Source organism: Muntiacus reevesi, chromosome 1 (genome assembly GCF_963930625.1).
Source record: "Muntiacus reevesi chromosome 1, mMunRee1.1, whole genome shotgun sequence".
Classification (NCBI taxonomy): Eukaryota; Metazoa; Chordata; class Mammalia; order Artiodactyla; family Cervidae; genus Muntiacus; species Muntiacus reevesi.
Window position 1 is genome coordinate 41,157,068 of NC_089249.1, and position 72,089 is coordinate 41,229,156.

Here is a 72,089-nt window from a genome sequence, read left to right on the forward strand (position 1 = left end):
GACTGGGGCTGAGAATCTGCTTGCAAAACGGCTCACTCACTCACATGACTGGTGAGGTGATGCTGAATGTGGGCAGGAGGGTTCGTCACCATGTGGAGCCTTTGTTAGCCTGTTGGAGGGCCCTTTCAACCTGGAAGGTTGTCATTAAACTAAATAAAGCTCCATCTCTGGGTGGAAGAGAAAAAACACAGATGGTCCTGTGGGAGTTCAGGTTGGGTAGAAGAAAAGGTAAGTGAAATGAACCCACCAGATACCTGTCAATACTTGGGCAAGTTATTTAACATCTCTGCCCCATTTACTTATCTGACACATCAAGCTCGCACCGGTACCTATATACTTAGTAACACATGTGTGCTCAGTATGTGTCCGACCGCGACCCCATGGACTATAGCCCACTAGGCTCCTCTGTCCATGGAATTTTCCAGGCATGAATACTGGAGTGAGTTGCCACTTCCTCCTCCAGGGGATCGATCTTCCCAATCCAGGGATTGAACTCAAGTTTCTTTTACCTTCCAAATTGGCAGGCAGATTTTTTATCACCGTGCCACCTGGGAAGCTCCTATATACTTAGTAGGGTTGGTTTAAGGTTGAAATGGATTGACATCGAAAAATCCTTAGAATGATGCCTAGCGTATTGTATGTGCCATATGAGTGTCTTTTACAAATAAATCAGTAAATCAGTCAGCAAACCCATCAATAAATCAATAATACTGATAACGCTTCATATTTTTATTCTTGTCTGAGTAATCCTCTAATCTGAGTTACACTGGGAAAGTGCCTCTACTGTTTGTCCCCATCAGTTTTTTATCTGAAAGTTTCAGGAGGATAGAGTTGTCAAGATTGCTATATAGGACAGCTAGCAATCGTTGTAAATATCTCTCGTGAACTTGGAATGATTTGCTGGCATGCCTCTGTTCTGTCTTCATTGTGAGCTTTCACAGAAGCTCCGTTTTATTTTCTGTGCTCGCCATCCTTTGTACAACATCCAGCTCACAAATAAATGGGCACACCCATATGACATTAAGAATGCTATTTTTGATGATGATGATATAAAGCCTTTCAGAATCACCAAGAGGCCTCCTGGAATGTCTCTCCACAGGCGAGGCTGCAACATCACGTCTGGGTGGACCCTCCTCCTGCTGCAGGAGTGCTATTTTTAACTTGGGAGGGTAGATGACTGGCTATTTCCAAAGGGTGGTGGAGAACACGTTAGCCATGACCCTGTAGAATTGCAGGTGGTGGGGGAATGTACATAATGAGGAAAACTATGTCCCTTTTTCTGGCTTTGTTCTTTGCCACTGTCCTGCTTGATTCCAGTTCCCTCACATTGCCTTCTTTCAGGTCAAAAATTTTTTAAAAGAAAAATAGAAGAAGAAAAAAAATGTTTTCAATGGGGCCTCCATAGTAATGAAAAGGCACATTTTTTTAATTACATCAGAAAGCCTGCTAAGGGGCTGAGAGCTTTGGGAATCTGGCGCTATAACTAAAGCAGGTTAAGATTTAGCTATTCTGCAGTAAAACCACATTTTTACTTAATATCATTTAAAATAAAATACCACTTTTACAAAATGAAAGGAACTACCACAGAGTATTGGAATGATCTTGTGAGACTTTCATGTAATTTTTAATTGGTTTGGCTGTTTCCTAATTCATTAATTAAAAGGATTATAGGAACATGACCATGCTATATCTACCATCGTTTTTTCCTAAGTAAAATTGAATATCTTTTGTAATAAAGTTGAATTGATGGTTCTCCTCTCCCATCCCCCCCCAAAAATATATTTCTCCGAGATGACCTTGATCTAACCCTTTCTATAAACTAGATCCAGCTGCATCTAGAGTATGCCTGATAGAGCAGGAGCAGGGTGGTGAGGTTTTGACATAAGAACCCTGGTGTCCCTAGTGGCTCACGGTGGGAAATGTGCCAATCTTCAACATCTGATTTCTCTCTGCAGGCAGCCTTCCTTTCTGCTGAAGTGGTGTGAGACCTGCAAATTGGAACGCTAAGTCTTTCCCTGACATCTAGTGTCAACGTGTGAAATAACAGATCGGGAACCAGCCACTCTTCAGAATGAAGATACTCATCACGGAGCACTCCTTAAGGGCTGGCTCTTGGCCCCAGCCCTGAAAGATCCATCAATAGGCAGCTGGCAACTTCACACCTCACAGGTAGCCCTAAGACAGAAGGATCGAGGAGGGATCCGAAACATGGGAGTTGCGTTAATTTTCTTCTTGTAAAATATGCCTGATTCACCCAAGACTGATATAGCATCCTTTGGGCTTATTTATCTTCTGGCTGGAAAAAAAAAATCAGAAATCACGGCTTCTGTCTTCATAAACTGTTTTCTCATTGCATGTCCTTTTATTCTGAATCCTCTCCACCTCATTCTCTGCCTTCACCTGACCTTTTTACTCTCGATTTCTCTGCTATATGGAATTTTTACAGAATGCACAATATAGGTCAACAGATGTCAATGGAGAAAAAGATGGGTGGGAGTAGTTTCTGACTTCTGTTTCTTGACACTTGCTATCTAGCACCAGTAATGGTGCACTATATTTTTTAGCAGAGGGATCATTGGCCCCTTATGTTTTAGTTCTTCAGCCTCTTTGGCCGATGATGTCATTGATGTAATTGAGAAAGTATCATCTCTGCTCTGAAAATGACTGCCAGGACCATACTGTCAAAATTGCTGCAGAACCCAAGACTCCTGTACTGCAGTGACCATAAGGAAATTAGAATCATCTGAGAAATAGACACAGCCAGTTAGGGGAGCAGAGAAGACAGGAAACTTCCTGAGAATCAAAACCAACAGCATCAAGAGAAGAATAAGAGGCTGTGAGTAACTAGTCTGTGCCCTCCTCCAGGCAGTCCACTGAAATCACCTCAGTACAGTTGACATGTGATGACGGGTCTCTTCAGATTACATGAAACTGACTCCGTAACCCATACAGACTTCAACAATTTTCCCTACCAAGAAACCCCCTGCAAATATCTCCTGTATCCCTGATGCTTCAATGGAAGTCTATTTCTCCTTCATCTTAAGTTAAAATCCTTTCTTCCCTTCTCTTGTTTAATCAGTTCGATGAATATTTATTCAATGTCTTCTTCTACATGAGCCAGGCAGTGTGGTGGACTGCAGGCAAACAATGGAACAAAAAGTCATCGAACAAGCACTCCAGGTACTTACCGTCAAGGGCGGGGACGGGGAGGTGGGGGGGTTGGGGGGAGGGTGGGGGAAATACTTGGTGATGATTAGATCATGTGTCAGTAGTTTTTACGATCTGGCCCCAACTCAGAGCCCCTCAAACCACTATTTCTCTGTTTCACAGCCCAGAGATCTCTAAGGCTCTCCTGGTTGCTTTTTACAAACTTTTGCTCACTTTCTGTTTCTAAATAAGCATTATCAAGTCTGGCAGGAGGCTCCACCAGCTTCTGGGCTCTGTCTATAGATTGGTCAGGTGAGCCCATGGTCCACAGGCAGCCAGCGTGGGTAGGGGGGCAGGTCAGGCAAGAATGCCAACCCCCTCCCCCTGAGTTGCAATGTTCCTGCCTGATGGGGAACAGGGATGGATCTATTCTCTCTGCAGTCTTGACTCTGATTGTTCTAGAAGTTACCCAATGGCTACCTCAGGTACACATCCCTACACACCTGTGTGACGGGCAGCAAGAAGCCTCCTCCAATGACATCTCGTACATTTCTCCTGGTGGTCAGCCTGATCCGCGTCTATAATGCAGTGTGGTGCATTCATGCATGTAAATAATAAATTCTTTAGCCTTTCAAAAAAAAAAAAAAAAACCAGCAAATTTCCTAACAGCAGCCTTGTTACTGCAAATTTCAAGAAGCTAATTCCAAAAATGGGAGGGGGATGCAAGGAATATAAATAAGGAAAAGATAGAAAAATCAATAAATACTAAAGGTCAACAACTGTCCCCAGAAAACAGCAAAAAATATCTTTGAAGACTGATTTTTTTTTCTTTATTATTTTTCAGAGACGAAACTTCAAGTGAGTATATGTAAGTCTCTCACTTGGACGAACATAGTGAATTTGTCTAAAATATGGTGAAAATTGTGCTGACCTCATTAGAAGAAATACCTTTTTAAAAATCCCTCTGTATTTCCAATTTAATGACTCCAGAATGTATGTTTGTGAGCCAAATGTCACAGAGGAAGACACCCTTGAAACTCAGCATAGGAAATTCTTAATGTTTTTTTTTAAAGCACAATTAGTTCTTTTTATTTTAGTTTAATCCATTTTGCAATCCAAAGGCTTTTCTTCAACAAAACGAATGATGCTAGCCATCATTAGAAAAGCTAGAGAAAGTAGAGAAGAAAATACAGATACTAAGTTGAAGTGCATGCCACTTTTTTAATTGTCCTGATGGATAGCCCCATATGTTTAGGGCATACATGGCAAAAATAGAAACTCAGATCCTGGGGAGAGAGGAAATGTATAAACAACTAAAGTTCAAGCAGTGTGATTTGAAAACCAGCATCTGTCCCTCTCATCCAGAGCTTCTCATAATTTACTACAGAGTAAACAGCAAGTATCGATTTCTGCCCTTCAGCTTTCTGATCTGCCATTTATCACTGTTTACCTCCCAGAGACTCGATGTCAGAAAAGCACTGTTCATCGGGTCTTTTCATAACAGCATATTAAAAGCTACAGGAAAAGCAGAGTTCAATTAGCTTTATTACTGTGTCATGATGCCTTCCCCAGCCAGTCAGCATTCAGGGTCAACCTAAAGCCACTTTTTCTCCTCCTGAACCACTTTTTCTATTTTTGTAAATTTTTTTATTTCTTTCTTTATTTTTGGTTGCACTGCATGACATGCAGGATCTTAGTTCCCCCACTGGGTATGGAACCCACAACAGCTGCATTGGAACATGGAGTCTTAACCACTGGACCACCAGGGAAATCTCACCTCCTAGACCATTTCAAAAGGGAAGATTCTTGGAGAAGCTCTTGTAACTAGCTCCATCAATATATTTCTATTTTTTAATCCATATATTTCTTTTTCCTCAAGCTTCTCAGTATTATGAGACTTTCTAGGCTGACTCTGAAGAGCTTGTTTGAGAGGACAACTAAACTCTATATGAAAACATAGTAGCAAACCTCCCCCCACCCCATTCCTTAACTAAAAGTGTTTCAAAGATGTCCCACTTTGCTCAAAGGGCCAAGATCATTATCTATACATTATCGTTATCATCTATCACTGTGTCCAGTTCTCACAAAACTCATTTAACCAAAGATGTAGTAGAATCAAAGTTATAGAGAGAGGTTGGGAAAAGCATCAGATAAAACTTGCCTCAGAAAACTAAATGTCTAAACCTGAAGTTGGAAAGGGGTTTCTTACGTAAAAATTTCAAAAAGCTGGTAAAGGCTCCCTGGAACTCCAAATGAAGGATGTTTGAGGGCTGGCCCAAGCTCCACAGACAGGAGTGATGTGATTCACTACTATATATAAAATAAATAACTAATAAGGACCCACTGTGGGTTTTCCCTGGTGACTCAGCCGGTAAAGAATCTGCCTGCAGTGCAGAAGACAAGGGTTTGATCCCTGGGTCAGGCAGATCCCCTGGAGAAGGGAATTGCAATCCCCTGGAGAATTGCCTGGAGAATCCCATGGACAGAGGAGCCTGGCAGGCTATGTCCATGGGATCACAAAGAATCAGACATGACAGAGACAGCATAAGAAACTCTACTCAATACTCTGTTATGACTTATATGGGAATAGAATCCTAAAAGGTGGGTGTATGTATAATTGATTCACTTTGCTATATAGCAGAAATTAACACAACATTGTAAACCAACTATACTACAATAAAAAAATTAATTTAAAAAGCTTTTGAAAATAGATATAGTCAAACAGAGAGATATCTAGTTTTTTCTCTCTTCCATTGAGATTTGTACCATTCTCCCCAGAAGTGTGTGAGAAGTCTGGCCACTCCATTTCCTTACCGGCATCTGAAAATGTTGTCTTTTTCATTTTATCCAGCACCACGAAAGTTGAATAGTATCATTTATGGTTTTACTGATTATTTCCTCACCAAATAAAAAGTACTGAATTCCACTCCCCTCCCCCCACCAAAAGAAAAAGGGCATTGCGATTAATTGGTAGTGTCTGCCAAGAGTAGGACAAAATATTGACTCTGGTCTAAATTACCCAAGATGGGGCACTTTTTCTTCTCTTAAGTTTGCTCCCAATCTTCTATCTTTCCATTATCCCTTATAAATCCCTTGTAAAGACCTTTCAGAATCATGCCCCACCTTAGTCTTCTCGTCCCGAGACATCAAAAAACCTTTTCATCTTTCATCCTGGTACCTATTTTCCAACCCTTTAATCATCTTTGTTGCATGTTCCTACAGTCACACCAAACTCTTCACATCCCTTTGAACCATGGTGACCGATGCGGAACAGTCCTCTAATTCAGACTATAATCTGACTAATTCAGAATATAGAGAAACTACTGCACTCATTTGCACATTTCTCCATACACCCTAGTATCACGTGGGCTTGTTCATCATATCACCTGACTCATGTTCATGCCAGGTTCCTGTTACCTGCGTCTAGGCATCATTCTGGATCCCCCATTGGTGAGATGGATGTCCAGAGGCTTAACATCAAAGTAGTTTGTCCCAAAGTAGTTTGTCTCCATTTTCAGGATAACAGTATTCGGACAAAAGTAAAAGATGTCCTCAAAAAGGAAGAAAGACAAGCACTTTTCAAACAAAAGCAGATGTTAAACATGTCCAAAGGGAAAGTTTGTAAAGGGTAACATTTCTGAAAAGCAAATTTAAGCAAATCGGATATTCTAACAAGAAGTGTTGTAGGATACCAAATTAAAACGCCGAGTGTGCCCTGGATCCATGCCCTGTCCTCTTGCCATCCTTCCATGGTTACCCCACCTCAATGGCCTTGTTATCCCACGGAGTAACAAGACTGGGTCTCACACAAACCAAAAAATCACACTAATTTGAGGAAGCTAAATGTGGCCATAAAATCATTTAAAAGTAAAATTTCAAGGGAGTGACAGCTGAATTAAGAAATGTCCCCTGTCCCAAGCAAGTTGAGCCAGAATTGACAAACGTGCCCAGAAAAACTTAACTATCTAGAGTTTACACATGAGAAATATGCATGCTCCCCAGAGTTTATTTATTTTTTTTTTCCCCAGAGTTTAAATTCTGTGGTGCTTCAGAGACCTCCAGGACTACTCTAGAATGGAACTCTTGAAGAGTTTTCTAGAACCTCTTTAGCGTTGAAAGGGTGTGTGTGTGTGTGTGTGTGTGTGTGTGTGTGTGTGCTCGCTCGTGCCTGACTCTCTGTGACCCAGTGAAGTCGAGAGCTTCCTAAATAGCCAGCTTGCTCCTTGTACTTTTCAAGTCCAGATCCGAGCTTATCATCTTCTCCCTCAAATTAATTCTTTTCCAGCTTTTCTGTTTCATTAACAGCATGGCCAGTTTCCCAAAGTTCAGCCGTGTGACATCAGAATAATCTTTATTGGCTTCTCCTTGAATTCCTGCTAAGTCACTGGGTGACTAAGTCATGTCTTCTGCCTAAATCTCTTCCATCCCCACCCATCCACTCTGTCCAGTTTCTTCAGTTGTATTTCTTTCATCAACCACTGCAAACCACCCTTTCCCATCTTCTTTCTTTTGCTTTGGAATCCACTCAATCATTTGCCAAAGTCATCCTCTCAAAGCATACTCCAATTATGTCATGCCTCCCACCAAAAAAAAAAAAATTAATTACTTCCCATGATCCCACCCAATCAGTTTCAAATTCCTAACTCTGAGAGTCAGCCCCTTTTGCAGCAAAAATCCCAATCTACCTTTCCAAATAAGTCACTTGCTCCAGCCAGCTTTCCCACCCCCATGCTTTTTTCAGACCATCCTTCTGAACTAGCTTCGCTCTTTCTCCCATAAGTACAACTTCCAAAATTTTACCTACCCTTCAGATTCATCTCAGATGCTCCTCAGAGGCATGAGCCCAAGAGCACAGGTGGGTGAGGGTCAGAGCAGATCTCTTTAAGACAGTCTAAAAGGGTGTGTTACATAGGAAATCCATGGATGGCTCCAGGGGAATTTGTCAGTGTCCTAAATTTCATGAAAAAAAAAATAAGTATGCACATTTTGCAGAGATGGGTTTGTTTTGTTTTTGTTTTTTATCAAATTTAATGACCCCAAGAAGGTTTTTAAACACCCACCTAAGAGCATCTTTGGGCATCCCTGATGGCTCAGATGGTAAAGAGACCTGGGTTTGATCCCTGGATCAGGAAGAGCCCCTGGAGAAGGGAATGGCTACCCACTCTACTGTCCTTGCCTGGAGAATTCCAAAGACAGAAGAGCCCGGCAAGCTTGAGTCCATGGAGTCACACAGAGTCGAACACAACAGAGCAACTACCACACAAGAGCCCATATCCCCACTTCCTCCTCAGCATTAATCACGCAACACCTGCATTGGGACAACTTGTCCAGTTCTCCTTAGATGGGGTCTGTCACCCATCAAGTTACCCCCCAGCACCTCCCCTGGCATCTCTCATACAATTATGTTAAGCATCTGCTAATTGCCAGGCAGAGTGCTGACAGTAATAAGTGATAGGTGGATTCCCTGCCCTCGAAAGGAAGCTGTGCAGTTAAACCCACAATTAAAATAGTTTGTGAAAAACATTCTGATGGAATATGCACAGGGTGTTAGGAAGGCAGTGACAAAGGGCATCCCAGGAGGGCCTGGGGCTTGCCTGGCCACTCTGCCAGAGATGAGGAATATGCTGAGTCTTGAGGAATCAGAAGGAAGGAGGGAAAAGAGAGTAGCATGGGGAAAGAGTCCCCAAAGCGTGGAGTAAGTAGTACGTTTTAGTTCCAGGATAGAATGAGGTTGGGGGAGGGGGGGGAATGGTGGTGATGGATGGATTCTGAATTTTATCATGAACAACATGAAGGCACCAAGGAAGGATTAAAAGCAGGGGAAGAACATGATGGTATTTGCATTTTAAGCAATCATCTTTGCAACAGAGTGGAAAATGAGTTAGAGCCGTGAATTCTTAAGAGACTTTTCAGCTACTTTAAATAAGTGCTATTAAAGGTCTAAACTAATATCACAGCAAAATGGTTAGAAATAAAGGGAAAGAGTCTAGAAATATTTAGGAATTAAAATCAACAAGATACAGTTCTTAATTGGATGTAAAGAATGAGGGCGAAGGCGGAATCATGAATGATACTCGGGTTTCTAGCATCTAAGAGCATCTAAGCGATGGGAGGTTGTTTCCTAAGACTAGGGTCACACAAGAGGGCGGAACATACTGGGTTCTGTCGAATTCTTGGTGCTTGTGGGACTGGAGCCAGAAAATTGGTCTGAGTCAAGATGCAGATTTTGAAATCATTACAAGATCAGTGGTGATTCAGTGTATGAATTTTAATTAAATCTCTCATGCAGAATACAGAGATAGAAGGAACAGGGGGTCAAGGAAAACCAACTAAACAAACAAAAAAAGATTGTTCACTGGACTAGAGAATCTAAAGGATCTGTTGACCCATAGGAGACCAATTGTTTCAGAATGATGAGGAAGAAGCAGATTGGCTTGGATGAGGCTGTAAAAAACTGAATGAGGAGTCAGGCTGGAAAACCAGTGCCCTTAGATCAGGTGGGAAGGCCTTTCCCAGGCCAGCGTATTATGGCTCTGTCTGCCCCTCCCCTAGCCACATGTCTACATTGACAAGAAGTCCTTGGACTTGGAGTTAAAGGAGCATTTCCAGTGGAGCCCACACTCTCCTTCCAGATTATATTCTGATTATTCAGGACCCCAAGTTCCCTGCCCCAGAGTTCCCAAGCTCACTTGTAGCCTCCCTCCCCTGTGCTTCCTCTCAAGTCTACTCCATACAGAGGCCAGACCATGTCACGAGTGTGCACACTCTTGGCCCAAGAACTGGCTGAGGGGCAGCCATTTGCAGGGTGGGGAGGAGAGGAAGGCTGGACTTGGATGTGTGGGCCAGGATCTCCGCAGTCAAGCACTCAGGGTCCCTCAGGATGACGGATGGAGCCATGAGTGAGGGGTGAGGAATGCAGGCTGGGAAGCAGAGACCAAGCACCAAGCCTCCTCTGCAAAACCACGTTCTACCCCAGAACTCCAAGGACTCTGACAATTCTAAACCTGATCCTGACTTTCTAGACATATATTTACCAAGGTAGAACCATAGAACACATTCTTTATTTAGCAGCTTGTTGACTTGAGGTGTAACATTTAAATACTTAAACATGGGAATTCTCTGGCAGTCCAGTGGTTAAGGCTCCACATTTTCACTGCCAAGGGTAGCTCAATCCCTAGTTGGGTAACTAAGATCCCACAAGCCACAAAGCACGGCTAAATAAATATTCAGGCAAGGTGTGCAGACCTCCGTTTGTACTCTCACTTGGGGCCCCACAGACAGCAAGAGGTAAAGTATTAGGGTAGAAAAGAGTGTTGTGTTTTCTTTTGCTTACGACAAGAAAAAATCAAACATATCTTATCCACAAGAGAACATTTCCAGTAAAGAGAGAAAGAGAGGTTGGAGACACAGGAAGAAGGGATGTGCCAAAAAGTATCCTTAAGGAATTAAGATAGCATGAAATTAAAAAACTAGAGGTGGGAATGGGAAGGTTCAAGGAAAGGTCATGGGAATGAGTGGCTGAAATGAAGTTTAGAGTTCTCTGCAATTAAGAGTTGTCTGCATTTAGCACTATTCACAATAGACAGGACATAGATGAATGGATAAGAAAATGTGGTACATATATACAATGGAATATTATTCAGCCATAAAAGGAATGAAATTGCATCATTTGCATAGACATGATGGACTTAGAAACTGTCATACTGAGTGAAGCAAATCAGAAAGAGAAAAACAAATATCATATATTAATGTATACATGTGAAATCTAGAAAAATGGTGTAGATGGTCTTATTTGCAAAACAGAAAGAGAGACACAGACATTGAGAATAAATGTATGGATACCAAGGGGGCAAGTGGGTTAGGAGATTGGAATTGACATATCTACACTACTGATACTAAAAATAAAATACATAACTAAGGAGAACCTGGGGTTCCCTGGTGGATCAGACGGTAAAGCGTCTGCCTGCAATGCGGGAGACCCAATTTCAATCCCTGGGTTGGGAAGATCCCCTGGAGAAGGAAATGGCAACCCACTCCAGTACTCTTGCCTAGAAAATTCCATGGATGGAGGAGCCTGGTGGGTTATAGTCCATGGGGTCACAAAGAGTCGGACACGACTGAGTGACTTCACTTTCACTTTAAGTAGAATCGACTGTATATCTCAGAGATCTCTACTCTGCTCTGTGGTGATTTAAATGGGAAGGAAACCCAAAAAAAGAGGGGATATGCATATACACAATGCTGATTCACTTCACTGTGCAGTAGGAACTAATAGAACATTGTAAAGCAGCTGTGTGTGTGTGCAGTTGTGTCCAACTCTTTGCAACTCCAAGGACTGTAGCCCACCTCTGTCCATGGCAGTCTCCTGGAGTGGGTAGCCATTCCCTTCTCCAGGGGCTCTTCCCAACCCAGGGACCAAGCCAGGGTCTCCTGCCTTGCAGGTGGATTCTTTACCATCTGAGCCATCAGGGAAGCCCTGTAAAGCAACTGCACTCCAGTAAACATTAATTTTTAAAAAAAGAGTTGTCTGCGTTGATCTTTTATCTGTTCTTCCAGGAACTCTGACAAACATTTTTTTTTTTTTTTTAGTGGAGTGCAGTTTATTACACCGGCAGGCCCAAGGCAGAGTCTCCTCTTAGCCAAGGACCCCGAGCAGCATTTGTGAAAATCTTTTATACCCCATGTGTGCGTGTCTGACAAACATTAAACACAATGAAAGGTAAAGAATGTTAACTACTCTGCAGAAAGAAATTAGTAGAGTCAGTTCAAGTATGACACATTGAAGTGAGTTTGACAACTTGGTTTATGGAAGCAAATTTGGATTTAAATATTACTGCCAGAATGATTTTAACTTTTTAAAACAAGGTGACCAAATATCCGATTCATTTGTGTAATTGATCACATTCAAAAACCCAGTGCTATAATTCTCCAACTTGATTTTGCAAGGCCTACTTACCTCAAGAGCTCTTGCAAATTGTGTTCAAATACTCAAAACAGGTTTACTTCTGATTCATCTTCAAAATTACAGATATATGTGCCCTTTGTAATTATTTTATGAGAGAGAGGGAATGTTGTGAAATCAAACTAAAATAGTAAGATTTCATCATTTCCAAAAGCCTGTCAATTATTGTACCAAGGAATAGGAATCATTCTAATGTTCCTAGGTAAACTGGATTTAAGCTATTGATATGCTAATAAATGTGGGGAAATTAAGGTTGATTCTAAATCATGCAGTTGCAGAATAGAACAAGCAGTCCCAGTTTAAGAACCTCCAGTTTAAAAAAATTATATATTTGAAGCCAGTCAGAGTCGTGCTACATACCACGTTCTCCTGTATTCAATGGCAAACTCTGATATGAGCAGGGAAGAGTGACTCCCAGGCAGCCATGCCCCCTTGGCGACTGACCCCTGTTCATTTCCCATCTCTGCCTCTATCAGATACACTACTCTTGCAATGAAGGGTCTGGAGAGGCAAAAGAGGGGTCCAGGTTTCAAAACCTGACTAACTCATTTCCCATTGAAGATAACAATAATAGTTTAATCATTATTAGACTTATTTCCCAGGCTAGATTTACAAAAGTCATTTTAGCCCATATCATAAGTAAGATCATTTCAATTTGTCTCTGTGGACAATGTGCTGTGAGTTCCAGACAATCAGCTTAGGAAAAAAACTTTCGGAACCTATACACATAGGTCTCTAAGAGGCTATCAATAATCAATGCAATTTGATTAATTTAATTTAAAATATGTCAAAGTCTTATTTTCAGCTTCCATTGAGGGGTTTTTGTATGTGTGTTTTACTCTGTGCAGTGATTTCATCCAAGGCTACCAGGGACTGAAAGATGGCCTACTCCACATTGAAAGCACTCATCTTATTGGTGTCAGCATGAGACTGGGGTATGCAGCATCAACTCTGCTTTCCACCCTTGATTCCAGTCCTCACTGCACCCAGAAAGCCTCAAAACTTTCCTACAGGTACATCCCAGGTTGTGCAATGAATGCCTTCATGCAAATGTATGTTATACACACCTTTGTGAATTGCCTTATATATTGAAGAGTTAGTGGAGTTGGCTGTTTCAAAGAAAATTAGCAAGTGTCTCATTTCTTAATATCATAAACCATTCTAATTCAAGATAATAACCTCTCTCTAATAGTTTGTGAAGTTCCTTTTTTTTTTTTTTGCTTAAAAGGCTTATTGAAAGCAAGATGAAAGTATAGTAACATTCAGTTGTCTGAAAGAATTATTGTATAAATGCCTAATGCATTACCAGAAAGTAGCTTATTATCTCGGATAAATGCCAAGTTGTCCATATCAAACTGATTGACAACTTAATTAGGGGTAAATGTCATACATTTTTAGAAAGAAAACACCCACACAGTATAGGGAATCAGAATCTGTTTTTATATGCCTAGAGTTATAAACATTTGTATCAAAATATTTACAATTATAGTATATGAAATATCAATCTATTAAAGAAGAAGCCAAATACAGTACTAGAACAACCCACCAATGTAATGCAAATTACATGAGACATAAATGGCACAGAAACAAAGTAAAAGGTCAGGGAATACATGGTTCACTCCAGTCATAGTTTAACTCTTTAACACAATGCTAGTGTCTCTTTTGGATATATCTGGTATGCAAGACTGCCTCTGAACTCGAGACAGCCTTCTATAGTCATATGATCACTAAATCATAATTAAAAAGTTCATCATCCCACAGTTTTTTGCTTTCCAACTAATTTACCCCTAGTCCAGATAATTTGGTGGCCCACCCTCCACATTCCCCTACCCAGAATGAACATAAAGAAATAAACTTAGTAATAATCCTTTTATATAAATACCAGCAATTGTGGCATAACAGCTCCCCAAAAGGAAAACTATATAAGAAATGGAATGAAGGGGGAGCTAGAAGAAGAAAAGTAGGCAAGATGTCTCAGATTCTCCCTAGGGTAGGTCTTCTCAAATTGATAAAGGAAGTGTCTTCCACCAAAACAAACAAATAAACCCTTTAGCCAGAATCTGAGATGGCTTAAAAATAGCTGCGCCAGGCCAGAGCAATGACTGCTTAACCAGGATTACCATACTAATACCATACTTCTAAGTCCTACAAAGAAACACTCTTGTGGCAACAGAGAAGCTCAATGACCATTGACCTGGGCACCACAAGAGTTTTAGGGGTTTTTGCTTTTCCCTTAAAATATCTGCCCATCACCTATATTTTTATTTCTCTCACAGAAATTTTCTTATTTTCCTGAAAGTACAGACACTCTGTTCTTACTGTGACTGAAATCTAGTATGCTTAATACTTGACAATTGTATAGCACCTTTCACCCAAAGATGTGTGGTTTGGTTTGCATGTGTTTTAAGAAGCTTCCAAAATTGCCTTGCCTCATCCATATTGTGGGACAGGCAGGACTTCTGAAAGGCGACCCCTTCAGCTCATTTCAAAGCTAGAGCCATCTCTGAGCCCAGGAGCCCTGATCCCCAACTTGGCTAATTAGATAAAACTTCCTCAAAAGGGTATAATTTAGGGGGAGAGTAACAGATTGAGTTGCAAGGATCTATGTCCATCTCTCTCACATCTTATACTTAAATATTGATTGCACAGAGAGAGGTTCCTAATAACATAACCCTAATATAATCCTGCTGTAGAATTGCCCCCTTTTCCCATAATTTGTGTGGTGCTCCCACCGCTGAATTGGTTGCTAGTGGCTTTACAGAAATTCCAGAGTGCTGCCGTGGCTTTAAGCGAGAGACCAAGCAAAGTCCGCGGCAAGAGGTCTCCACAAGGGACAGCTGTGTGAGGCCTGGTCTGGGTTCTGACCACGCCCCAGGCTTTCCACTGTGAAAATTTCTTTCTCAGTTTAGCTAAGCCACCAACTTGGCCTTAATCACTATGTCACTTCTTCCCATTTTGTCACAAATACCAGAGAGTTAAATCTCTGCTTAACAAAGAGGAATCGTGGCACAGTGGCCAAAGTCCTCCCTCGAGCCCTTCATGTGGTGATGTTTTGCTTTGGGTCAGAAAGGCGGGATGGCTTCCAGGCTCGGCTTATTCCAATATCTGCCCTGGCCGGAACTTGTACCGCTGTGTTAACTGGGTGCAGTGGGTCTGAAGACTGAATTCACCCTTGGAAGTGGAGCCGGTGATGTGGCAGCTGCTGGGGCCCCAGGCAGTGTGTGTAACGGAGAACAGCTGGAGGCCAAGCCCGGTGGCCGGAGGGAGGCCCCCTGACCCACATCCAGGGAGCACCCGTCCCAGGCACCGGCTTTCTCCCAGGGCAGGGGCTGGACAGTACAGGACCCCTTCCATCATGTTTGGGTTTCAGCCCCTCCCCCTTCCATCCCCTTCCCCCCCTTCCCTCTCCTGGTTTTTCCTGCTTAGCAACTTCCACTCCCCTCCCAGATTCAAGGGCTCCCTCCTCCCCACCCCCCAGGTCCCCAGTAAATGTGTTCAGCCTTATTTCTTTCTCAGGACCAGATAAAGGATGCCGATGATGAAGCTGAAGCAGAAGCAGATCCAGGTCAGGATGAAGGAATAGCCGTGGTGACTCTCCGCATAATGGTTTTTAGAGCTGTTGGCATAGTGATGAGTGTAGATGGAGGCCCCCACCATGACGCACAGCCCTGCAGTGGGGAGAAGTGATTCACTGTTGGTTTGATTTCTTAACATTCAAAGCAAGAAAAAGATTTACAACTTTAGAAAGATCCTATGTTCCTCATGGGTGTTGGGAAAATGAAATCTGAAATTTGGCCCCCAGCGGTGGTTCTGTTGATTGGCCCTGAACCAGGCTTGATGGTTATGTTGCTGTACCATTGGTGTTCAAGTTCTCACACCTGCACTGGTTTGTGTGGCTGTGAAGTAAAACCCAGCTTCTCTGGTCTTCCCCCCTCCTTTCCACTGGCTTTCCCACCTAGACCCCAGCACACAAGGACAGGCTGCCCTGGGGGGATGCAAAAGAACACAGCTTCCATCAAACTGTGTGTATTGGGAGAGAGGGAATGGCCATCAGCAAGCTCATCTGTCTAAGGACTCCCACATCCCCTGCCCCTTCAACTATCTTGTATACAAGCTCTGGCTTCCCAGGTAGCTCAGTGGTAAAGAATCCACCTGCCGATGCAGGAGACACAGGTTCAATCTTTGGGTCAAGAAGATTCCCTGGAGGAGGAGATGGCAGCCCACTCCAGTACTCTTGCCTGGAAAATCCCATGGACAGAGCAGCCTGGCAGGCTACAGCCCATGCAGTCCCAGAGTCGGACATGGCTGAGCACGAACCCACACAAGCGCTACAGCTGGGCAGACCCCGGCTACTTGGTATCTGCCCAGGAGCCCCAGGCTTAAACGGTGAAGCCAGTGAGGGTTCTTATTTCAAGTAGCTATCAGGGGCTCTCCCCAGGAGCACAAATGACCAAGCCAGTAAATTGTACAAGGCAGTTTCACTGCCCCTAGCGCTCAGCTGTTCAAGCCACTGAGAGCCCCCAGGGTGAGATCTACAGGAAAGCTTTTTCTGAGCAAGCTGATACTCACAGCACACCAGCATGGTGGCCCCGGAGAGGAAGAAGCGGTTGCCTTTCTCCATGGTGAAGAGCTGGAACACGAAGACCACGAGGGAGATGACGGAGAATATGATAGACAGGATCGTGAAGGCCTGCACGGCCTTGAGGGCATCTGTGGACAGAGGTCAGGGGGAGTGAGGACGTCAGGCCACCCAGTCCCCAGGGGCTGGCCATTTCCTCAAGGGCGCTGGGTACAATATCTCTGCACGTACCTTCACCCGCGTAGGAAAGGGTGTCAGCACAGCCACCAGTGGTACAGTTTTTCCAGAGACCTACTGATCCCGCTCCCGAATCTGACACCACCCAGACCTGAAACCAAAAAGATATAAAGGAACTCTTCTCAGTACTCCTGTTAGGTGGGAAAAGAATCTGAAAAAGAGTGGATATATGCATATGTATAACTGATTCACTTTGCTATGCAGCAGAAACTAACACAACACAGTAAATCAACTACAGTCCAATACAAATTTAAAAAGAAATTTTAAAAATTGTTTAAAAATTAACTCCCTGGCTTGAAAGAAAAAGAAACAACCATTAGCTTGTGTCTGGACTAAATCTTATGCAAGATGCCATGTTTAGCCATAAATGGGGCTAAGAAGCTCATCTCTAGGTGGAAATAATGTCTTGCTAAAACTGAAGTCACAGAGGTCCCAAGAAAAAACGAGAGAGAAGAATGTATGGCCGAGGAGAAGTTACCTCACTCTCTGGACTTCACATCTCTCATTACTGAAAAAGTAAAGACATAATTCAACCATTGGGGTTTGTTTTTTGTTTTTTGGTTTTTTTTTAATCATTCTAAGGCTCTAAGAAACAGAAACCGTGCATGAGGAAATTGATTTTAAAGATGTGCAATTCATACACCCTACCAAGATTGTTTCCAATAAAGGGCCTGGCAAAGAAGGTGAAAAAAGTTAGGGAAAAATGTTCAACTGGAAAAAAAGTAAGAAACGTTAACAGCAGCAAAGAAAACAGTCTTGAGACGGGGAGATCAATAAGCCACTTTCATCTAAATAGAAGGATAAACTTTGATTGTCACAACATGAAAAGTAATTTCATAATAACATGGTCCAGTCAGAGCTTTCCTGTGGGGTCAGCTGAAAGGAGAAAAAACAACCAAAATGTATTCACCGAGGCTCAGCACGGTGCCAGCATCCCCTCCTTCCAGGCCCAAGAGAAACAGTTATCCTTTTGGGATGAAAGGCAAACACCCAGCCCTGTCTACCCAGAGTGTCTGCTCAAATGCGAGTTACTGGAAAAGCAGGGCCAGGATGTCCAGTCGCCTGCCTGCTCTTGATTTAATAAACAGCTGTGAGTTCTGCCCCATGTTAGAGGCTGATAATTCAGATTTCAGCACGGGGCATCCACTAAAATAGTTTGAAGCCATTTATTGGACCTGGTAAACTGAGAGACTTGGTGTGTGGGGGTGGTGTACAGAACAGAACTGCTAAATCCAAGTTTGGAGGAGTCCACACGGCGAGGGGTAGGTCATCACAGTGATGTTTCATTGAATCTTGCTTATAATCGTACCCACCGATGTTGGCAAAACTCTTCTCTCTGAAATTTAAAACTCACTATCCTTCAACTGTAACCGGGACCCACAGAGATTCTGGGGTCATATCTGTTTATCTAGTGATGCATGGCCTTGGTTTTTAGGTCCAAGGAATTGTCTTGGATTTGTTTTTGTTTTTTTCTGAGAAAAGCACAATAAAAGCATTACTGGACTCTGCAAACTACCACTAGAGGTCAGAGTAGCCCCAGATTCAGAGAGAAGAGCCTATGGCTTACTCTGTATTTTTAGTTTGTCTTTTTTTGTTGTCGTTGTTGTTAATTCAGGCAAACGAGGTTAATCTTGCATAATTCCACTCTCACATGCTACCCTCTGCTCAGAACTTGTATTTGTTGGTCAGAACACCAAAGCATCTCATCATCTCACTCCCATTTCTCCTTCTAATCAAGGATCCCAGAAGGAAGTTTGGCCTGCCACATGGTGTCTTCATTATGTCCTGAACAAAGCCTGTCCCTCCCACCTGTACTCCCCGGCTGGGCACACCTCCTGGAATGCTTCCCAAGTTCCTTTCACTCTGCATCTCTAGCAGAAAGAAACCCCACCCATCTACCCATCCTCCAAGCTCCACCTTCCCTGAGAAGCCTCACTGTATTCTCCAACCTGGCAAGATCATTCATTTAGACACTTGTTATTAATATTTAGTTGTTTGAAGTGCAAGTGTGTGTTTAATTTTTTCCACAACTAAGCTGTAACTTCACAATGGCTTAAACATCTTTTGTAGCACTTTGTGTAAATATTCAAATAACTTCCAAATGAATGAATGAACAGAAAAGAACAGGACTCACGTTGGCAATGGTAGAAACAAATAACATGATGACGGTGGCAATGTGGACCACAAAGATACTCGCCAGTAACACCAACATCTTGGCTTTTTGATGGCTTGAGGGTGAAGAGAGCTCTGAAAAGAAAGCAGAACACGGAAGGAAAAGGAGAGGTTACTCTCTCATTCAATGCATTATTTCAGCTTTCCCACATGGGTGGGTTCTCTGCTAAAACCAAGAGGAGTTGCAGTAAAAATCATCATGATTCCATAAATTCCTGCCAATACCTAATTAGTTAGCCCAGTTCCCCAAGTGCCTGTTCATCTGTTTACATAGATCTAAACAGAAAGAAAATTCTTCCTCAGGTATTTATATATTCATCCCTCTAATATAGCCTGTTTCAAAACAAAAAAAAACTTTATGGTAACTGTTATTATTTTGTTTGCATTGTACAGGTCAAAAGTAGGACTTTGGTTTTTAAAAGGCCTTTCACAGCTGTCATTTCCAGGTCTCTATGCAACAATGTCATATAAATTTCCATTTTCCATTAGGGAAGTTGTCCACACTTCTATCAAACTGCTCACCCAGCGATTTTAATTGAAGTGGATGCCTTCCTAAGACTGGCAGCTATTACTCAATGCCCAGAGACCAAATGGGCTACTAATCTGATCCCGTATGAAATATAAAATGTGAGAGCCACAACTTCCACTATAATAATGCTGTTGAATATTCAATAATTATAACAACCCAATTACAGTTTAATGGTCTGATCACCTACCAATGGAATATTTTAAGACTTGTGTTGCACCTGAGTCTTTGGGCTACATCATGGTAGGGACTCCGCTTTTGGTCTGGGGGCAGAGGGTTATATTTCCTATGACTCAATATGACACTTCTGGGGGCTGGATGCAGCGAGAGGGACCAAACGTGCCTTTAGCTTGTGTGTGACATTCACCCAAACACCAATCCTTCTGGATTCAGTACAGCCCATCAGCAGATGCATCCATCACACGGTGGATGGGAGGATGGGGAACTAACAGATTAAGAATGTGCATGGGTAAATGGAAGCATTCAGTCATCATCTCAGTAGAAGTGATGAGGGGAGCCCATGGATCATCAAACCTAGAACATAAAAGGAAGTGTGAAGGATGCATGAGGGGGCGGCTATTCTGATTGATGTCAGTGACAGGAATGCTTTGTCACACCCAAGACAGTTAACAGGTGGTACAGGCTTGCTGGAACTTCAGAAGGAAAGGATTCAAGTTACTCACACCCTCGGGAGGGTGGACGTGTGACTGTCCCCTCCCAGGGAGGAGATGGCTATGCACATCCAGTAACTGTGTCCCATTTCTCTCTCTCTCCCTCCACCTCGTTTAATTAAAGCTTTGAGTTTGAGTCCCTTCCACTTCAGACAGGGTACTTATTGGAGAGCCTGGATGTAAACATTCCAACACTTCCAGTGCTTTTGATCTCTCCCTTTCCTCATCAAGCACTCCAAATCCAGAATGATCTACTGTACCCTGGTGGGGGGAGGGAGGAGGTTGCTGTTGACAAGCCAAGAATGAAAGGCAGACAGGGGCCTCCACTGCCTACCCTGATCCATTCCAACCACTCCCGCCCTCCTTCGCCATCTAAGCACTTCCCTACCACCCAGACTCTTTCTGTAGAAATTTCTCCAATTGTGAATGATCAAAATGATGATGTTGACTGCTCGGCTTCAGGGCAGAGCTTAGAGCTTTTGTGCCTGTTATTTAATCTCCCCATACATTCCAGTGCAGTTTTGCTTTTCTCAGATCCTTGCACACCTCCTCAATCACACCTCCCCAATTTTCTGCTTGACTTTAATGCACAGTGAAAAGAGATTTTTGAATTAGACAGAGGCTGAGTTAGAGTCACATACGGTTGTTTGACCTTCTGGTCTCAGTTCCCTCCTATGGAAGGTGGGGGCTGCAATGCTCATCGTACAGTGTTACATTTAATCCTAGATGGAGAACTCCCAACACAGTGCTTGGCGCTTGGCAGATACTAATGGGGCTGTGGTTATTAGTATTACTGTTACTATCACTGTTATTGCTATTATATGAAACTGAGCAGCAACCGAGTCATCCGTTCACCAGGCTGCCCCACGTGAAGCAGTAGGATACTGGCTATCCAGTTCACAGGGCCATGTGAATAAAATCATTTTGGTCCTCTCAGAAATTATCTCTACATCTAATCCTTGCGCCTTACAGAGAGGACCACTAGGGACCACCCTTGGGGATGAAGAGGAGAAACTGACTCTTCTCATCCCTGTGTTGGTCACCCTTCCGACTCCCCCCAGACTCACACCATCACTAGATCCTGATCTCACCCCTCACGGGGAAGGGAACAGGCCTGAATTCATTCTCTGAATGCAGGAAATTAAAACATTATATAACGAGATTGTGCTTAATCCTCCTTGGGCTGTAGAAATGACTTTTTTTTTTTTCCTTTGCTCTTAATTGACAAACATCCTCCTCCTAATAGGGGTTGAGGGGCCAGAGATGGAATACAATACACCAAGCAAAGCCTCTTAAATGAGGTCAAGGAGAACTTTAGGAGTTTCCTCTCTGACACACTGTTGGGGATCCAGCAGAATTCTCTGTCTCCTTAGACTGCTCTGTAACCCTCTGATGTTGAGCCTGATTCTTTTTGCCCCACTCACACCCTCCATTTTGATCATTTGAACACTCATGCTTTCCAAATACCCTACTCATCCAGCTTGGCTAGTCTACTGCCTTCCCACCACCACCATCACTCCACATATACGAGTTCCTGCCCACCAGTTCTCACTTCTTATCTAAACCACAGCCCCACCTGATCACTATTCCCTGTGAGGTTCAGACAGGAGAGGGTGAGGGGATCAAGCAAGATAGCAATTTTCTTTCAGGGTATTTAGATATCTGTAATCGCACCATGGTTTTTCCAGTAGTCACGTATGGATGTGAGAGTTGGAATGTAAAGAAAGCTGACCGCTGAAGAATTGATGCTTTTGAACTGGGGTCTTGGAGAAGATTCTTGAGACTCCCCTGGACAGCAAGGAGATCAAACCAGTCAATCCTAAAGGAAATCAGTCCTGAACATTCATTGGAAGGACTGATGCTGAAGCTGAAGTTCCAATACTTTGGCCACCTGATGCGAAGAACTGACTCATAGGAAAAGACCCTGATGCTGGGACCGATCGAAGGCAGAAGGAGAAGGGGATGACAGAGGATGAGATGGTTAGATGTTATCACCGACTCAATGGATATGAGTTTGAGCAAGCTCCAGGAGTTGGTGACGGACAGGGAAGCCTGGCGCGCTGCAGTCCATGGAGTCGCAAAGAGTCAGACATGACTGAGAGACTGAACTGAACTGAATCACGCTGTATCTTTCCACAAAATGTTTGCATTAGCAAGTGTTCTTAGTGCACAGAACACACAATTTTATCTGCTTTTGGCTGTTGTATCCAGCCAGAAGTAGAACCTGTTTACTGGAGCTATCACATAACACAGGTAGTAGCTTCTCCATCTTTTCATTGCCCGAAATTTGTCAGGTTTTATTGGGATCATCCATTGTCAGCTTAGAAGGGCTTTCTTGAATTTCAGTAGCTCTCCCCAACACATTTGGAAGCAGAATGAACTATCTTCTTAAATGTCTGTCCCTATACTACAGGTTGCCCCCCTCCCAGCAGAGAAATCCTGCGATGGGAAGATGGGAGGTAATTCTTGAGATCTTTAGGGACCAGCATGTCTGTGTGTGCTCGGTTATGTCTGACTCTTTGCAATCCTATGGACTGTAGCCCGCAAGGCTCCTCTGTCCATGGGAATTCTCCAGGCAAGAATACTGAAATGGGTTGCCCTTTCCTCCTCCAGGGGATCTTCCCGACCAGGGAATAGAATTCTTGCATCTCCTGCATTGGCAGGTGGATTCTTTACCACTGCGCCACCTGGGAAGCCCATGTACTTAACAGGTGAAGGGAGACCTATCAAATTGGAGAGCAGTTTGGGTAGAAATAAAAGAGGACCCAGTGCTCTTGAGACATCTACCCATCTATCACATGCAGGGCCACTTTCTGAGAGCGTCATTCCCTGCCCTCGTGTGAATCTTGCTTCATATAAAAGTACTGAAAAGAGACCATTTCTGAGCATTTATATCTTTGGAAGTATTGGCTGCTACAACTTTCCATCATGGCAATAGGTTTCACTAAAGCTGTCATTGATTTCTCTCTCTGACCTCTTCAAAAGGCTATGGACGCGTCTGAGTGTCATTCTATTGGTGACAACAATTGAACAATACTCATAAAACATAACTGTTCTTGAGTAATAATTATCAAAGATTATAATTATACATTTAGAAATTAAAGAATTATAATTTTATAGCATTTGAAATGAAACATTTTGGGGAGGTTCAAGAGGGAGGGGACATATGTATACCTATGACTGATTCATGTTGATGCATGGCAGAAATGAACACAATATTATAAAGCAATTATCCTTCAATTAAAAATAAATAAATTTTTTAGAATGAAAAAGAATGCTATTTACGGCCCTCTCCAGTGGAAAGCAGACACTTTGTCCTAGCTGGGGAGCTCCAACCAGACTGCAATGGAAAACAGCATGGCGTCTCTGAAGATCTAAGAGACACACCTACCCCCTCATAGAGCATGGATGCTCAGGGCAGTCCCAAAGCTCATTGTGTTACAGTTGGGGCTTCCATAACAACGTTATTTGTGGTGCTTGGAGTTGGACCCAGGCCACCAGAGCTACTGAATCCACAGCATTCTCAAGGGATAGGATGTCCGCTGACTGTTCTATGCAGGGTGCCAGGAACAGGTCTCCCCACTGGAAGCAGGGTAGGATCCCCCCTTTACCCTCACCCACCCAACAGACATGGAACAGGGTTGGTCAGGACTCCATGGGGCTGGGTGGGAAACTGAGAAAAGTATTGGAGGCATGAATGCTGACTCTAGCAGAGAAGTGACTGTCAAAAAAATGGAGGTTAACCACTTAGAGCTACACACAGGCTCTCGTTATTCCTCTCCAGTTCCTCTCTCTGCCCTAATCGACAGGCCCGCCAGTTCTATTTCCTCCACCGCCATCCTTGTTTCTGACCACACTTCCCCTTTCCTTCCCACATGGCTCAGACCACACTAGGGCAGCGGTCTCTTTACACTCCTGTCCCTGATACAAGCCTCACAGCCACTGACCATTCCAGATCTGGATGAAGATCTTTGCTAATAGGACATTCATTGCAGTTAGTGACACTGAACCTGAAGATGATGCTTGCTGGTGACTGGAGCTGTAAATGCCCAGCTGATGTGGGGGAAGGGCTGACGGCCCTCTCTAGCTGGCTCCATCCACCTCAATATTTATTGGCTTCTTATCACCTCCCACAAAATGAAAGAATCAAAAGAAAAAAGCCCTGAGACTGCCTTCTATTGCCCCTTCACCCTTTGCAGGCAACCTAACACTTTTAGGGTGGTCTGACCCTGAGAAGGGCTTCCCTTGTGATGCAGTGGCAAAGAATCTGCCTGCAGAGCAGGAGACACAAGAGATGTGGGTTCGATCCCTGGGTCAGGAAGATCCCCTGGAGGAGGGCATGGCAACCCACTCCAGTATTCTTGTCTAGAGAACTCCATGGACAGAGGAGCCTGGTGGGCTACGGTCCATGGGGTCACACAGAGTTGGACATGACTGAAACGACTTAGCACACGTGCACAGCCATGAGAAATTAATCAGATCTCTGTGGACACCTTTCCTTCTCTGATGGGTAACTCACAGCAGAGACATTGAGAATCATCGACCTCTAGACGGACAGTCGAGATGTTGGTAATTTGGCTCCAGGATCACTAAGCCAGGGGTCCGATTGCTGACTGATAACTTCTTCCAAACCCTGGAGTCTGTTTGTTGAGCAGCCACCACAGTCTGGGGGAAGCAGGGCCTTTGAGTGGTCTGAGGAACAGTAATGGGGAGCCATACAACAGAACAGAGCCCCCAAGACCTACTTCTCCAGCAAAGGATGTGATGGAAATCCTGGGCTTGAGTCACTGAAGAACTAGCCAGAGACTGGGGGTGTCACAAGATCAGAAACAGTGAGTTGGGGGCTTGTGTGAGTGATGGGAGTTGGGGGTCCCACAGAGCTCAAATGTCTGTGATTCACTCGGAGTAGGCGAGAGTCTCCCGGACAAAAGCAAAGTGGAAGCATCCTCGACCAGATGGCACAACATAACTTCCTGAGAAGCACGTGGATCTGTCTCAAGAGCCAGAAGACAGTTTAGTCATTTCTCCAGCAGCCAAGACAGCCCAGACTTTTCTGGGGAGACAGGAGCAATAGTGACCAGCTGCCAAAGTCCGCATTGCTCCTTCCTCTCATCCCAGTTTTACAGCCTAAAATAACACAATCGGGTCATGCGTTCTTCCTCCAGTACTTACCTCCTGCATATCCTTACTTTCCACTCCCACTGTCATTGTCCAGCTCGGGACCACCCGCCTCTCCCACCCACCTCTTCTGATCCTCTCTCTTAAGTATATCCTTAGTACCACTGGGTTATCTGACCAAGTCACTCCTCTTCTCAGATCCTCCAAACACACAACCACCCCACCACCAATCAGGAAAGAGGCTCCACACTGGCCCTGGGGATCAGAGGAGTTTTAAATCCTAGGATTAAAAACAGATTTTTTTTAAAAGGTCTATTTTTATAGCCTTCCTCCAGTTAACTATCACATTGTTTTCAAAGAAGTTTAAATTCTGCCTCATCTAGGAAGCCTTCCCTGATACAGAGGTCTAAAGTAGTCACTTTTCTCCTGTTATTAAAATCCTTAGTGGTAGCCCACCTGGTAACAGAATTATTTGTGGAAATGCTTGGCTCCCCAACCCCCAATATTCTAAGTTTCTGAAAAGAGAATCTTGTCTATGACATGTGCCGAGTATCTGTTCAGCCAGCAAATAAAAGAATCAAGGAAGGACATATTTCTTCCCTGTAGAAAAACAATGTCAAGGTAACTGAAGTCTTCATCATAAACAACAGAATTCTTGAGAGAAAATGATCCCCCCCCTTTTTTTATCTAGGTGAATTTTAGTCCTGTGTCATTTTTAGAAATTATTTCTGTACCCTGATGCTGGGAAATATTGAGGGCAGGAGGAGAAGCAGATAACAAAGGATGAGATGGTTGGATGGCATCACCAACTCAATGGACATAAGTATGAGCAAACTCTAGGAGACGGTGAAGGACAGGGAAGCCTGGCGAGCTACAGTCCATGGGGTTGCAAAGAGTCAGACACAACTTGAACATCTTACTATATGCAAACTCTAGGAATATTTCCTGAGTATCTTTGACATTTGAATATGCAAGGTTATATGTGTGTTTATTCCCTCTTATTCAAGAAGAAACAGGTAAATGCAAAGAAAAAAATTTTAAACTTCTAAATACTATTTTATCTACAGATTTAACTTTTCTATCTACTTCTTTCAATTACAGAAACACTGGACTGAAAGGAGGCTTTAAAATCCCTCCCCAGAGCATGAAACTCATCTACAAATCTATAACCAGGAACTACCTAAATCATGCTTAAACTTCTCCAGTCACGGATAACTGACTATCTACAAAAACTTCCCCACTTTTTCATCAGAAAGGTCCTGACAATGCACTAGAGGCAGCTTTTGGCAATGACTACCTCCATCTTACTTCTGCCCTTTGTCTAATGCTTCCTTAGCAGCATTTTTCAGAAGTGGTCACTTTGCCAGCAGAACTTCCAGGTTATCAGAGTATTAGCCAGAGGTCCCCCAATCTCAAGTAAGTCATAAAACAGTCCTGAGATGACCCAACTGCTGGACAGACTTGCCGGACAGACTCTGTCTTTTTCGTCCATTGATGCTTTCAGTGAAATTCCCATCTCCTCTGGATAACTGCAGACTTTGAAGAATGCTTTCTCAGACCGAGACACAAGGCTTTCTCCAAGGCACAAGATGAAAGGCAGAGCCACTCCCAGTCGTATGATCTCCATGAGCCAGCCCACATCTGCCCATCCTCCTTGGCGTCACACCCAAAACTGCAGCTGCGCCTCTGCTAGGAACACGGAGCAGGGTGGTGGCACTGATGCCTCTCTGTCTTCGACGCGTCAGGATCATTTTGCTTTTGTCTGGTTTGTTTTGATGTGTTTGTTTCCCACTGAGGATCTTGTGGGTTGGCAAAATGAATATCCACTGAACGCAAAAGCAGAAGAGGAAATACTGTCTTTGGGGAGCAGCCGTAGAGGATGTATCCGCAGGAGGAAAAGGCTGGGATTAAAGACAGGCTCGGTGAATGAGACTTTGGATGAGGTTTTCTGACCATTGTTCTTGTTGTTTTATATCAAGTGTACTTTTCCATTCTAAATATTGTTTTTACGTGAGGGTGGGAAAGGGGGGCGTTAATTTCCCCGTGGGAAACACGTGGAGAAAAAGAATCCTAAAGCACCATCTCCTCCTGCTTCTGGATGCCTGGATGTTTGGTGTGGCAAGAAAGAACTTTGGGCTGTAATTCACTGCGTACACTCATACTGGGGTCTGTTTTTTTAAAATGCGGGGCAGTTTTTTATGACCAAGAGAAACGTCAGCAGTCAAGCAGCAAAAGCAACAGGAATCTACATGATCCAAAGAAAACAACTTTTTTTTTTTTTCATCATCCTGGGGGTGAGGGAACTGCACCTCCCAACTGTGAACAGGGTTTACTATAGAAAGGGTGGTGCTTATCTGGCCCTGGTGTAGACGGGCGTGATTCTCACATAGTTAGGGATAAGGAACTGGGGGTGTGGGTACTGGGACAAGCATGTTATTTAGGGGAATCAAAAGCAAGAAAGAAAAAGAGCACCTCTTTGAAAACGAAATTCTCATAAAAAATTCTGACTCTGCTGACTTTGGGAAAATGATATATCCTCTCTGGACAGTAGGTCCTGGAGAGACAGAGTACTGAGTAGTAAAAAAAAAAAAAAAAAAAAAAAGCATGAATTTGGGTGCGACTCCTGACTGCACCCCTTTTAAAAAAAAGTTCAGGTTTGATGGGTATAATTGGCACATAAAATTGTAAGCTATTTCAAGCATACATCGTGGTGACCCCAGCCCCTTTTAACGCTCATCTGCACACCTCACAGCCTTAGCGTGAGGATCGAAGGGCTCGTGACTGATACACAGCAAAGGCTGCACGGCTGCTGGTTATTCTTTTTGTTCCTTTATGGATAAGAAGCAACTTAGTCCAGTGAATTGTGCTTGAAACTTCTCAGGCAGAATCCAAGTGCTGGCCACTCTGCTAAAAGCAAACAAGCAGCTTGAATCTTGTTTTGGCAAATGTTCCCAGAGAGAATAACCTCTCTCTCTCTCTCTCTCTCTCGCTCGCTCGCTCGCTCGCTCGCTCGCTCGCTCGCTCTGGTTTCCCCTTGTCCTCTTTTGTGTCCGGGGAGGGGCTGGGGCTGGGTGACATCTGCCAAGGTCAAAGCCAGACCTGGGTGGGGTGAGAGAGGCCAGCCCCCGCCCCGAGACCGCAGCTGGTCAGGCCATCAGGCGATGTCCCCAGGGCAAGGATGGAACCTTCGCTGTCTTCTGCTGCTGACAAAAGCAGAGTGTTTTGGCGGCCAGAACGTCTCTGAGGGAGAGACTGCCAAGATAATAACTAGGGTTCTGGAAGAAACTCAAGGTGTGGCCCAGCCTGGGTTGGGGGTGGGGGGCCGCCTGGGTGGGTCTGACAGTAGGTGGCGCAACAGGCTCCAACCAGCAACAGGCTCCAACCAGCAGGCTGCAGTCTGGGGGGTAGTGGGGGCCCCAGGGACAGACGGGGTGCAGCCAGGGGCGCCCCGGTGCCTGGCGTGGGCTGTGGGCTTTGTGGCTCTTTCTGCAGGCAGTTGGTTATTTAGAGGCTTAGCAGAGTTGAAGTTACTCGGTCCAGTTCCTTGACAAAAGTGGGAAAACGGGTCCCCAGGGTGAAAGCAGAATCGGGATGAAGCCCACTCCCTCGCATCTTCCGGGCCAGGCTTTCCCCACTGTGGCACAGCTTCTCTCTCCTACTTCCGGCAGAATTCTAGAACTTCTACCGGATCTATTGCTTCATTCTGTTTCTCCAACCCTTCCTAGTTAATCAGAGGGTCAGCACAGACTCTCCAAAGTGATGCCACTGGAAAAAACAAAGGGCCTTTGGAGGGTCACTGCTTCTTCCTACTGAGTTGCTGAGAAGGTCCACCAGCAGAACCAGCCCAGGCTGAAACAGCCCACCCTGCTGGCACTGCTGGCCCCAGAGGAGCTTCAAACATTCCACCCTGGCCCCCACCCACAGCACAAGGCCCCCTCCCCAGCAGCGAAGCACAAAACAGCCAAGGGAAGCTTGAGGTCTCAGCTTTGCTTAAGTATGGACACTCCTGGCTGGCCTGACCTCTACAACCTCTCCCCAACTCCCGGCATCCAGCCTCCCAGGCAGAGTTCTTTGATTATTTGAAAGAAGACATCAAAGTATCAAGGACCTCATTCTGCTGTCAGTCCTGACCTGACCCTTCTGGAAAGGGAAAAAAAAAATGTCCTTAGGGAAAGATGAACACTGCACAAGTAATCCATAGAAATTCTAACATTGCCTCCTTAACAACAGAAGGTTCTTCATAGTGGGGAAAGAAGGGGTGAGACAAAGAACAAAATTTTTGGCCCCAAGGACTATCCTGACATTGAGGGTGGGTGGTCCCCAAACCAGAGGGGAGGGAGTCAGGGGTCCAGCATCTTCACACATGTGCCCTCTTCTTTCGCCCTCTCTCTGGCTTCCTCTTTCCAGTTTCTCCCTCTTCTTCTTGTTGTTCAGTCGCTATGTCCAACTCTTTGAGACTCCATGAACTGCAGCACGCCAGGCTTCCCTGTCCTTCACCATCTCCCAGAGTTTGCTCAAACTCAATGCCATTGAGTCAGTGATGCCACTCAACCATCTCATCCTCTTTTGCCCCCTTTTCTTCCTGCCCTCAATCTTTCCCAGCACCAGAATCTTTTCCAATGGGTCAGTTCTTCAAATCAGGTGACCAAAGTATGGGAGCTTCAGCTTCAGCATCCATCCCTCCAATGAATATTCAGGACTGATTTCCTTTAAGATTGACTGGTTTGATCTCCTTGCAGTCCAAGGGACTCTCAAGAGTCCTCCAGCACCACAGTTTGAAAGCATCAATTCTTCTCCCTCTTCTAGGCCTTTCCATTTGCCCCCCTCCCTCAGCCAGCACACAGACCTAAGAAACCTTGGGCAGTCCCCTTGCTCCCCACCCCTTTCCTCCTGGTACCTTCCCTCTCCTCCTCGAAGCCCAGCTCCCCATCCCCTCCCATCCACACCTTTTGGCCACACCCTCCTTGAAAAGAGGGTGAGGCTCCTTTCCCAGAACCACCTTCACGTCTCTGTCTCTGGAGCCTGGTCTGGGTTCATTGGTGGTTCACTTGCTGTCGTCAGCGTCCCCACAAAGCTTCACTAACCCAGCACTGCCCAGGTTTCATAAATCAAACTTCTTTCTTTTCATCTGGGTGAATGAGCTGGGTGAATGCTCACTGCTACCCAGAGGTAAAGCCCGCGGACACCTGTACCTGAAGAATCTCTAAGTGGATGAAGCAGAGGAGTCCACCTGTGTCCTCCATCCTCCTGTTTCCATGCAGACATGTTACATCATTTCACTTTCCTATCAGTGTTTATGGATTAAACTTGCTGTTAGCATGAGCCATGGGATTTCTCAGAACAGGAACTATCGGATCTTAGAACGATAGGGTCTCAGAGCCACAAGGGTCCATGGAGACCATCAAGCTCAGTTCCCTCCATCGAGAAGGCAAATGTCCTGCCCATGTCACATGGCAGATTCGGGACAAGACGAAGCCTCTCAAGCCTCCTACTTAGCCAGCTGGCACCTACCAAAGGGTTCCAACCACCAATTTCAACCCAAGCCTCACGGGTTCTCAATTTTAATCACCCCATTGGAAGACAGAATTCATGAAACAGGCTTGGGAAATATGAAAACTGCCACATTCTCAGTAAGGCCAGAGGCACCAGTAGAGCGATCCAATTTAGTTAAAGAGAAATGCCATTTCCACAGCAGAGAAGGAAAGAAAGTGAAGTCGCTCGGTTGTGTCCAACTCTTTGCAACCCCGTGGAATGTAGCCCACCAGGCTCCTCTGTCCATGGGATTCTCCAGGCAAGAACAGTGGGGTGGGTTGCCATTACCTTCTCCAGGGGATCTTCCTGACCCAGGGATTGAACCCAGGTGTCCTGCACTGCAGGCAGATGCTTTAACCTCCGAGCCACCAGGGAAGCCCGCAGAGAAGAAAACGTGGACCCAAATATGTTTAAAATGAAGAGAGAGAAGCAGCAATCCCCACATGGGCTCTGCTTTCATCTTTGTGGTTCAGTGTTTGCAGATCTCCCAATTAAATTGAGAGAGATGACTTGTAACTGAAGTGTTACTTAGCGTGGTTTTGAGACATGTGTATATGGCGTATAGGGTATTGGGAATCCAAGCAACCTCCTAATTAGAAGCATATTTCTGCTCCCTTGGTTACTGAATAGGAATCCAGGGTCATCTGGGCAGAACTAAAAGGAGTATGGGAAAAGGGAAGTTTATGGTCAGAAAATTCCAGTTCTACAATACTTAAGGATTATGAGTCCTTTCCAAGGAGCTGGACATCCAGATTGCCTGCTGGCAAATAGGCTGAGGTTATGCTAACTGGCAGCCTGTTGCTGTACTTACCATTACAGGAAGTAACAGTGGCAAGGCGTGGGCTCCATGAACTATGGACCAAGTTAAGGGACCAGCCCCACAAGGCCAAGGTAGAAGCCTGTGTTTCTGGCATTGCACTGATTTAACCATGACCTTGTGGCAGTCACCGAGTGTCCCTCTGAGTACCTACATCTGAGAGTCCTAGGTGGCTCTGAGCTTTTGTGCTAGGCAGCTATGTATGCGGTCAGTTCAAGAAGAAACCACACACCTTGCTTAGAAAAAAAGAGACCTCAGAATCAGATCACCTGGGTAGGGATGAGTATGTACATAGCCTCAAAGCTTCAGCAATGCTCCCTGCTCTTTCGGAATCTTAGGTAGTCATAATAGTAATAACAGCAGCACAGATCTATCAAGTTTTATCATCAAATACTAAATAAGAGTTGAGTGTTTAGATGAGGAACACTGGATGGATCAACAGCAACAGCAAAAATGGAATAGATATTTTCAGGACTGGAGAACTCAGAAGAAAGTATAGAAGTTATAGACAAGCCAATTTTGCTGGATCTAAGAAACTCTAGTGATGAGAGTTGTCCAGTGAAGCGGGGTGGGTGTGGAAGTACTCTCTAAGGTGTGAAGGCCCTTCTCTGGAAATTTTAGGGAAGCATAAAACACTCTTCCATCCAAGGAGGTATGAAAATAAGATTTCTGCATATGGCAGGAGAATGAACAGGTTGACCTCCAAGATCTCTACCAAACTCAGTGCACAAATCAAGGATAACTGTAACTGTATTTGCCCTGTGCCTTTTTCTGAGGCCGTTTTTCAGATATATTCCCTATCTGATGCGTAGGTGCCTACAGAAAAGCTGTTTTGGTTCATCTCTCAGCCTTCTGAGGCACTGTCTGCTTTCTCTCCACTGGTCCCAGTGGGTCCGGGTACCAGCTGAAACCCCAGAGCCATGCAGACCAAGCTAAGACGGTCTGCATCCCCAGGGTGGGCTCTATGGGGCTCCTTCCCTCAGTCCCCCGGAGTCTGGATGTCTCTGGGAACTGGACGGGCCAAATCTGGCCTAGGAGGGGAGCAGGAGGAGAGGAGACAGCCCCAGTCTTTTCTGCGGTCTGTGGAAGGGACGTCTCTTCCCCTCTGAGGCCTGAGGACGTCTCTTCCCGTCCTGGGAGGGAGCCACCGTCTGCCCTGGGATGTGATCTACCCTGGGTTGGTCCCTGAAGGCCTCCTGCCAACTCCCGGGACAGTTTTGTATCCCCGAACAATGTAAAATCCGGGGCGTCCTCAGACCAGGACACCAGACCGGACATCCTGTGGCCCTCCGGCCAGCCCCAAACCCCTGCCCCAGTCCTCAGAGTCTGGAGTGGAATTTAATCCACCCCCAAGGGTGGAAGACAGCAGCAGGGAAAAAAAAAACAAACTCCCAGTCCAGTCTTGTCGAACATACATAGCTGAAATCCAGAGAAACCCCCACAGCCAAGAAACTCTCTCACTACTTGATGGAGGAAGATGGGAAAGTGGGAATAAGAACAGCATTTTTTCAATTGCCCTCAAACTCCAGGCAGTAACACACAGCACACTTTTCTCATGCACAAAACTCCAGCATAAAGTGAGACACCGCACAAATAGTCAGATTCAGGATGGTTTACGTGCAAACAGTCGTCAGTGTTTTCCATTTCCTGACTGGTCAAATCTTTCTTACTAGTTGTAGCCTGCACAGACTCAAAGATTTGTTTCTAGCTTCTCAGGATATCATTAATGACAATGGCCTCCCCAATCCATGCCGATGTAATCTAAAAATAATCAACATTTCAAGCAAAGGTGGGAGTCCCCTGCACCTTGAAAAGTTGCCCTTGTACTAACTGAATCATCCCCTGGAGGGCAATTTTAGCAGGCACCTTGCCTGTACCCAGGGAGATTATGTTTGAATCTTCTCTTCCAATGAACCACATTTCTAAAGTAAAAGCCTAATTTCATCAGGCAAGCTGTATCCTGTCATTCTCCTTGTGTTGTGTGTAGAGTGGGGTGGCAGGGTAGGGAGATACACGAGTATCTGTGTTGAAATGGGCCACACCTCAACCAACCAACATGCTAACCTTGAGAAGAAAAAGCAAATAGAAATCACCCTTCTTCCTTTTCCAGATCCTTTCATGATTAGCATGAGTGTTTGCATTTGCACAGCCATGTTTTGGAAAAAGTGAGAAGTTAAACGTTCCAAAACAATCACTGCCTGCCATGCAGGAGAAAAAAAAAATCTCACATCTACCTAAGAAATAAAAATTATTTTAACATTTCTGATAGGCTGTCTTTTTGCTCTGCACCGAATTTGGCTGCTTCTGGGATAAAAGCATAAAGCGATGCAGTGTTTTGCTTTATTTTTAATAAGAACAGATGAAGTTCCCCCAACCCCACCCTGCCCTCCAAACCCAGCTTTTCCCTTGTCTCTCCCCACCCTCCACATCTGTCCCAGGGAGAGAGCTCTGAAATCCACATCAGGCACCAGGAGCCCCTCCTGTGTTACATTTCAAACACCACTTAAAGAGAGAAAGTTTCCTCTTTCTCCCTCCTTCTCTCTCTCTAACAGTTTTCTTTAAACAAGCCCACCCGCTCTCCTCCTATCCCGTGGAAAGAAAAAAAAACAAACCAAACATTTACACTTAAAAGTGAAATGAACAAGCCAAAGGACAGCCCCGTAAAAGCCACCATGAAAATAAACTGAAAAGCAGATGCTACCCACCCTCACCCCCAAAAGACTGGCAAACAGAGAAACGATTCAAGTCCTGAGCAATTTAAATCACAACAGAGCAATTGACAAAGTCTGGCAAGCAGCCCGAGGTGCTGTCCGGTTTCAAGGTATGTCGGGTTTCCTCCAGAAAGAAAATGCTATCCTCTCGTGTTCCAAAAGTCTCTGCTCCCAGCACACTTTCAGAACAAGAACCCCGTTCCTGCAAGACATAATCACGGCCCAGACAGACCCATGATTGCCCCTACCCCCGGGGCAGGTAGGTAAATCCCCATCAAATGGGTAAAATTTGATGGGTAAAATCCCCATCAAACTAGATTTTACTGAACCTTAAGAGTTGTATCAATGCCCACTTTTAGCTAAAAAGCTTGAAGGGCTCAATTCAAGGAGTCCTAGAAAAATAGCCCAGGAAATAAGAAAAAGCTTCAGTGATGTCAGAAGGAGGAGAGCAGTGGGAAGCAAGAAAAGTTCTCTGGGCTTCTCGGGCAGCGTCGAGAACTGTCCTACCTGAGGGTCCGGTGACCAACCAAGGCGCCCTGAGTGGCAGGAGCTGGTGGCAGGCGTCCGCTCTCCCGGAGGTTTGTGATCACAGTGAGCAGAGGGCTGGCCTCCCGAGGTTATAAGTTTCCTGAGCTGGTGTGCTGGGGTGTGTGATGGGCGGTTTCTTTTCACTGTGTTTTAAAGGAGTTTCTATGAATCAGTCCGGCTTAAAAAAAAAAAAATGTGTTGGTAAGCTACGCCCTGCTCAGTTGGCAGTCAGTCAAGACAGGCTGGGAGGGAGCCATCAATTCAGAGAAGCCCGTTTAGGCTCCCTGTGACTCAGACACACAGACCACAGTGGAAAAAGGAGTGACATGGCTTCAAATGAGTAACAGGAGTCACACAAATAGATCTGTTTACCAAAGCCCATTCTTCCTCACCGTAAAGGACTGTGGGTTGCCGTGGATACAAGTAAAACAGAGGTGATGAGCCCACACTTTTATCTGGTGGGGGCAGGAACAGGGGGACTGAAGTGCTCTGCCCACTGACATCCCAGCTAAGCATCCCACAAGTGTGCCATTATTCCTCTCCCACCAAACGCATCCACAGTTGCTCACGGTCAGGAATGATCACGTTAACTTCTGATTGCTTCCCTGCCTGACCCTGGGCACTGTCCTGAGGATGGGCAGGGGTGAGAAGGGGAACACACCAGGAGACCCCAGAAACCTGCCTCTGAATGATGGGGGGCTGGCTGAACGGCCCTGTAATTAGGCTCCAGGAATGCCCGGCCGGGCTTCTCACGTTCACAATAGTCAGGAGGAAGTCATCTAGTTAAGAACTTTGCTCTCTGATCTCTAAGTAATAATCACCTGGACCTTGCTCCACAATTGAGCGCCTCGTGTGTAATTGTCCCAGCCATCTCCCTGTCCCACTCCTCTCTTGCTCAGCACCAGAGCCGGGAGGGGCCTTTAGAAGTCCTGTCACCCCAAGGCCAGGCATCCACTGGAGCCCAGAGTCTGGCTGCTCTCCACTTAGCTATGTGACTGTATGCCTCTATTTCCTGGGGCGTAAGTGTGGTAGACAGTACCTCTCATGGAGTTATGGTGAGAAATACGTGTAGAGAGCTTATCACATGCTTAGCACCTAATAAGCCCTTCATAAATATTAACTAGAATGAGTATTTTACTGAAGATGGAACCCAGGCCCAGAGAGGTGAAGTAACTGATCCAAGGAGAACAGCAAATTAGCAGGAGCAGCTGAGTCACAAATCAGCCATACCCAAAGCAACTCCATTTCTGCTGGTCTCTACTATACCATGACAACTTATTTCAATTAGAACTATTCTTCTAGAGTTTACTGATCCAGCCAGTCTATATATTTGCACATAGCCATGAACTACACACAGTTCAGAGCACGGGATCGCAGATATGAGCAAGATCTCTGTCATCCTGGAATTTATATTCCATAAAAGAATAGAGTAGGGACTGATGGTTGTTCAACTAAATGCCGATGAAACGAGGTGGTAAAATCGTAGGTGGATTTTAGTTTCTTCTGGGATGCATTTCTGTATTTTTCAAACCTTCTGCCATGCACCCACATTGTTTTGGTTTTTAAGAAAAGATTTTTTTTTAATTTAGGAGGGAATATTATCTGACGTGATTGATGAAGAAGAAACACAAATGCGCACACACTTACTCCACCACTTATCTGATAATAAAAATGCCTCCTTGAGAAGCCCCTCCAGCAGTGGTTCAGGAGCAGCCTAACTCTAGGGAGCAGGGGTGTCTCATGAAGAGATCTGGAGATTCTCACAGGCTGCAAGGGCAGAATGAAGGCACAGCATCCCTGAGCTGCAGTTTGCCAGGCCACCCCACTTGCAGGCCTTCCCCCCCGCCCAGTTCTGGGGCTTGTCTTTCACCTCCAAGACTTTCTGCCAGTTTCAAACTCTCCCATGTCCCAGCAGCATGTGAAGGGGGGCTGGGTCCAAGAGTAGAGTCCAGGGATGCTGAGGGGTATGTGGTCTGGCTGCATTTTTTTAGAAAGAAATCTGGGGCTGGGGAACAGTTGGGGGTGGGGGGGAATCATCTCCCTCCTGCCTCCCTCTCACAGTAAACAAAGGGGAAAAAATCAGAAACTTGTCTTACAGCGCTGGAGCAGAGGAGTCATTTGGTCCTTTTGAACTCTTGGATTCCCATACTGGGTCTGCAAAGGAAAGGCAGTGGATTGAGAAAGGGGTTCTGGGGACTTCCTCCGTGGTCCAGTGGTTAAGAGTCCTCCTTTCACTGCAGGAGACGTGGGTTCGATCAGGGAACTAAGGATCCCACATACCGCAGGGTGCAGCCAGAAAGAAAAAGAAAGGGGTTCTGAGGACAGAACTCAGAAAACAGTTCTAGTTTTCCTCTCCCACCACCTGGCGGTGGGGAGGCAGCGGGGTAGGTCAGGGAATGACAGCTGTCCTGCAATTCAACCTTAGAATGAACCTATGTCATAGCTTCCAAGTAGGCCTGGTGAATCTCACATTCCTTTGTACTTTGGGAGACGTTCAGAGCTTGGAGAGAAAATGTTAAACGCTTTGATCTCAATACATACATACACACAGTGGTTGTGTAAATACAGTTGTCCTTGGGATCTAGTGAGAAGAGTGATTCCAGGACCCTAAGGATACCAAAATCTGTGATAGAAAATGGCATTCAGTTCAGTTCAGTTGCTCAGTCATGTCCAACTCTTTGCAACCCCATGGACTGCAGCACGCCAGGTTTCCCTGTCCATCACCAACTCCTGGAACTTGTTCAAACTCAGGTCCATCGAGCTGGTGATGCCATCCAACCATCTCATCCTCTGTCATCCCCTTCTTATCCTGCCTTCATTCTTTCCCAGCATTATGGTCTTTTTCAATGTGTTGGTTCTTCTCATCAGAAGGTCAAAGTATTGGAGTTTCAGCTTCAGTATCACTACTTCCTTTAAGAAATGTTGATTTCCTTTAAGATTGACTGGCTTGATCGCCTTGCAGTCCGAGGGATTCTCGAGTCTTCTCCAACACCACAGTTCAAAAGCATCAGTTCTTTGGCACTCAGCTTTCTTTATGGTCCAACTCTAATATCCATACATGACTACTGGAAAAACCATAGCTTTGACTAGACAGATCTTTGTCGACAAAGTAATGTCTCTGCTTTTTAATATGTTGTCTAGGTTTGTCATAGCTTTTCTTACAAGGAGCAAGCATCTTTTAACTTCATGGCTGCAGTCACCATCTGCAGTGATTTTGGAGACCAGAAAGAAAGTCTGTCACTATTTCCATTGTTTCCCCATCTATTTGCCATGAAGTGGTGGGACCAGATGCTGTGATCTTCATTTTGAATGTTGAGTTTTTGCATATACTCTATGAACATCTTCACATATACTACAAATCATCTTTAGGTTGCTTATAATACCTATGCTGTGTAATTTGCGATGTCACTTCAGTCATGTCCAACTCTTTGCAACCCTGTAGACATATTTCAGGCCCCTCTGTCCATGGGATTCTCCAGGCCAGAATGGGTTTCCATGCCCTCCTCCAGGGACTCTTTCTGAGCCAAGGATCGAACCTGCATCTCTTCCATCCCCTGCATTGGCAGGCAGGTTCAATACCTACTACAACATAAATGCTAAGTCAGTCGTTGTAAATACAAGTAAATGCTACCTAAATAGTTGCCAGCAAACAACAAGTTCAAGTTTTGCTTTTGGGGACTTTCTGGAATTTTTCATTTTTCTGAGTATTTTTGATCTGTGGTTGGTTGAATCCATGGAGGCGGAACCCTCAGATACAGATGACTTACTATGTTTCTAAAAGACAAATGCCAATCGAAGATTTCTGTTGCTGTTCAGTTGCTCAGTCGTTTCCAACTCTTCGAGACCCCATGGACTGCAGCAGGCCAGGCCTCCCTGTCTAGGGATTTCTAAAGGCTTGTAATTAACCCTTGCCATGTCACTGAACTCTCTTTACAAAATTATCAAGTCCAGGCAGGAAACTGGATCTGTCCCAGCTGAGGCTCCAGCTTACTCTGCCTCTGGATGTGATGAACATAGTCAGCTTGATTCTCTTCCCGGCCATGAACTGGACAGCTTTGAGGCTGCAGATGGTAAAGGGGTATAGAACCATGTGGAGCTGAAGGATGCCACTCTGCCTGCCACACAGTTTCAAATCATTCAGGGTGATCTGCCTGCCTGCTCTCAGTTCCCGCTTCCCCCACTTGGCTTAGACACATTGGTTTTCCACATGGGTAAAGAACTGGGCAAAGTTTCATTTGACCTCAGTAAAGCCCTGGGAAGGAATGTCCCCTCTTGCCCATTTGCCATACCACTGTGCTCACACACAGGAATACATCCCCCCCTCCTCTGAAGCAACAGGCATCCGCTTCTGGCATGATGCCGTCTGGGGCAGATTTTCAAGTATGAACTGGCGTAAATACTTTAAATGGATGTGTAAATTCAGGGCTTTTCAGGACAAGATACAAGGATAGATTGTCTAAGTTAGGTCTGGCCCCTTGTTGCTCCCAGAAAAGAAAACTCGTAAGAGCTTGAACTTGCTCAGTTAGCCAAAAAGAATCTCAGACATGTTCCCGAAAGCTATTATAGTGGTAAAGAATTCACCTGCCAATGCAGGAGACGTAGGAGGCGAGGGTTCGGTCCCTGGGTTGGGAAGATGCCCCGGGGAAGGAGTGGCAACCCACTCCAGTATTCTCGCCTGGAATCCCATGGACAGAGGAGCCTGGCATGCTACAGTCCATGGGGCCAAAAAGAAGTCAGAAGAGACTGAACACAAACAAAGCTATCATATGTGCTGGGAGTGTTGATGTTCATTTTAGCGAACGCTGTTTGAAAGATAAATAGAAGTAAATGAAAGTTATATTGAAAAAAAAATTTAAAAAAAAAAAAGAAAGTTATATTGCTGTTGTTGTTGATCAGTTGCTCCGTCATGTCCAGCTCTTTGCAATCCCATGGACAGAAGCATGCCAAGATCCCCTGTCCTCCACTGTTGAAGTTTGCTCAGATTCATGTCCACTGAGTTGGTGAAGCTATCTTCTCATTTTGCCTTCAATCTTTCCCCCCAAAAAGTTATATAGTATCTTCCAAAGTCAAATGAATGTTGTTCCTTGCCACTCTGGTTTAAAATTTTAGGATTTACCAAAAATGTCATAATCCTCCCTCTTCCCTTCTTTCTGTTATGCTCTGCCTTCATTTCTTCCACCCACTCTTTCTTTCCTGTTCTTACTGCTTACTTTCCTAAATTCCTCTCAGTGAAATATTTGAATATAATTTCATGAAATGAGAGGTCTCTAGGTACCCCTTGCATCTTCCCCATTTTTGTCTCTGAGTGAGCTTATCCTGAAACTGCTTTTGAAAGATTAAACTGATGAAACTCCAAGAACTTCCAAGAGTACAGGCTCTTGGCTGAGTATTTCTCAGCTGCGTGGAAAGTCTTGCTAGCAAAGTGGTATGATGCAGGTATTAATAGTTACAGAATAGGGAGGGCTGTGTTGACAATGACATCTGAACTTGGCTGGGAAAGTGAACGACCCTGCTACCTTAGACAGTTGTTATTGTTGCTGAGTTGTTAAATTGTATCTGACTCTTTGCAACCCCATGGATTGTAGTCGCCAGGCTCCTCTGTCCATTGGATTTCCCAGGCAAAAATACTGGAGTGGATTGCCATTCCCTTCTCCAGGGGATCTTCCTGACCCAGGGATTGAACCCTCGGCTCCTGCCACATCCCCTGCATGGCAGGCAGATTCTTCACTGCTGAGCCACCTGGGAAACTAAACAATTACAAATACCAGACTGTTACTAAATCGCTGTGATCTCTTCTTCAGGATGTGCAGGGATGGTCAGAAAGGCTAAAAGAACAGATCTCCTGATCTGTGGCTGCTTGGTTACAGATTCAAAACCAGAGAATAACAAGCAACAAATAAGCAGTTGTGACTAAAATAAAAAGTGAAAAGATTCTGCCTTTTTCCAACTAATGCCAATGGTAGTCCATCCTGGAAGGTAAATATTAAAGGTATGTCACCTTCACCACTTGGCCTCTCATGAATACATTATCCCTACTGCTTAATGGACCATTTCAGGTAAAGGATTGAATATTTATAAGGAATTAAAGATTTGACTATCTCTCCCTTTGCCTTGAAGGCAGCAAGCCCAGAGGGTGGAAGTTGACCACATAGCCTGTGTCGCATTAAAGTCAGCCAAGTATCCAATCCCCAAGTAAAGGAATCTCACGTCCTCCTTCAAGATTTACCCCTTGAGCTCCAATACTAGTCAGAGCAAACCCGCTCGCTAAACCCCTGTCGCTGTGAGAAAAGCAGTTAGAACATATCTCTGAATTTTCCTGAAGAAAATTGTCAGAGGAGGGAGTATAAAGCTGGACAGTCCAGCCTGAATGTCTTAGAATGTATTTCCCAATGGGATTGTGTGGTCAGCAAAGCACACAAGACTTCAGGACCCTCTTCAAATGATCTTTGAGACCAAACTATAACACTCTCAGAGACCCAGATCTTTTCTTGGTGAAAGCAAAACAAAACAAAAAATACTGAGTGAAGTAACTCAATCCAACAAAGGTCCATTTAGGCAAAACTATGTATGGATGTGAGAGTTGGACTGTGAAGAAAGCTGTGTGAAAGGGCGCCAAAGAGTTGATGCTTTTGAACTGTGGTGTTGAAGAAGACTTGAGAGTCCCTTAAACTGCAAGGAGATCCAACCAGTCCATCCTGAAGGAGATCAGTCCTGGGTGTTCATTGGAAGGACTGGTGCGTAAGCTGAAACTCCAATACTTTGGCCACCTCATGCGAAGAGTTGACTCATTGGAAAAGACCCTGATGCTGGGAAGGATCGGGGGCAGGAGGAGAAGGGGACAACAGAGGATGAGATGGCTGGATGGCATCACCGACTCGATGACATGAGTTTGAGTAAACTCCGGGAGTTGGTGATGGACAGGGAGGCCTGACGTGCTGCAGTCCATGGGGTCGCAAAGAATTGGACACAAACTGATTGACTGAACAACAATAAAAGTGACTCAATAATTCAGCCTCACTGGAAATTCTTTCTGGTTAAATTTCAGAATAATTGCTTAGGATAATATTTTTAACTGTTAAGTCTTGCAGGACTAAAGAGATTTCTTTCTAACCCTTATGACTTGCACACATGCACACATACACATACACAAGGTGATCTACCCCTCCAAACATACGGATGCCAGGGCCACCTGACTCTTTGTGGGTGGTATTTAAGAGGTGTCTCAAGGATTTGAAGCCTGGCAGAGCTTGTGGCCACAGAATTCACAGCCATTCTTCCCTAGCAAAGCTAGGTAAATGCTGACAAACACACAGAGCTCCTTTTCCAGACCCTTTGCCAATCATCCCCACCTTGGTTTCAACTATGCTTCATCCAAATTCCAGGGCTATCCATGCAATTTTTTCCATTTCATCTTTCTACTTATAAATTCACTTTAGCCATTCTGGTCTGTGACCCAGCATCTTAATTACAGTTGGGGTACACCTACATCTCCTCTGCCACCCAGAGGCAGAGGTGACTCTTTGTAGAGTGGTCACATCCACAGACTCAAACCAAATACCCCCAGTCTTCCTAATTTTTCACTCTTAAATGGAGGTTTATCTCGATGTTATGGGGACCTCTTAATCTACCCCTGGTCATAACAATTTCCATTTGAAAATCCATCACGCCCTCCCTAAAGTTCTTTTTTCTGGATGGTGTCCTGGGAAGCACTTGCTGAGTTTTGAGGGGAGAGCAACTCCAAACCAGCCAGATGTGGGGACATTCACTGTCTGCCTCCTGTAGTCTTCACAGGACCCATGACAGCAAGGAGGATGTCCAATTTAATCAACTTCTCTGCTTATAAAAAACATGATATCTGAACAAAATTCCAACAGTGCATGAAAATGTAAATAAGAAAGTTAGAAGTCATCCAAAACCTCACTCTGAGATAGTTATTACAAAGACTCCTTTTTATCTATTCATACACATATGTGGGCTTCCCCAGAGGCTCAGCAGTAAAGAATCTGCCTATAATGCAGGAGATGTGGGTTCTAGCTTTTGGCTGGGGAGATTTTCTGGAAGATGGCATGGCAAACCACTCCAGTATTCTTACCTGGAGAATCCCATGGACAGAGAAGACTGGTGGGCTACAGCCCATAGGGTCACAAAGAGTCAGACATGACTGAGCAAATGAGTGCACACACACACACACACACACACACACACACACACATATATATATAAAATTTTACCCAGGGTGATGTATATGTTGCATTGACGCCTGCTATTGTCACACAACAGGAAATCAACAGAAGTGACCTTCTAGCTAAGCCCCACAACTTCCCATGTCAATAAATGTAGATACACATAATTGTTTATTGTTTTATTGCAGTATAGTCATCACAATAAGTCCCCTCCATAGGAGCCCTCAAGTTGTGAACTTTCAAAGATGCACATGTGTGTTCACGTGTCCAGTCACGTAAGTTAGTTCATGTGTCTGGCATACATTGTCATGTGTGTGCATCCTCTACAAGCTGTTGTGCTTTTGTGCATATATAGTACAGTGTAGAGCAGGGCTTCCCAGGTGGCTCAGATGGTAAAGAATCCTCCTGCAGTGCAGGAGAACTCGGGTTCGATCCCTGGGTTGGGAAGATCTCTTGGAGAAGGGCACAGCAATCCACTCCAGTGTTCTTGCTTGGAGAATCCCATGGACAGAGGAGCCTGGTGGGCTATAGTCCATTAGGTCACGAAGAGTCAGACACAATTGAGTGATGGAGCATGGGAACACACGTGCACACACATACACACACAGTATAGAGTACAGTAATGCAGTATCTTTATTTCAAGCCCAGGATGTCTAGAAGCAAGCATAAAAACAGTGGTGATGCAGCTGGTACTACTGTACTTTTCAAGGTACTATACTGTAAGGTTAAAAATGTTTTCTTTATTTTTTGTGGTGGTTTTGTATGTATTATGTGAAAAGTATTATAAACCTATTACTCTACAGGACTATGTAGCCGATTGTGTTAGTTGAGTACCTAAGTTAACTTTGCTGGACTTAACGAACAAATTGAACTCTCTTAGAATGGAATTTGTTTGTAGGTAGGGGACTTACCGTATATGTAACACCTACAAAATATTCCATCAAGTGTCTTCTATTATGAAGTATTTAAACAATTCCCTCTTAATGGATAAATGGATATTTATGTTGCTTTGGGGTTTTTTGTCACTAAAAAACAGTACTGTGGTAAAAACTCTTTGAACATAGCCTATCTCTACATGGAATGTCATATTTGTCATTCACTGGGCAGGCATGTAGGATTGATTTCATCCCTCAGAGGTTGCATGCAGACTTAGAAAATGTCTTAAATCTCTCTGGATCCTGTTCCTCATGATTTGGAGGGCGTCTGTGAGGATCAATATTTTATGGCCCCTTTACCAACTCTAAAAGCTCATGCAAGGCATGTATGAATGGATGCCAACCAGCTCTCTCTGGCCTCTACCTTCTCTTTTTATCCTATAAACAAGGATGGACAGTTCATATTGTTGCTCTTCTGATCTTTCATCTAAGAAAATGGAGCCAAATCAGACCGCCCAACCCTAATGATATAAAGCTGGCTGGCTGCCAGGAATTTGAGATTTAAAAGATTCTGTGGCTCTGGCTACCTCTCCATTTGTGTTCTCAGCTGGAAGACACCCATTTCCCGAAATTCCAGGCTCATGGCATCATCTCACCCATTTTATGCCTTCATCCCCGGTTTCAGGGTATGACCCTTGCTGGATACACAAGCTACAGCGCACACAGTTCTAGAGGGGCCACAGGAGGGGAGCCAGTGATCTGTCTCTTACCAACTTCTAGCTCTTTGTCTCTTGGTACCGTGGGTTGCCCTCAGCAAACTGGGGGTAGGGAGACAGACCAGTCTGTGCTGCAGGAGCCCTTGCCAAGGGATTTCCAGCCTTATCTCAGAAGTAATAAAATGCAAGATCCATGTTCTGGAGGCAAGGTGACAGCTGCATGGATTCCTCAGCCCAGGGCTGGCTGGCTGGTGAGCAGGGCAGGGGGTGGTTCGCCAGACACTGGCTGTTGGGTTGTCCTCCGCCGGTGGAGGGGGAGCCCTGGGGCAACTTTGAGGATTCAGGTCCAAGACAGTGTGGACTCCAGAAAAGAGGCAGGCTGAAGATAACAACAGTCAAAAATTTGCATTTGCATAGCATCTTCTAAATATAATTTCCTTGCATTTAACATCTTCCTTTTCTCATGTTATTTAAAGGGCGAAAGTGAGACTCAGAGAGGCCTAATAGCTTGATGAAGACCACAGAACTATTAAGGAATAGCATTGGGGTCTCTTAGGTATGTGGGGAAGGGCCTTTGTTTATTTCCTTGGGGCTGTGTTGGGTCTTCGTTGCTGCACGAGCTTTCTCTAGTTGTGGAGGGTGGGGTATTCTCCAGTTGCAGTGCATGGGCTTCTCATTGAAGTGGCTTCTCTTGTTGTGGAGCAGGGGCTTAGTTGTTCTGCAGCATGTAAGATCTTCCTGGACCAGGGTTTGAACCCATATCTCCTGCATTGGCAGGTGGATTTTTATCCACTCTACCACCAGGAAGTCCAGGTCTGTTTTTTTTTAACTCTTGGTAAATTATTACTTTTTTTCTCCCCCTGTGTTGCTGAGTTTTTTGTGGCCCTTGGAAGCTATAAAGGGTCTGCTACAGATCCAGGATGGTCCAAAAGGCTGCAGGATTTCCAGACATGTGAGATGGTTTTGAGCTGCTCCAATTGGACACTGTCTGAATTAGAGCTTTCTAGACACTTACAGAGTAGCTGTGACTCCAAGAGGTCTCTAAATTCAAGTTCTCTGGGTGAGGAACTCCCTCAGCACAAGTGACCCCTGCAGGCTTATCTTGGCGACCCTGGGCCCACCTTGCAAGCCCTGTGATCTGGTGGGGGTCAGCCTCCCCAGGGACCTGAGTATCCGGCTTTACCAAATTCACATCAATGAGCCAGCTCAAGCTTGGGTTCCAGGCATGCTTTGGACTACCTGGAGACCTACCCTCTACCCCCCTAGAAAGGACTCTTCATTGAGGGCAAAGAATGAAAGACTAGAAGGTCTTTATCACAGAAAGTACATCTGGTGGGCTGGTCCATGGGAGGGTTTCAAGACACAGTTAAGGACTTCTCTGGTGGCTCAGTGGTGAAGAATCTGCTTGCCAATGCAGGAGATGCGAGTTTGATCCCTGATCTGGGAAGATCCCACATGCCGCAGAGCAACAAAGCCCTCAAATCTCAGCTACTGAGCCTGTGCTCTAGAGATGGAGAGCCACAACTACTGAAGCCCGCACGCCCTAGAGCCTGTGCTCCGCAACAGAAGAAGCCACTGCAAGAAGTCCAAGCACTTCAACTAGAGAGTGCCCTGGCCCACCACAACTAGAGAAAGTCTGTGCAGCAACAAAGACCTAGCACAGACAAAATTAAATAAATACAATAATTTTTTAAAAATAAATAAAATAAAGACACAGTTAAATTATCTTCTCAAAAGAGTATAATCGTTTTCAGAGTATTTTGAGGAGCAGCCTTCTAGTTATGGTCTGGGGAAAGACTGCAACCTTGATATTTAGAGCTTGGGCAAAGTACTTAAGATTCTTTTGGGAAGAGTGGCACTCTAGCTGCTTGGGTAAGAAGCTGGCACACTGCTGACAATCCATGGTCAAAGATTGCAGAGTCTCAGATGAGGGAGAACACAGCCTCCCTCTTGAGAAAGAGCTGGAGGGAACATTCTCCCGGCTGGGAGGTGCCCATCCATCTATGCACACCCCCAGAGAGCAACAGAGAAATCAGCGAGAGCTAAACCATTTAGGCTGCAGGGGAGTCACGCTGCATTAGCGTAGGAGTCCTTCTCTGTTCAGGGATGCATTCCAAGCACCTAGGACAGTTCCTGAACAGTTATTGTTTTTCAGTCGATAAATCGTGCCCGACTCTTTGCGACACCATGGTATAGCATGTCAGGCTTCCCTGTCCTTCACTATCTCCCAGAGTTTCCTCAAACTGATGTCCATTGAGTCAGTGATGCTATCTAACCATCTCATCCTCTGCCACCCAATCATTATTTGCTGAATGAACACAGAAGGCGCCTGATAATTATTTGCTGAATAAATGAAGCGAAACCTTGCCTGCATTTGAAAAGAATGTGGAGTGAGCAGAGGACGGATGTCAAGTGAATAACAGCACAGAGAATTTTCCCCTTAAATATTTAAATTCAAAAAACCCTACAGTAATAATTGTTATTTGTTTAGTTGGTTAGTTGTGTCCAGCTCTGCAACCCCATGGACAGTAGCCTGCTAGGCTCCTCTGTCCATGAGATTTCCCAGTCCAGTCAAGAATACTGGAGTGGGTTGCCATTTCCTTCTCCAGGGCATCTTCTCAACCCAAGAATCGAACCCGAATCTCCTGCACTGGCAAGCTGATTCTTTACCGCTGAGCCACTAGGGAAGCACAATATTAGTAATAATACCTAAAAGAAACCAGATCGTTCACCACAGCAGCAATGAGCAAACTGAAAAAAAAAACAAGCCCAGGTTCCTTTTACAAATATTGCAACACCTAAGATGAATAGCTAGAGGGAAGGGAGGCGGGGAACCCGTGGATGACGCCGGTCACATCAGCGTCTTCGGTACTCTCGGCCGTGTACCCACTTGCGCTGACCATTTTAACAAAGGGCAAAGGGAAAACATGATGCAAGAAAGGTGTGTGTCATATGTCTGGACTTTTCGCTGTCACAAAGCGAAAAATAACAGAGAGAGGATCAGATCACAGAGGAGATGGGCTGTAGATAAGCTTCAGCTCAAACACATTCCAAATCAGACTCTCGATCTCTCTTGCACGTGCACCTCTCTGGTTTCCTTTATCAGCAGAGCCAGCCCGACATCTCGCTTTCTAAGCCCGGGAGAGGTGCCCCTCCGAGTCCGCAGGTCCCTGGGTGCCTTCCCTCCAATAGGCCTCCTCTCTAAATTCCAGCTCCTCTCAGCAAGGTCCTGCGTGTCCTAGACCTTCCTGTATCTCAGCTCTCAGTACAATATCTTGCATCTAGTAGGTTTGTTGTTGTTCAGTTGTTCATGTCTGTCTCCTTGCGATCCCAAGGACTGCAGCACACCAGGCTTCCCTGTCCTCCACTATCTCCCAGGATTTGCTCAAACTCATGTCCATTCAGTCAGTGATGCCATCCAATCATCTCATCCTCTGTGGTTCCCTTCTCCTCCTGCCCTCGATGTTTCCCAGCATCAGGGTCTTTTCCAATGAGGTGGCTCTTCGCATCAGGTGGTCAAAGTATTGGAGCTTCAGTTTCAGCCTAGTAGACACTCAATATCTAATCGTCCCCAAGCTAAATGAATTAATGGGTCCATCATTTGCCCAGTCAACCTGGAGCCCTCCTTTCAGCCTCTACATCCAAACTCAGCAGGTCCTTCATTTTTAAAAAATATTCATGTACTGTATTTATGTGGCTGTACCAAGTCTCAGTTGCAGCACTGAGGATCTTCAGTCTTCATTGTGGAAGGCAGGATTTTTTTTGGTTTGTTTGTTTGCGGCATGCAAATGCTTAGTGGAGGCATATAGGATCTAGTTCTCTGACCAGGGACCAAATCCAGGCCCCCTGCACTGGGAAGGCAGAGTCTTAGCCACTGGACCACAAGAAAGTCCCCAAACTCACCAGGTTCTATGTAAGTCAATTTTAAAGTAAATATTTCAGATCTGCCCGCTCTTCACATCCACTGCTATGGTCTTTGTTCAGGCCTCTTATTCTGTCTCAACTAGTACAGTGGCCTCCCAATACTGGTTTCCTTGTCTCTACAAGATCTGTATTACAGACCAGCCTCCACACCAGAGGTCACAAACTAACAGCCCACGTACACAGTTTGTTTGGCCCAGAAAATGTTCTAAAAACAATCCTCACCTTTAAAACCAGAAAATGTCTAAAAAACGTTGGTTTTCCAAGCTCTCTTTAAAAATCACAGGGAAAGGCAGCAAACAGCCTAGATGAGCTGGGAAGAGCAGGAGGTGGGAAGCCTGCCACCCTCGGTGGGGGAGGAGGCATCCCTGGCCCCCTGGTTTTAGGGGGCTGGTCTCCTGTAGGCATGGATATTTTCAGCCCCTGCTGTGTCCTGCCATCAGTTATCTGTGTGGAGCACAAATCCGATCAAATCAGATCACATGGCTGCAATCTAACTTTGTCCGCAAGATAAAATCAAACATGCAAGACTCATCACACACTGGCCCAGTCCACCTTTCAAGCCTGGGCCCTCCTCAAACCCACTCCCCACTGCAAGGGTGCTGGTCCTGTTTTCGGAGACTGTGTTCAAGCTCTGTTTTTTAGTTTGAATACATGGCCCTGTGCTTCAGTGATTAAAAGAACATGCAGGAATCAGGCTGCTTAAGGGCAACCCCTCACTAAGCCTTCACTTCCTCAAATGAGGATGATACTAGTTGACATTTCATGGTTTTATTGGGAGGAGCAAAGAAACAATATCTGTAAATCTCTTCACACAGGGCCTGGTTAATAGCCAGGGTTTAGCAGGTGATACCCATGGTGTTATTGTTGCTGTCCAGCCCTTCTTGCCCTGAAGAAATGCTGTTTTACCTCTGTAGCCAGTTCAAATGTCAATTTCTCAGTGAAGCCTTCCTCATCCCTCCATCCCACCCTGGCAGTGTGAGTAATTCCTGCCCATGAGCCAGGAGGCTCTGCACGTACCTCTAGGACGGCATGTGCCACACCCTCTCACCTTTGACTGCACAGTATCCATCCCCCCTGGGTACCACTCACTCCCTAAGGGCCAGGATGGGCATCCTCAAACACCCAGTGCCTGGACCCTGTAGGTATTCATGTCTCTTGAATGAGTTGAGCTGGATATGAGCAAAAAGCAGCCAGAGAGTCAAACAATTTTTTTTTTCCAAAAGATCACCAGGTGATGCCACTGCACCTAAACTCAGTCCATAAAAGACAATAAAAAGGAAAAAGACCAATTCAGAGTATTAACAGTAAGCTACACCACGTAGCTGTATGACTTTTGCTTCTCTGAGCCTTGGTTTTCTCATCTGTGAGATGGAGATAATGCCTTTCCAATCTCAGAGGAATAGATGAGTGTCTAATCTGGCTGATGGGCTTCCAGGTGGCACTAGTGATAAAGAACCCCACTGCCAATGCAGGAGACATAAGGGATGTGACTTTGATCCCTGGGTTGGGAAGATCACCTGCAGAAGGGCATGGCAACCCACTCCAGTATTCTTGCCTGGAGAACCCCATGGACAGAGGAACCTGGGGAGCTATAATCCCTAGAGTCACAGAGAGTCAGACATGACTGAAACGACTTAGCACACACACACACACAATATGGGTAACACAGGTGGCACATTTTATAGAGTATAAATCCTTCCATCCAATACCCAGCACAATCTGAACCCTTATTCAAGGACAAGGACTGGAGGGTACAAGAATGAACTTCTTAAAAAACCTGGATTATTAACCAACAGTTAGTTATAAAGTGTGGGTGTGGGTGGGAAAGGGAAGAACTAGCTCTTCCAACAAATACCAAAAATCCACGATGGGACTTCACCGAGAGCACTGGGCTTGGTCTGAAGTCCAGCTTTGTCACTCTGAAGGACTCTGAGCAAGTTCTTCAACTTTCTGAGCCCCAGCTTCTTCACTTCTAAAGTGAAGAGAATCAAAGCCATCCCAGAAGGTGGAGAGGAAGAGAAACGACACGACCTACGTGGAAACTTTGAACAGAACTGCCACTGTCTCAATCATGTCTGTAGATTTAGACTCTATTGGTGATGATCAAAGGGCATTTGATATAAGAACCCTAGAAATATCTATTTCAATTTAAGGATGATGCTAATAACACTAAAATGAAGGCTTAGTATGTGTTTTCTGATTTGGGATGGAGGGAACTTGAGTGTTTAAGGCTCTCTCCCCAAACCAAACCTGCCCAAAGCACTGCCCTGGTCCTGCTCACTCACCCGCATCTCTGCAGTCACTCCCTGTCTTGTGTCCTCTCCCCATCTTGTCATCCCCTCCCCACTAAAGGTGCTCTGCTCTGACTCTGCTCTTCTGAGTGACCGTCCAGGGCCACCATGTCTCTCCTCTGTGGAAAGGCATTTCATGGCACCCCACTGTTTTTGCTAGGGTACAACACAAGCCCACTACTCGGGCAGCACACAAGGCCTTTCCTATCTGATCATATCTCGGTCTTCAAGCCTCACATCCCAGCCACATGCTTCCAGGTCATCTCTAAGCCTTCAATTCCCATCTGGATGAAATGCTTCTTCCCTCTGACATGGTCTTCAAGGCTCAGCTCAGTCATCAACTTCCCCAGGAAGATGCCCTCTGCCCCAGTGAAGATTTGGTACCCCTCATGGGAGCTCCTGCAGCTTCCAAGCACACCTGTCTTAACACTCATCACAAACAGGTACAATACCCATTTACTGGTTGGTCTCCTCCTTTGCAAGATCCTGGATGACAAGAATAGTCTTTTTGTGTTTGAATCTTCACTCATTACCTGGGAATTTCCTGCTGGTCCAGTGCCTAGTACTCTGCACTTCCATGACAAGGGACATGGGTTTGACCCCTGGTCAGGGAACTGAGATTGCACAAACCAAAAGAAAAAATGTGAGTCCTCACTACTTATCAACCATGGTTCTATTATTATTATTTTTGCATTTTAATTGAAGCATAGTTAACCTACAATGCCATGTTAGTTTCAAGTATACAGCAAAGTGATTTGGTTTTACACATATGGATCTATTCTTTTTCAGAATTTTTTCCATTATAGGTTATTATACAATAGTAAGTTTAATTCCTTGCGCTATACAGTAGGTCCTTGTTGTTCACCTATTTTATACACAGTAGTGTGTATATACTAATCCCAAACTCTTAATTTATCTCTCCTCTCACCCAGGGCTGTATTATTTTTATTGAACCAAACTTGCTTATAAGTGAATGGAAGATTGAAAATGTACTATGAATACGTTCATCTCCCTGCCCTCTTTAAAAAAAAAAAAAAATCACTCATCTCCTGCCTAAAAATTCACGTTTACAGACATTAAGAAGTCGAACTGAAGCGATGGTAGATGGTAAGGCTGCATTGCATTCTGCTCCAGCACACAGATGTTGGCGTCTGAGGCTACCAACCCTCAGGCCTGCCTGTATTGTGTAACCTCTTAAAAGCTCAGTTTCCTTCCCTGCAAAACAAATATAATAAGAGCACACGCTTCATAAAGTTTTTATGAGAATAAAACAAGATAGTGCAGGCAAAGCACAATGCCTAACACATAATAAGTGCTCAATAAATGTTAAAAAGAAATGATGGGTTAAGCAGTCCTACTAACGGCCTTGTCGATCAATGAATCAGCAAGTAATTGAATGCCTGTCAGACAGACCTATGTGAAGCCAAGGGAGGCCCTGGCGCCATGATGATACAGGATATCTGGATGGTACATGGGTGGGACCATGTGCAAAGCCTCAGAGATGCCTGTCCCCTGGAGACCAGGCCTCAGTGGTGAGCACGCATATTGGTAAAGCGGCTTAAACATTTAGGAAGTCCCAGTTGGGAGGTTTTCCTACCACCCAGAAAGTCGCAGTCTCCATCAGACCCCTCGAACTTTTCCTTTGCTCTGAAACACCTTGCTCTCTTCTCCCCGAGGTTTATTTATGAGCCCTCCCAGTGCCGTCTGCCCTTCTTCTTTTCTTTCTTTAGTTATTTATTGGCCAAACCATGAGACACGAGGGATCTTAGTTCCCCAACTGGGAATCAAACCTGTACCCCCCTACGGTGGAAGTGAGAAGCCTTAATCACTGGAGCACCAGGAAAGTCCCTCTGCCCTTCTTCACTCCCTCGCTAGGGCTTCCCCCAGGCCTTCGTCAGGCCAGTTTTAAGTGCCTGAAACTTCTCAGGGTGTCCTGGTTGGGTTTATCAGGTTTTTATCGTGTGGCTTTCGCACGTTCACATGGGTGAACTGTCAAGATCAGGAAGAGAGAGGAAGAGATACTGCTTGACGAGGCCGGAAGTGCCAAGGCCAGCTCTCGCCAGGTCTCATCCTGAGGGACCCTCCCAGGGAAGGACTGATAGGTGATCACTGACTCTGCGATGCCGGTGAAGCAGCGCCTGCTATGGGAAGGCTTCCAGGAGCTCACCGCCCCATGGCCGATGTCCCGTCTACCTTCTCCCTGCCTTTTCTCATTAGCAGTGGAGTCAAGGCCCTGAAAATGCTTCCTTCCCTGAGGGCCCAAATCAGAGTGTGCAAGCCAACCACACACTCCCCGCCCCCTCACCCCCAGGGACTAGTGACAAAAGTGCCTCATTTAACCTCTCGTCTCCCCCCACATAGTCACTCACGCCAGGCTGAGTGCTCTCCGCTGAAATACACGTTTGACTACTGTTAACATCCTCCAGACTTATGACAAGATTCCACAACAACCATACAGAGCCCATCTCTATTTCACACAGTCATGCGATTTCATGACACTAATAATAATGGGACTTTAGGTATATCTCTTACAACAGCTTTGTTTAAAAAAAAAAAATGCTGGTATTCCCAATTTCAAGATGAGGAAACTGAGACTCAGAGAAGGAAGTATCATGTCTGGATTAGGAACTGGTCGAGCAAGACTTGAACCCATGTCCCCAAGGCTGAGAACAAAGCCTATACTCCTCTGCCCACATCACCACCCCAGCGAGCATCCCTAGAGCAAGGGCTGCTCCCACACCCTACTGCCTTCCAGCCTCAGATGTCAGGATGGGCACCCTGGGACATCCCTGGTAAATTTCTAGACCCTAATGTATCTATCCAAAGGGTGTAATTATGCAATATCATCATTTATCTTTAAAGTATTGCTTTACACTCTTGTTTTGGGTTCTGCCTTACAACAATGTGAAGCAGCAGATATGTTCTCCTCAGCACCTCCAACCTATCTTTTCAAAAATATTTATTCGACTTACTTATTTTGCTGCACCAGTCTTATCAATAGTTGTGGCATGCAGGGTCTTTGATGTTTGTTGCAACCTGTGGGTTCTTTATTGATTTATTTATTTTTTAGTCGCATCACTCAGGATCTTTTAGTTGTGGCTTGTGAACTTAGTTGTGGCGTCTAGTTTCCTACTGCTGCTAAGTCACATCAGTCGTGTCCAACTCTGTGTGACCCCACAGAGGCAGCCCACCAGGCTCCCTCATCCCTGGGATTCTCCAGGCAAGAACACTGGAGTGGGTTGCCATCCCCTTCTCCAGCGCATGAAAGTGAGAAGTGAAGGTGAAGTCGCTCAGTCGTGTCCGACTCTTAGCGACCTCATGGACTGCAGCCTACCAGGCTCCTCCGTCCATGGGATTTTCCAGGCAAGAGTACTGGAGTGGGGTGCCATCGCCTTCTCTGCTAGTTTCCTGACCAGGGATCAAATCCCAGGTCCCCTGCATTGGAAATGGAACCACCAAGGAGGTCCATCCGATACTTCATATCTTTCCTCACTACTTTTTCTCCTAAGCAATTACCCTCTCCAGGTTATATATCCTAACTTATTTCTCCTCATTATTGCCTTATTAGCCCATCAGCTCCCTGAGGGCAGGGGTTTATGATTTTTTTTTTCACAACTTTCTCCAGGGAAGGCCAAGTTTGAGTGCTTGGCATGTTTTGTTTCCAGTTGACTGCAGTTGTGTTAGTTCTTTCTCTATAAAAGTCCCCAAAGGTAGCAAAACAGCTCTTATAAATCTTCTGAATGCCCACAACACTTTGGGAGGTGCCAGGCACATAGATGTTATTTTAAAACCCACTTGCCTGATTGACTGAGTAACAGATTAATACAAGTGAGGACCACAGGCCCTCTGTAGAGGGGCATGAACTTTTTTCAGCATTGTGAATTTACCTCTATTAGGAAAATTTTAAGGGCTTCTCAGGTGGCTCAGTGGTAAAGAATTTATCTACCAACACAGGAGACGAGGGTTCGATCCCTAGGTCAGGAAGATCTCCTGGCAGAGGAAATGGCAACCCACTCTGGTATTCTTGCCTGGAGAATCCCACGAAGAGAGGAGCCTGGTGGGGTATAGTCCGTGGGGTCGCAAGGAGTCAGACAAGTCTGAGTGACTGAGCACGCTCGGAGGATTTAACTCGCATACCAGCAGTTGGAGGTGGGGTGTAAAAACTGATTTCTCCTTTATTCCCCAAGATTAACTGCCAACAAATCCTTTGTTCCTTCTCAAAGTAGTTTGCTCTCCTCCCAGCCTTGGAAGACCACTGGGTCCCTATGACATCTGTCACTAGGACAGCTCCCTAAGGCCAAGTAGGCTTCAGTAAATTGTACAAATTTTTGTACCTGGCTGGTCCAGGTGAGATGTATTTTCCCCAAACCATAGCAGGAGGGGCCAACCCAGAGGGCAGAGAGGTTTTGCCCTGGCTTTGCCTTCTCAAGCCAGGGAGCCAGGAGGTCTGCACGTGGACTGGCTGTGCCGCAGGGGATGGCAGTTTTCCGTGACTGTGTCACCTGCTGTGTGTCTGTGTGTGGGCATGCAGGGCAAACTGGCTCTGCCTGATTCACTGCCTCTCCCCCACCCCCGACCACCACCAAGAATGGCTGGCCCCTGGGGAAGCACCACGGTGTTTCAATCCTATGGGAGGGACCAGTCTTGACCTTATACGAGAATTCACAAGGTGCCGAGTCAGAGGACTAGCTCCATCTGCCACCACCCAAATCAGGCCACTGGTGGCAGTGGGCAGACAATGAAATCATCTTTTTTCTGGCTCCAGTGCTACTATTTTTAACCATGTTGAATGGCCAGGAAGACCCTGAGGGGAAGGTAACCAGAGCTGCAAAGACCAAGCCCAGGCATTAGTTTCCTGTTTGACAGAGGACAGCTGTGTTGGGTGTGTGGGGAGCGCTGTTAATTCTATCACAGTTTATATTTTTTGCAGTACTTCAAGAGGAAAACTTCAGCTGTGCCCAAGCTCAGCCCTCATAGCAAAACTTCTGTTGCCGAGGGTGAGGAGGTTGATGAGCCAGAGTGAGAAGAAGGAGGAAGAGACAAAATGGGAAAATATTAAGCTTTAGTGAAACAGGGTGTACTTAAAATTCTCCCTGTCTGTTAGCCATGCAAAAACTGGCCTCTCTATGGGTGTGGGAGCCTCTGCGATTTCATACATATTTATAGTATCCGGCAAATTTGTGAACACAAGTCTAACAATGTATTTTAAATGAAGCTAGATGAAATGTATTCCTAATCCATTGGAAAGTTCTTAATTTTTTTTTTTTTTTTTTTTGGTTATAATATGGTGTGGAGAAATGATGCTGGCTGACGGGTCACAGAGAATCACACGGTATGAAGCTAGCACAAGTCTGGATGGGAAGCTGGGTGACCCCAACCAGAGTGGGGCTCCCCAGAAAAGATCCAACTGTGAATGCACACAGGCCTGATCATCCCTGGATCTTGGAGCCCCTAGAAGCAGGGTGTGACACCAGGAACTGCCTCCCAGCCCCACCGCCATCCTCTGCCTACCATGTTTCGCAGTGACTTTTTGATGACCTGAATCCCTCATCCAGATTAACCTCACTGCAGAGTAACTCTCCATCCACCAAAGGTCTCCAAGAGTCAGATCTTTCTAGAATCAGAATGCAGAAGTCATGAGTTCAAACCTTACATTCTGCTTCCTCTGATCTTCCCATAATTTTACAGAAGTTTCTGATAAGATAAGGGTCTGGTTGAACTTCACTAGCCCACTTGAATTCTGTAAGTACAGCTTCCTTATAGATCTGACCTGTCCTGGGTTTCCTTGCTTGTAAAATAAGGATACTGGACTAAAGTGTTTTCCAACTCAAAAATTCAGAAAAGATTCGGCCAAAACACACTCAATATCACTCCTCCGTAGCCTTTTTTCCCCCTTTTTTATGGAGTCCTGCTAATTCTTTCTCTTTCTCACTTTCTGTTTTGAGGTCTTTTCCTCCATTCCAAAGTTATCATCGCTGCTTCATCCTTTAAACTTCTTCAGTTCGGTTCAGTTGCTCAGTCATGTCCATCTCTTTGTGACCCCATGGACTGCAGCACACCAGGCTTCCCTGTCCATCACTATCTCCTGGAGCTTGCTCAAACTCATGTCCATTGCTAGACATGATACCATGTGCAGTATTACGTTTTTTAATTTTTTTAATTAAATGATACCACGTGTAGCTGGTGAGAATAACTAGATTCAAAAACCATTTTGTACCTGATTCAGGAACTGTGTATGGCTTCTTCCTCTTTTAACCCTGTGATGCTGGAGAAGACTTTTGAGAATCCCTTTGACTGCAAAGAGATCAGACCAGTCAGTCCTAAAGAAAATCAGTCCTCAATATTCATTGGAAGGACTGATACTGAAGTTGAATTCCAATACTTTGGCCACCTTTGTGAAGAACTGACTCATTCGAAAAGACTCTCATGCTGGGAAAGATTGAAGGCAGGAGGAGGAGGGGACAACAGAGGATAAAATGGTTGGATGGCATCCCCGACTCGATGGACATGAGTTTGAGCAAGCTCCGGGAGTTGGTGATGGACAGGGAGGCCTGATATGCTGCAGTTCATGGGGTCACAGAGTCAGATACAACTGAGCAACTGAACTGAACTCCTTAACCCGATCATCACCTGCTTCAACACAAACAGCCTTACAGGTCTAGTCTGCTTCTTTCTTATCCATCCTTCAGGCACCTCGGAGATTCCTACCCCTTTGCCTGAACAATAACATTTCCATGTAGCTTCCCCTTCTCTCTGAACCATTCTTTGTCCATCCTTCCTTCAAACCTTGGCCTGGAGACCAACACCCATTCTTTCCCTTCAGTGTTCCTTCATACTCTTTTCTTTGCCATTTTGATGACATACTCCATGTCATTCTCTACTGGCTCCATGTTTATTTATTGACCTTCTCTCTAAAGAAAAGTATGAGATCCTGCCTGCCATTTCTTCTGTAAAGCTAAATGTTGAAATGTCACAGCCTCTCCTTTCCCTCCTTGGTGTCCAATGCCATTCATGACATATAGATGCTCAGTAGTATTGTTGGATGATGGTTAATGGTGAAAGAACCCAGCTGATCTTGAACTCTCAACTAATTAAACAGCAATTAGACTCACTCCGTTCTGCTAACTACACATGCTCCATTGCAATGAGGTTGCTTATCCAGGGTTGGGAGTGCAAACAAGTCTCGTGTCCTGAGCCCAGGGCTTGGATCTGGATGCCAGGTTAGTGAAGGCTAAGCTCTCATCATGTTCTGCTGATGACTTATTCCTCAACTGTGACCTCTCTTGGTTTTTATTCTTATCTCTGCAAATTAGGGGTCAAATGATCAGGCCAAGAAATCCTATGATGAAAGACTCTTCACAAAGGTATCATTTCATTTCTGTAAATATGATACTCTCTATAGAGTCAACCAGTAAAGCAGTTTATATGGAGTGATAAGGATTCCAAGATGTTTGCTCATATTTCCTGAGCAAACTTCATGTTTAACCTGAAGAACAAGAGACTCCAGGCTCTCTCTCTCTTAATACCACCCCCATCATTGGCCAAAAAAAAAAAAAAAAAAAGCCCAGAAGGAAGATCCTGGAAGGATATGGCCTTCTCTCCTTGTTTGCATTTAATAAAAGATGAAAAATCACAGGAGATGTGGGTCTGATCCCTGGGGCAGAAAGATCCCCTGGAGCAGGGCATGGCAACCCATTCCAGTATTCTTGCCTGGAAAACCCCATGGACATAGAAGCCTGGTGGTAATAGTCCATAGGGTTGCAAAGAGTCAGACACTACTGAAGTGACTTAGCACGCACGCCCAAAGGATGATAAGGCACTTTCCTAAAAGTTTGTTTTGAAGGCTGAAAAATTCAACCCTTTCCTCAAGTCTTTTTGGATTCAACTCCTTGATGCCATGAGAAAAGTTTCCTGTGCATCCTCCAGAAATCCTAATTCTCACAATAAGACTGCAGAGTTAGACTGTGACTTTCAGCTTTGGGGCTTCTGTCAGAGGACTGTGTGAGCCTCTCAGGACTGTCAGCGGAGTCATCCACGGCAAAGTCTGCAAACTTATCACTGGGAAAAATGGCATCGCCAAAGCCTCACAGTATTATTTGTGCAGCCTCGAGTACTCTATGGAAGGAGGCAGGATAAAGCTGTAAACCTACACTAGACCGTGCTTCTCTAGACTTACACAGGCTTGCTCTCCAGAGGCTGAGAGGGATCAGTGTCACGGGTGTCAGGGGGTATGCACAAGGAAATAAACTTGATGGGGAAGTGGTTTGTGTTTTCTTGCAATAGAAAGCACCATTTTGCTACAAGTTCTAGAAAGAATATCTGCATTTTCAATTGTTTGATGAAATGAACTTCCAGTCTTTGTTCCTGTGCATCTCACTCGGTCTTTGTTCTGCCATTCAGGACCTGCCAGCTCAAGACTCTGCATCCCCAAGAGCAAGGTCATGAACCTAGAAGGAATCTCCTCCATCAGGTTCAGCTGCAGACTTAAATCCATCCACCAAACGAAAGGGCGGTGGTGGGTTCACACTCCTATGGCCAAAGTCATTCTACTGGAAACATCTAATGTATAACCTGAAGTCTTCCTTCCAGTGTAGAGAGGGTGATTTCCAACTTTTCAGACTACAACACTCTTCTCCTTCCTTTCACTTTATTACTATGAGACCTATAAGCATTATTGTTTTTATTAACACTGAATTAAAACAGATGGGTTTGGCCATTTGAGAATTTCTTGAAATAACAGAAGACCTCTTGGGGTACCCTGGACTAGAGCTAAGAGTCCTTGGAGAAGAGGCTCTGGAGTCGCATGAACCACGTTTCATCTGATTTCCAGCTGCAGAGACTTGAGCAAGGCATTCAGCCACCCTGAACCTCAGTTTCCTCATCTGTAAAATGGGGAGAACACCATCTAGCTGGTTGGATTGTTAGTAGCAATAAATTTGATAAACACGAGTCAATTTCTTGGCACATAGTTATATAATAAAGGATAGATTTAACTCAATGTAATAGGGAAGAGTAAACTGACTTCAGATTGGCTGTTTCTTTTATTTTACCCTTTGTGTTCCATGACTTAGAATGTTGCCTTAGCCTGAAATATACAGGAGAGCCCATTCTGAAGGCTCTCACCTTTCAGGGTAAAACACTTACATTCATATAGAGATTAAAAGTTGCAAAACAGAGAATAACATTTGTCCTGTTGGAGGTTTATAGGAACGTTGTGACGTGATCCACATGGACATCTGTAAGAACAAAGAATTCTGACGCCAAGAAGTTTGCAAAAACCAACATCACCCCTTCTTCACCTGATCTTTAATAATGTTTTGCTGGAACGCTTTGGGGGCTTGGGGGGGTTAGGAACATGGGCCACCAGTCACCTTGTATGGTCCTGCAACAGACACCTCTCTTCTTCAGACTCCGATGTTTCGGTTTGTTTGGCCTCACTGTGCGTCAGGCACCTGAACGTGTGTTCAGTAACACCAATGCATTAATGTCAGAGGGATAGATGCCATAGCAGGCAGGGGAGAAAGCTCGTGGATGGCCAACAGTTTATTTCTGCTGCATTTTCTCTAGCTTAGGTCACCAAAGGATTAGAATTAACACGTATGCGAGGGTAGAGTTAAGCATAACAGATAGGTGAAAAGAAAGGAGGAGAACAAGTAAACAGAAGGGTACATTCCAAATGAAATTACACAGATGGAATCCAAGGACAAGGGTTAGGCTTTTGAGCCTTAGTCATCACTGAGGAATAATGGGCTGGGATTCTCTCTCCAGCAGGGGTGGAAGTTCTGATAGGAGAAAAGCCTTATCCTTTCTCCCTGAACAGTCCTGCTCGAACTAGGGTAGTAAGCAAACCCGAATGCCATCACTCCTGGAGCAGATGTGTGACTCTGTGAAAAGCCCAGAAATAGAAGGTGGAAAAGCTTGATAATCCAAAACTTGAGCAAAATGCAGTGATTAAGGACTCACAGGGCAGTATTTGGGGCCAAGGTAGGCTACTTGTAACACCAGGTTTTCTAGAATCTTTCTAAAATAACAATGAATGACAACCAGCTTACAAGAACTTTCAACCAACATGGCCACCCAAAATGCCAAGCAGAAATCTATCCAATTCAGAAGCATGAAATACATAAGTTGGTGATTAAAAGCCAGGATGAAGTGGAGACATTTTCTGAACCACATACTGAACTGAGCCTAGCTTTTTATTTGCCTAGGCCTGAAGCCAATTCTAAGTGGGTTTACATATAAAAACTTAAAGATGTAGATTCTAGTGAACCAGGAGAGAATCAATTTTATAAAACTGGACAAGGCACTAATTGGAATATCTCATTACCCTTAGAATCAAATATAAAACAAACAGTAGCTTGAGAATTTAATTCAACTTAGACTAAAACAAAGAAAATAGGGCTTCCCTGGCGGCTCAGTGTTAAAGACTCTGCCTACTAATGCAGGAGACACAGGTTCGACTCTGGAGAAGGCAATGGCAACCCACTCCAGTACTCTTGCCTGGAAAATCCCATGGGCGGAGAGTCCGTGGGGTCGCGAAGAGAACGATGTGACTGAGCGATTTCACTTTCACTTTTCACTTCCATGCATTGGAGAAGGAAATGGCAACCCACTCCAATGTTCTTGCCTGGAGAATCCCAGGGACAGGGGAGTCTGGTGGGCTGCCGTCTCTAGGGTCGCACAGAGTCGGACACGACTGAAGCGACTTAGCAGTAGCAGCAGCAGTGTGTTTTTGGCAATTAACTTTTTCAACTGAGCATTCATTGTGTTATTAGCATATTGGCCAGAGATTGTGACTCTGTGTGTGTGTGTGTGAGATCAGTATGTAGGCGTTCTTACATGTTCACATGTTTTAATAATATAAATAATTAACAACTTAAATGTACTCATTTTGTTGGAATGTGTTGCTTGGATTCTGGGACCCCTTAGAGGGAAATAGAAACATGGACCCCACTAGTGGGGCCAGCGCAGAGTGAGTTATTTGTGTTGCTGAAACATATTGGGAAGGGTAAGAGGAACAAGAGCAACGTGGACTCAGGAACTTGAGGATGGTCCTTACGTGGAAGGAGAGGAAGGCTTGGGAAAGTGGCGGGGCAGGGGGGCAGGAGTGGTGTGCAGAGAAACAACAATACACCAGGAGCAGTGATCTGGCACATCTTCCAGGAGAAGGGAAAGATGCTGACCAAGGGAAATAAAGAGAGTTTATTCCCTGCAGCCAGGAGTTGGACAATGGCTCTGGCTTTCACCAATTCAACAGACATGAATTTGAGCAAACTCCAGGAGATAGTGAAGGACAGGGGAGCCTGGCGTGCTGCAGTCCACGGGGTCCCAAACAGTTGGATACCACTTAGCAACTGAAGAACAGCAACTGGCTTTCATAGAGATGACAAACCACGATGACTCACACAAGATCTGTTTTCTGTGCAGATTTACTCATCTGACAAACAGGGGATGTCCCAGCCCTGGTGAAAAAAACAAACCAGGTGAGGCCAGAGAAAACAAGCTGCTGATTCAGACGCTGGGGGAAGGAAGGACCGGTGGTTTCTGGCTCCTTCTTCCGCATTCCGGCCTTGGGTTCCCTTCTGCCCTGTGCAAGACTCTAGGTGCCTGGCCTGCTCTGCAGCCTCACCTGGAAAACGCCTCTGTGAGGCAGATCAGATTCATTCAGCGACCTGAAGGCACAACACCTTCTCGGTTTTCTCTCCAGAAGCACAGTCTGAGGTGTGGCCTCCACACGGACCGCAGATTGGAAATGTCAGCTCACGTGGGAACGGGCACCTCAAGTTTGTCTGGTCCTACGTTGCAGAGTTGAGCTTGGATTCCATTCCCCCTCATCTCTTTCCTCTTCCCCCTGTCCTACTTTCTCCCGTGGCTGCGAGCAGTTTTTCCATTTCATCCTGCAGACATGTGAGGCCACTCACTCCCCAATCCGACCCTCCCACACATCTGGAAGAGCCATGTCAACATCTGGACTCCATCCTCATCTGGGAGATCTCTTTCGACATTCTTTTCTTTGAAACTCAATCTGTGTAACCTCTTGCTCAAAGGGCCTCTGAACCACTGGAATCGTTTGCACAGGCTCGGGAAGAAGGCTTTAGATGCAGCCCTACGTGGTGGAATTTATGATTCAAACCAAATCCAACATAATGCTTCTGATGGCTTTTTTTTTTTTTTTCCTCCATAGTAATTAGTTTTTCTTAGCTTCATGTTGAAAAGGACTGAAAGTCTAGCCTAGGTCACATATGAAAGGAAGGTGGGAGTGAGATGCTAGGCCATCAGAAGGGTAAGTAGAGTTTAGCAGATCTGTGACCTTGAATGAGATAGTCATTTCCTCATCCATAAAATGGAGGCTTATTGTTTAAAATGAGATTAATAATCCCAATTTGTTACCCCCTAGGATTCTGCAAGGATGAGGTGGGAGAAAGAATCTGAGCATTTGTGGTCAGGGGAACCTGGGAAAGATCAGGGCAGATGGAGAAAGGAGAGACTGACTGTGCTTTTGCACACGGACTTCTTCATAAATCCATAGAAGACCCCAAGTCTATGGCTCTGTGATGCTCCACTGACCAGGGAAAGGCAGGATCTGTGGGACACCAGTCCCATTGTTGGCCAAGTGCCCTCATTCTAACCAAACTGACAGTGAAGTATCTGATCCGAGTCTCAAACTTAATGTGCACACAAACGACCCAGCCATTCTGACAAAAGGCAGATTCTGGGTCACAGGTCTGGGGTGGGGCTGAGGTTTGCATTTCTAATAAGTTCTCAGGTGATTCCTCTGCTGCCAGTCCCCAGGTCAAATTTTGAATGACATGGTAATAGGGAGGTGGATCCCCAATCCTCAAATGCCACCTCTACTAACAAGTGAGTTTGTCATTTTTGCAGTCAAGGGCAGGAGAAGCCTGGAGGGAAATGAACACATTCCTGAAATGCACAAAGACTTGTTCAGCTCAATTTCGATCCTCTCTGCCGGAAGGCTAGGAACCATATGGCCTCTTGGGTGTGAAGGGAAAGCTACCTACTTCACACCACTCCCTGCCTTCGAATATTTCCCCTCCTGAGTCAGGTTCATGCCTAGAGGAGGGAATGCCATGGCCATGGATGACTGCCTTTGACCTTCAGCATGTTGCCCAACTCCCAGAGTTCCTTACCTGGGTACTTCCAACCAAACTCTCTTCCCCTGAGCTATGTTGCCTAGCAACCAGAGGCCGGCGAAAGACAAGGAGGTAGGTAAAGAAGTCAGGGAGGAAATCGTGGTAACTGGGGAGACAGGGTTGAAACCATCTGAGAGCTCCTAGCCACACAGACACCCACACCCAGCACGTGGAATGCTAATTAGCCTCAGAGGAAGGGCACCCCTGGGTGTGAACCTAGAAAGCAGGAGGCCAGAAGTTTACAAACACTCATTCTTTCCATTATATTATTTTAAAGCTATTAATAATAAAAGAAGAAGGGAGAAAAAAATCCTACTTCTTAGATGTGTTGGCAAGACAGGAGGAAAAAACTGAAAAACTGCTTATAAAAACCAGGGGAACCATTCAAGGGTGTGGAGGGGGTGCAGAGAAGTTGGTAAAAATCCCATATGAAAAACTAAAACATGGCTTTAAAAGTAGCCAAAAAAATAGTTTATGGGAAGGTCTAAAAAGCTGAACTGAGACGCCGCCCAGGCGTGGGCTTCTAGCGGTTCCCGGGGGTGGAGGGGCTGCAATTCCACGGAGGCCACCCCGCTGCCCCCAACACAAGCTCCATCAGTGCCTCCCGGGGCGGAGACCATCCAACCAGAGAGAGGGCGCTGAACCGCAGACAGCAGCAGGCCGGGGCGGCAGCTAACGTGGCAGGAGGGCTTTTGATTCCAGTCACTGGTATGGAACTTCAGTTTCCTCCCAGGATGAAAGCCTTCGTTCAGACCCGTAGACGGTTGTACCCGGCGCTGCTCTCGTCCTCCATCCTCCGGCTTCCTGCCTTCCCATACTCAGCGCCTGTTTCACATCGCAATAAGGATGCGCCTCCTAGAACACAGATGGAATCACGCGGCTCAAAAACTTTTCATCGTTCTGTTGTCAACAAAGGAAATTCCAATCTATTTAGCGTGGCATTCGATGCTTTTCACAGCCCTGCCCTGGTCTGCTTTTCCAGAGTCATCTCCAGCTTCTCCTACTTGCCCCCAACCCTCCTCCAGTTCAGTCCCTTAAGACACAATGACCTCCCCCAAGCCACGAACGTTTTACTCTTCCAGGCCTTTGTGCCTTGCTGTAATTCCTCATTTGGTTTATCATCAAAACAAGCCCTATTCATTCTTTTTAAAATACAAAGAAACAGGGGCTTCCCTGGTGCTCTAGTAGGGAAGACTCCCTGCTCCCAATGCACAGGGTCCAGGTTCCATCCATGGTCAGGGAACAAGACCCCACATGCCTCAACTAAGAATCCCGAACGCTGCAACTAAGACCTGGTGCAGCCAAGTAAATTACTTAAATATTAAAAAAAAAAAAAAAAAAAAAAAAAAAAATTTTTAAAAATATAGAGCAAAAAAATGTTTAATTTTCAAAGGAATACGTGCACATGATTAATTTAATCTCTTGCCCTCCTCTTCCCTTTGCCCCTGAACTCCCTCAACGAAACCACCTTTCACTCTTTAAAATTTTCTCTCCTTGTGGTTACATTCATTTCTCTGGGAACTATTTCTGGATTTCTAGAAAGTCATTTCTTAAATTTAGCAATTTTGCATAATTTTTTTTTTTTTTTTTTTTTTTTTTTGCATTCTGACTCTACTAAGAGTGCTTAGCACACACGACGCATACTAAAATTTTTATTTTCCTGGTGGAAACCATAAATCACTTTAAGTTACGAGAAGAAGCAACATAAGATTTAAAAAAAAAGTAAGCGTTCACTCTCTGAAGTTAGACTAATTGGGTCCAGATCGCCAACTTCAACTGACTTAACAATTCTGTGTTTATGATGTCTTTATAAATGGCAGGAAATACAAATCCGAGTTTCCTTCAGCTGTAAAATCTGTACTGATATCTCGTTAGACCTACAGCAAAAATGTCATCTACATTTCTCTTCCCTCCTGTCCAAGTTGCAGGTACTGCTTCCAGAATCCTACGTCTCCTTCTGGCTTACTTTATTCTCTCTTTTTGCAGAGCTGTGTCCTCAAATGACTTCCTTCAAAGATGTGTAGAATCAAGCCTTTTCAACACTGCATTTGTCTGAAAATGTCTTTTCTTCTGCCTTTATTTTTCCTGGATATAGAATTCTAGTGAAAAGGAGCTTTCCTTCATAACACGAAGCATTCCATTACAGTCTATCATCTAGAGTTGCTCTTAAGCCTTCAGTGCCCATTTATTTGTGGGTTGTTGTTTTTTTTCTTCATTTCTCTCCCTGTCTCTGTCTCTGTCCCTCTCTGAAAGCACTTAAGATCTCTCTTTTAATATCAACATTCTGAATTTTTAAATTATGCTTATGCTATCTTTTATTCATTATGGTGGGGAGTAGGTAGACCCTTCTGTCTTAACTTTTATATCCTTCGACCCTGGAAAATACTCTTGTAATATTTCTTTGTATTTCCTTCTGGCATATTTTTCTTCTGGATTGTCCATCAGCTAGATATTGAGCCCCCAGTTTATTTTAAATGTTTTTGTTGTTGTTGATCATTTTATACTCTTTTTCTTTTTGTTTTCTCTATTTTATCTTCCAACATTTTAATTAGCATTTTCATAGCATCTTCTTGTTTAATTAATGTGGTGTCTTCATAAATGTCTCTGAGGATACAAATTCGTTTCTCTCAAGCTCCTTATTTAGCCTGAATTATCTCTTGTGTTCCTATGAGATTATTTCTCTACTCCACAATGTTTCCTTTTCACGTATCACAATTCCCTCAAGGATCTAGTCACTGGTGGAATTATTAAAGCTGACTGTGAACTCAATGTGGCACTGTTGGCTATTGGGTTCCATCTCAGGGTGAATGGAAATGGAGCTCAGATGTGGCATTAGTTCCCACACGAAGAACAGGTTGTTCATTTTCTTTAGACAGGGATGAACCTGTGGTTTCGAACCCAAGTTTGTGTGCCCTATGCTCAGTGAGGCCAAACAAATGGGAACCTCAAAGTTTGGGGCCCAATATGCTACTGGAGATCAGTGGAGAAATAACTCCAGAAAGAATGAAGAGACAGAGTCAAAGCAAAAACAGCACCCAGTGGTGGATGTGACTGATGATAGAAGTAAAGTCCAATGCTGTAACGGGCAATATTGCATAGGAACCTGGGATGTTAGGTCAATGAATCAAGGCAAATTGGAAGTGGTCAAACAAGAGCTGGCAAGAGTGAACGTCGACATTTTAGGAATCAGTGAACTAAAATGGACTGAAATGGGTGAATTTACCTCAGATGACCATTATATCTACTACTGTGGGCAGGAATCCCTTAGAAGAAATGGATTAGCCATCATGGTCAAAAAAAGAGTCCGAAATGCAGTTCAGTTCAGTTCAGTCGCTCAGTCGTGTCTGACTCTTTGTGACCCCATGAATAACAGCACACCAGGCCTCCCTGTCCATCACCAACTCCCGGAGTTTCCCCAAACTCATGTCCATCGAGTCAGTGATGCCATCCAGCCATCTCATCCTCTGTCGTCCCCTTCTCCTCCTGCCCCCAATCCCTCCCAGCATCAGGGTCTTTTCCAATGAGTCAACTCTTCGCATGAGGTGACCAAAGTATTGGAGTTTCAGCTTCAGCATCAGTCCTTCCAATGAACACCCAGGACTGATCTCCTTTAGGATGAACTGGTTGGATCTCCTTGCAGTCCAAGGGACTCTCAAGAGTCTTCTCCAACACCACAGTTCAAAAGCATCAATTCTTCGGTAATCAGCTTTCTTCAGAGTCCAACTCTCACATCCATACACGGCCATTGGAAAAACCATAGCCTTGACTAGACGGACCGAAATGCAGTACCTGGATGCAATCTCAAAAACGACAGAATGATCTCTGTTCGTTTCCAAGGCAAGCCATTCAATATCATGGTAATCGAAGTCTATGCCCCAACCAGTAATGCTGAAGAAGCTGGAGTTGAACAGTTCTATGAAGACCAACAAGACTTTCTAGAACTAACACCCAAAAAAGATGTCCTTTTCATTATAGGAGACTGGAATGCAAAAGTAGGAAGTCAAGAAACACCTGGAGTAACAGGCAAATTTGGCCTTGGAGTACAGAATGAAGTAGGGCAAAGGCTAATAGAGTTCTGCCAAGAGAACGCACTGGTCATAGCAAACACCCTATTCCAACAACACAAGAGAAGACTCTACACATGGACATCACCAGATGGCCAACACTGAAATCAGATTGATTATATTCTTTGCAGCCAAAGATGGAAAAGCTCTATACAGTCAGCAAAAACAAGACCAGGAGCTGACTGTGGCTCAGATCATGAACTCCTTATTGCCAAATTCAGATTGAAATTAAAGAAAGTAGGGAAAACCTCTAGACCATTCAGGTACGACCAAAATCAAATCCCTTACGATTATACAGTGGAAGTGACAAATAGATTCAAGGGGTTAGATCTGATAGAGTTCCTGAAGAACTGTGGACAGAGGTTCATGACATTTTGTACAGGAGGCAGGGATCAGGACCACCCCCAAGAAAAAGAAATGCAAAAAAGCAAATGACTGTCTGAGGCCTTACAAATAGCTGTGAAAAGAAGAGAAGTGAAAAGCAAAGGCGAAAAGGAAAGATATACCCATTTGAATGCAGAGTTCCAAAGAACAGCAAGGAGAGATAAGAAAGCCTTCCTCAGTGATCAGTGCAAAGAAACAGAGGAAAACAATAGAATGGGAAAGACTAGAGATCTCTTCAAGAAAGTTTAGAGATACCAAGGGAACATTTCATGCAAAGATGGGCACAACAATGGAAAGAAATGGTATAGACCTAACAGAAGCAAAAGATATCAAGAAGAGGTGGCAAGAATACACAGAAGAACTATACAAAAAAGATCTTCATGACCAGATAATCACGATGGTATGATCACTCACCTAGAGCCAGACATCCTGAAATGCGAAGTCAAGTGGACCTTAGGAAGCATCACTACAAACAAAGCTAGTGGAGGTGATGGAATTCCAATTGAGCTATTTCAAATCCTAAATGATGATTTGTGAAATCACAGCTGCTGTGAAATGCAGCTGTGAAAGTGCTACACTCAATATTTCAGCAAATTTGGAAAACTCAGCAGTGGCCACAGGACTGGAAAAGGTCGGTTTTCATTGCAATCCCAAAGAAAGGCAATGCCAAAGAATGCTCAAACCACTGCACAATTGCACTCATCTCACACACTACTAAAGTAATATTCAAAATTCTTCAAGCCAGGCTTCAGCAATATGTGAACTGTGAACTTCCAGATGTTCAAGCTAGATTTAGAAAAGGTAGAGGAAGCAGAAATCAAATTGCCAACATCCGCTGGATCATCAAAAAAGCAAGAGTGTTCCAGAAAAATATCTAGTCCTGCTTTACTGACTATGCCAAAGCCTTTGACTGTGAGGATCACAACAAATTGTGGAAAATTCTGAAAGATATGGGAATACCAGACCACCGGACCTGCCTCTTGAGAAACCTGTATGCAGGTCAGGAAGTAACAGTTAGAACTGGACATGGAACAACACACTGGTTCCAAATAGGAAAAAGAGTATGTCAAGGCTGTATATTGTCACCCTGCTTATTTAACTTGTATGCAGAGTACATCATGAGAAATGCTGGACTGGAAGAAGCACAAGCTGGAATCAAGATTGCCAGGAGAAATATCAGTAACCTCAAATATGCAGATGACACCATCCTTAACGGCAGAAAGTAAAGAAGAACTAAAGAGTATCTTGATGAAAGTTAGAGAGGAGAGTGAAAAAGTTGGCTTAAAACTCAGCATTCAGAAAACTAAGATCATGGCATCCGGTCCCATCACTTCATGGCAAATAGATGGGGAAACAGTGGAAACAGTGACAGACTTTATTTGGGGGGCTCCAAAATCACTGCGGATGGTGATTGCAGCCGTGAAATTAAAAGACGCTTGCTTCTTGGAAGAAAAGTTATGATCAACCTAGACAGCATATTAAAAAGCAGACATTGCTTTGTCAACAAAGGTCCGTCTAGGCAAAGCTATGGTTTTTCCAGTGGTCGTATATGGATGTGAGAGTTGAGCTATAAAGAGCACAGAAGAATTGATGCTTTTGAACTGTGGTGTTGGAGAAGACTCTTTAGAGTCCCTAGAATTGCAAGGAGATCAAACCAGTCCATCCTAAAGGGAATCAGTCCTGAATATTCATTGGAAGGACTGATGTTGAGGCTGAAACTCCAATACTTTGTCCACCTGATGTGAAGAACTGATTCATTTGTAAAGACCCTGATGCTGGGGAAAATTGAAGGCAAGAGCAGGAGACGACAGAGGATGAGATGGTTGGATGGGATCACCGACTCAATGGACATGAGTTTGAGTTAACTCCAGGAGTTGGTGCTACAGTCCATGGGTTCGCAAACAGTTGGACACAAATGAGTGACTGAACTGAACTGAACTGAAAGTTTGGGGCAGAGAAAGAGTCAAGCAGGGAGGAGGGGCAGGTCATGCTCAAAAGACCCAAATACCTGATGATTTTCAGGGTAGAGTTTTTAAAGGCAAAATTCGGGGTGAGGGTTATAAAATGTATGACTTTTTCTGATTGGTGCTTCCCGGGTGGCTCAGTGATAAAGAATCCTCCTGCCAACGGCAGGAGACACAAGAGATATTAAGTTCGATCCCTGGGTCAGGAAGAGCACCTGAAGTCAGAAATGGCAACTCATTCTGTTATGCCCAATGTCCGAATCCCCGAGCGGGAAGAGAGAAGGCTTCCAAGGCAATGCAACTCGCAAAAAAAAGGGAAGTTTATTACTGACTCGAGCCAGGGCCTTCTGCCTCATCCATCACAGTGGTGCAGGGTCAGAAAAGCCCTGAGCCCAAGCTGTTACACAAATTTATAAGATATGCATAATCAATTAGTAGCTGGCTTAAGCGGATTGGTTACATGTTTGCAAAGCAATTCTATTGGTACAGACTTTCGCGGGCTTTTCAAACCTGGGCGTTCGCGGGCTTTCTCAAACCTGAGCGTTCGCGGGCTTTTCAGCTCTCTCTTTGTTTCTTACTGGGCGCATATTGATTGACTGGCTCCAGGTTACCTGATGGGGGCAGGGAATTTTACCATTTCGGGGAAAGCTAAAACTTAGGTCCAGGCTGCCTGTCATGGAATTAACCCTGGCAGCCTCACAATTCCAGCATTCTTGCCTGGAAAATTCCATCGACAGAGGAGACTGGTGGGCTACAGACAGACCAGGAGGTCACAAAGACTGAACAACTGAACGACTGAGCATGAAGTAATTGGATGGTATCCCAGGAATCTTGCACTCAGCCTGAAGTTACCATTCTCCACCTGGGTAGGAACCTTAGTTCCAATAGAAGCACTCTATAGGATTTGTATCAGATTGTTCCGTGTCAATATATCCCTTGAGGAGGAGCTAGCACTCTGCTTTATTACTGCACCATTGTTCCTTGACGGCTTCTCCTTTGTTTCTGCACTCCCTCCCTTCTCTAATCAGTAACTGCTGGAATCTGCCCTTTGGAACTCAGGGAAGGTCTAGGAGACAGGAATCTTTTTCCTGCAAACAAGAATATAACCCGTTCAAAGGAGATTCTGGAAAAGGGAAATCTAAACTATAAGGACAGGAAATAGTTGAGTGGTTGCCTGGGGCTGGATATGGGGACAAGAGGTTGATTACAAAGGGGCATGAGGGAATTTTTGGGGTGACAGAACTGTTCTAGGTCTTGATGATAGTGGTGGTTACACAAAGGTGTAAATTTTGAAACTCAATGAATTGTATTCTTAAAACGAGTGCATTTTATTGTATGTAAATTATACCACAGTTAAATTGATTAAAAAATAAATGACAGTACACAGGCACACACTCACGCACAGAAGAAACCAGGGACGTGGTGGGGGGTGGGTAGTTGTACTTGGAAGGGTTTTTCAGGATGCACTAAGTTTCAATCCTTCCCCACGACCTCAGGGTGGAGAAGTTGGGGGTCTCTCAGCCTATCTCTCCCTTTT

The 72,089-nt window shown here is 44.8% G+C and overlaps 1 protein-coding gene across 1 annotated transcript; it reads right to left on the minus strand.

Moving 5' to 3' along the window:
- Positions 1–13,528: 13,528 nt before the first annotated feature.
- On the minus strand, positions 13,529–35,134 carry EMP1 (epithelial membrane protein 1). Its single transcript, XM_065941024.1, has 5 exons — positions 34,980–35,134; positions 19,060–19,172; positions 16,920–17,016; positions 16,679–16,819; positions 13,529–15,777 (listed from the first exon to the last, which is right to left on the minus strand). The coding sequence occupies exons 2-5, from the start codon at positions 19,135–19,137 to the stop codon at positions 15,611–15,613; spliced, it is 483 nt and encodes a 160-aa protein (XP_065797096.1). The 5' UTR covers positions 19,138–19,172; positions 34,980–35,134; the 3' UTR covers positions 13,529–15,610.
- Between the last annotated feature and the right edge of the window lie 36,955 nt (positions 35,135–72,089).

Excerpts from the sequence above, each read along its gene's own strand:
- EMP1 (XM_065941024.1), bottom strand. The coding sequence starts at position 19,137 with ATGTTGGTGTTACTGGCGAGTATCTTTGTGGTCCACATTGCCACCGTC. Across the intron at positions 17,017-19,059 it reads TTGTTTCTACCATTGCCAAC|GTCTGGGTGGTGTCAGATTC; the intron begins GTGAGTCCTGTT and ends TTTTGGTTTCAG. Across the intron at positions 16,820-16,919 it reads CCTTTCCTACGCGGGTGAAG|ATGCCCTCAAGGCCGTGCAG; the intron begins GTACGTGCAGAG and ends CTCTGTCCACAG.